The sequence below is a fragment of the Mustela nigripes genome, chromosome 14 (genome assembly GCF_022355385.1).
Source record: "Mustela nigripes isolate SB6536 chromosome 14, MUSNIG.SB6536, whole genome shotgun sequence".
NCBI lineage: Eukaryota > Metazoa > Chordata > Mammalia > Carnivora > Mustelidae > Mustela > Mustela nigripes.
The window spans coordinates 24,709,342-24,778,428 of record NC_081570.1 but is presented as its reverse complement, the minus strand read 5'-3'; the positions used below and the strand labels follow the sequence as shown (position 1 = coordinate 24,778,428).

General features: G+C 52.5%; 3 protein-coding genes and 1 pseudogene across 12 annotated transcripts in view; 2 read left to right on the top strand and 2 right to left on the bottom strand.

The window, feature by feature from the left end:
- The window catches only part of PHC2 (polyhomeotic homolog 2), a 113,233-nt gene extending 107,102 nt beyond the window's left edge, over nucleotides 1-6,131 (top strand). For all 7 annotated transcript variants that reach the window (XM_059377181.1, XM_059377183.1, XM_059377185.1 and 4 more), the window contains 3 exons: nucleotides 301-442; nucleotides 1,364-1,640; nucleotides 4,699-6,131. In XM_059377181.1, coding sequence (XP_059233164.1) covers nucleotides 301-442; nucleotides 1,364-1,640; nucleotides 4,699-4,853 — 574 coding nt within the window. In that variant the 3' untranslated portion in view covers nucleotides 4,854-6,131. The remainder of the gene's footprint in view (nucleotides 1-300; nucleotides 443-1,363; nucleotides 1,641-4,698) is intronic.
- A 2,399-nt stretch (nucleotides 6,132-8,530) lies between these two features.
- A3GALT2 (alpha 1,3-galactosyltransferase 2) lies at nucleotides 8,531-29,105 on the top strand. 2 transcript variants are annotated; one of them, XM_059377177.1, is made up of 5 exons: nucleotides 8,531-8,709; nucleotides 26,295-26,378; nucleotides 26,580-26,669; nucleotides 26,946-27,083; nucleotides 27,793-29,105. In XM_059377177.1, exons 1-5 carry the CDS (start codon nucleotides 8,687-8,689, stop codon nucleotides 28,478-28,480), a joined length of 1,023 nt encoding a protein of 340 aa, XP_059233160.1. In that variant the 5' UTR covers nucleotides 8,531-8,686; the 3' UTR covers nucleotides 28,481-29,105. The 2 variants fall into 2 exon arrangements, with proteins under 2 accessions (XP_059233160.1, XP_059233161.1); XM_059377178.1 differs by lacking the exon at nucleotides 26,946-27,083.
- A 3,399-nt stretch (nucleotides 29,106-32,504) lies between these two features.
- On the bottom strand, nucleotides 32,505-33,551 carry LOC132002157 (uncharacterized; annotated as a pseudogene).
- ZNF362 (zinc finger protein 362) lies at nucleotides 32,505-58,386 on the bottom strand. 3 transcript variants are annotated; one of them, XM_059377176.1, is made up of 9 exons: nucleotides 58,261-58,386; nucleotides 53,541-53,646; nucleotides 52,700-52,763; nucleotides 52,269-52,515; nucleotides 48,900-49,221; nucleotides 47,918-48,142; nucleotides 38,250-38,328; nucleotides 37,943-38,101; nucleotides 32,505-34,304 (listed from the first exon to the last, which is right to left on the bottom strand). In XM_059377176.1, the coding sequence occupies exons 3-9, from the start codon at nucleotides 52,760-52,762 to the stop codon at nucleotides 34,188-34,190; spliced, it is 1,212 nt and encodes a 403-aa protein (XP_059233159.1). In that variant the 5' UTR covers nucleotide 52,763; nucleotides 53,541-53,646; nucleotides 58,261-58,386; the 3' UTR covers nucleotides 32,505-34,187. The 3 variants fall into 3 exon arrangements, with proteins under 3 accessions (XP_059233159.1, XP_059233158.1, XP_059233157.1); XM_059377175.1 differs by lacking the exon at nucleotides 53,541-53,646; XM_059377174.1 differs by lacking the exons at nucleotides 53,541-53,646; nucleotides 58,261-58,386 and adding an exon at nucleotides 55,785-55,948.
- Nucleotides 58,387-69,087: the final 10,701 nt, after the last annotated feature.

Here is a 69,087-nt window from a genome sequence, read left to right as displayed (position 1 = left end):
CCATGAGTTCTTACTGTGCTCCCAAGTCCTTGTGTCCAGCACTCTACACACATTAGCTCATACACTTGTCAGACCAGGTTTGGAAAGTGAGCCGTGTCATCCCTAGCTCCAGATGAGGAAACTGAGGCTCAGAGGTCCAGTGGCTTGCCCAAAGTCACCCAGCTAGTAGTCAGTGATGGACCCGGGAACAGAGCAGGCGGACAGACTCCACTGTTGCTGGAGAGCCTGCTGCCCTCATGCTGCCGGGGACCCGCACACTCCGTGACTGTTCTGACTCCCCCATCTCCCTGATTCTGGCAGGTACAACGTGGGGTGCACCAAGCGAGTGGGGCTTTTCCACTCGGACCGAAGCAAGCTGCAGAAGGCAGGAGCCACAACCCACAACCGCCGTCGGGCCAGCAAAGCCAGCCTGCCGACACTTACAAAGGACACCAAGAAGCAGGTGAGCGGCTGGCAGGGCCCGAAGCTCCATTGTCACAAGTCCCCACCAGCTTCCCTCCCTAACAGACCAGGGATACCCACGTTCCTTTTCTGTGACTGACTTAAGTCTGCTCCGTCATGTTCTCATTTCTCACAAGCCCTTCCCAGACCCCACAATAGGCCCCTGCATTTAGACCCACGGGTGCCTGGGAGGTGATGATCTCCATCAGTGACCTTGCCCCTTCCTCACCCCTCCCCTTCCGGTTTGCCTCCGTCCTTCTGGGGCTGTGGAAATGGCCGTGGAACCTCTGCCGCCCGGTCCCGTGAAGAGACAGACTGTCCCCGTTCCCTTGGGTCTTATACGGAGTGCCAGGTGAGGAGGCAGCCCCACCCCCTTCACGCCCTGCTCCCCGCTGCCTCCTCAAATCCTGAGCACTGAGTTCTTGCAGCCTTTCCCGGGAACACGGGCGGTCCTTACAGATGCTGTAGCCCGGCTCTAAGTTGCACGGTGGGAACCCACAGTCTCATGGGACGTGTCAGAGCCTGATGGCTTTGGCTGCTTGTCATCACTTGGGTTGTAAAGCTCTTTAAGAATTTGACCAAGGCTGAGACCCAGCGCGTACGTGCACAGAAATTTCACGTGCTGTTTCATAGCACCTAACCCTGAAACCTCCAGAGTCCTGGTGTAAAACCCCACATGTAGAAGAAACAATAGGTGTAGATAGAATCAGATCAGAATGGTGCAGGGCTTGCACGGGTGCTGGGAGGGGCTCGCTCTGCATCACGCCAGAGGGGACAGCCCAGAGGACGCGTTTTGATCTAAGCATTCAGAGGTGGGTGGTCATAGACCAGGAAGGAGGGGGAGACTACCTGCCTTTGCTCGTCTTCCTGCTGCTGGTGGGTTTATTCCTCCTCCTGAAGCCAGCAATTTCTCTGCTCGCAGCCGACAGGCGCCGTGCCCCTCTCGGTCACAGCTGCACTGCAGCTGACGCACAGCCAGGAGGACTCCAGCCGATGTTCGGATAACTCAAGCTACGAGGAGCCCTTGTCGCCCATCTCAGCCAGCTCGTCCACTTCCCGCCGGCGACAAGGCCAGCGGGACCTGGAGCTCCCGGATATGCACGTGCGGGACCTGGTGGGCATGGGACACCACTTCCTGCCAAGCGAGCCTACCAAGTGGAATGTGGAAGACGTCTACGAATTCATCCGCTCCCTGCCAGGTAAGGCCCCGGGGTCCCATGCCAGACTGGGAGAGCGACCTCCACCCGGGACAGAGGGAGAGCCCACTCTGCCACCACCAGGAAATGACTCAGTTAGTGACTCGGGTTTGGGAACAGCCCTGTAGACATGACTCAGTGAGATCCCTGCCTAGAAGAGCATATGTGCTGCTACAGGACGCAGCTGTAAAAAATACCCATGGCCGTGATGCGTGGCTGTTCCTGGCACAGCAGGGGTCTGCGTGAGCTGCAGGGGTGACCTTGTGTCCGGCCTGGCGCTCTCCTGGGACGGGGTGCCAGAGGAGTCTGGTGGGAGTATAGGGGGTCAGTCAAGGAGGACGTCCGAGTTGGGAGAGGTAAGGCAGGCAGGGCTCGGCCAGTCGGAGACACAATCCCCCGGAGAGGCTGGAGCAGAGGCTCACCAGTGTGGAAGGACACGATGGAGGGAACCACCCAGACCCTGCCAGGGGGCACACATGGTTCTGAGGCCTAGAATTTAGAAGTGAACCTTGAAAGACCTACCTCCCACGATTCACAGGTGCTTTCAGGGGATCCCAGAGCTTCTCGGCTCTTGTTTCTGCTGGTGGCACCCCGCTGCTGGCCACGTCGGGTGTGGACGGCAGCGCACAACTGTTACTCAGAGACCAGAGTGGGAGCAGAGGTCGAGAGCTCTGTCTGACACAACTGGGCTCACATCCTGGCTCTGCCCCTCACTTCAGGGTGTTAGTCATCTCTTGCCACATTCCGCAATTAATCACCACACAGTTAACCGTTGTTCAGGAATGTGGGAGTGGCTTGGCTGGACATTTCTGCCACAGGGTCTCTTACAAGGTTTTGATGATGAAGATGTGGCCCAGGGCTTCCCTGGGGCTGTAGGATCCTGTTGTAAGGTGCCCCATGCCCCTGATTCTCAAGGAGGGCGTGGCTGTCCATGGGAGGCCTCCCTTCCTCCCCATACGGGCCTTTTCAGGACACTTGTGTTTGCATGTTCTTAGGACATAGTGGGCACTTGTCCCCACAGGGGGGCGATCCAGGAGAGCATGGTGGAAGTCACTGTGGTCCTTTTGATCTAAATCAGAAACTACATGTTGTTACTGTATCACACAGTTCATGCCCACAAGGACATGAAAAGGAAGCCGGGTTTATTTGGAGCTGGTTACCATAGTTCGCCAGGCACTGGCTCCCATGATTCATGTTCCTCCCTCGAGCAGACCACCCTCACCCCCTACCATAGACCCCACAAGTCTCAGCCCATTGCAGCAGTAATTCAAAGCCTGGGATCTCACCAGAGCACTCTGGTCTGGGCGTGGATGAGCTCCTCAAGCTGCATAGACATTACCCATTCCGTCCACACACCCAAGGTGTGGGATGGGTGTAGGATCACTGTGGTAGGCATGCTCTTCAAAAAGGGGAGAACAGTGCAGGAGGATACAGGAGTCACCCATCGTCCCCGTTCTGAAATCTAGTCAGGCACGTGTTGGTGTTTCCCTGAGCAGGACTCCATGCCTGGGAGTGATCCTCTTTCCTTCTTGCTTCCAGGCTCTGAATCCTCCTTTTTTTTCCCATGAAAGGTAACCTGAGCCTTGAGTGGACCAGTTTTCTCAGCCTGTTCCTGCTGCTCTTCATTTTCTGTGACCTCAGACCCTTTCGGTTCAAGCAGCGTTTATGACAGTACAATTGTCTTAAAATTGCCGTGGGCTTCCAATGCTTCTTGTGGGGTTTACTCCATTAGACAAAAACCATACCCTGAATTGCTCCAGGAGAAGCCTTTCTCTATGTTGGTTTCTTCAGAAGCTGAGGGACAGCGCCCTTAATGTCTTTGAAGCTCTACTGTCAGGTGGCCAGGATCCGTGAGGCACACCCATAAAATCCTTAGAGTTCTCTGAGGCTGCACCTTTGAGCTTCTAAGGTCTTGGTGCAAGATCTGTTGTCCCCTCAGTCCCTCTCTAGGCCATGATTTCTCATCTGTGTCCTGGATTTGATCTTTGCCTAGAAGTGACTTCTTAGTTTTGACATTACTTGCTATCTGGGGAGGCCAGGGATTTTCAGTTGAGCAAATCCTGGCTCCTTGTCATCTATCAGTTTCGCCTTTACATCATCTGTCCTCGTTTTCCTGCGAGCAGCAGTCAGAAGCCAGGCGGCACCATCACTGTTCTGCTAGAAACTTCCTCCGCTAGATAGTGCCATCCGTGAGGCACATTACACTTGCTGTGTTACACCTGCAGTGGGGTCGTGACATTTTCTCTGTTTCCCAGCAAGGATCCATTTCTCCCAATTTCCAGAAATCGTTTCCTTTCCCTGAAGCCTCACCCAGTCTCCTCACAGGCCATCAGACTTCTGTCCAGTCCCTCAGAGTATCTCAGACACGTCACTGACACACTCCTCAGGGTCCTTCCAGCTCCTGCCCACTACCGCTCCCCAGGTCACGGCAGCGCCCCTCTTCCAGAAACCAGAATCTGCACCTGTCACCCTAGAGTATCGTGGCTTTACCTCAGGTTCTGTGGGTAATGCTGCGCAGGAATGCTGCGCAGCGCTGGCTTGGGATCTCATGAGATCTCAGTCAAGATGGCAGCCAGAATTGGGGTTGTCTGAAGGTTTGGAGCCGGAGGACCCAGTTCTGGGGTGCCCCATTCAGGTGGCACAGAGTGCCACGCGGCCTCTGTTCCTCTCCGTGTGGGACTCTTCTGAGTGCTGCTTGAGTGTCCTCATGACATAGTCTCTGGCTTCCCCCAAAGTAAACTCCCTGGAAGAGCAAGGTGGCAGCTGCCGTGCCCTCTGCAACCTGGGCCTCAGAAATCACAAGCTGTCACTCCCACAGCACCTCGTTGCTTTGCCGGGTGGGGCCCATTCATTAAGTGGGGCTCTAACCAGGAAATGAGTGACTAAGAGGCGTGGATCACTTGCGTAAGTCACTTAGCCTGTCTTGAGCTATCAAACGAGACAGCCTTCCTCAGGGCATGGTTAGGAGGGTTCGAGGAGATCCTGTGTCTCATGCGCGCAAGTGCCAAGTGTGAACACCAGTAGCTCTGACTGACGCTGTCTGTGCTCGTTTCCCCCTCAGGCTGCCAGGAGATAGCAGAGGAGTTCCGTGCCCAGGAGATCGACGGGCAGGCCCTGCTGCTGCTCAAGGAGGACCACCTGATGAGCGCTATGAACATCAAGCTGGGGCCTGCCCTGAAGATCTACGCCCGCATCAGCATGCTCAAGGACTCCTAGGGCCGGCCGGCGCAGCCAGGGTTCTGGCCCGGGGCTCCTCCTCCCGACTGAGCAGAGCCAGACAGACATTCCTGAGGGGCCCAGATATGGGGCCAGTCGGAGGGAAGGGCTCTCCCTATGGGGCGTGGCTGGTGAGGAGGTCTTGGCACCCCCTCAATGGCTCTCAGGGGCCTTTCTTTCTGTGGGAGGGGCAGAGAGGTAGGTGGCATGGAAGATGGGGCTTTATGCTTGTAAATATTGATAGCACTGGCTTCCTCCAAAGTCCCAATACTCTAGCCCCGCTCTCTTCCCCTCTCTCTGTCCCCCATTTTCCAGGGGGTATATGGTCAGGGCTCCCAACCTGAGTTGGGTTACTTTCAAGGGCAGCTGTCGGGCCTGGATCGAGGCCTTGCAAGCCCTTGCCTGCCTTTCTCCCACTTCTCTCTCCGGGCCTGGCTAACTCTTCCGTGGCCGGCTTCTCCCCCTTCAGCCCGTTTCTGAAGCAGCCAGGGGTTCTCCCCCTTCACCCTCCACAGGTGGAGAGAGAGAAGCTGGGCCCGGTTTGGCCACGCCTGCTGGCACAGACGCCTTAACGCTGTGTGTGTGACTGGATGACTGTGTAGGAGCCTGGACTGGCAGATGGGCCCAGAGCCACCCTCTGGCATCTCCAGGTGTTCTGTAGCAAACAGCCACTTAGTGCTTTGTCCTGGACTCCACTCAGCCTCAGGATGGGGAATAGAAAAGAAGGGCAGCCTCTGTGCAGAGAGGCGAGATCAGAAAGCGACGAAGATCAGGAGGTTTTCCTTTCCAGAGTGGGCATGCTGTCTCCGAAGTCCTTCCCACACTGTGAAGTGCCCCCGACTGGCCTGCTGTGCCGCAGATGGCATTATGGGAGCTGCTGCGGGCTGGGCCTCCTGGCCTGCCTGCCCACCCGCCCGCCGCCCTGGGAGCCCCAGAGTGGGGGCCCAGAGAACGTCTGAGGGCAGAGAAGAGCTGGGGTGACGTTCCCGTGAAGAAGGCAGCCTTGGGCCTCCCGCTTCCACACTTCTTGGTCTCTTGAACTTGCTAGCAGTTTGAGCTACCTGCGGAGGAGGCAGGGCAGGAAGGGCGAGGGCCTGCCTCTGACTTGCCCTGTCCTCGGAGGCTCCTGGGGGAAGAGCAGGGCTCTCCCCAGAAAGGGGGGGGGGGCACCGTTCTCAGCTTGTTCTATTCCCCACTCACACCCCCAGGCAGGGTTGGAAATGAAGGACTTTTTTAACCTTTTGTTTTTGTTTTTTAAAAATAAATCTGTAAAATCTGTTTCTTTGCTTTTCTCCGCTGGCTCCTTCTGATCCAGGAGAGGGATGGTTCCCTGGGCTGGGGGAGGGACAATCTCCTTAACTAGACCGCGTACCCTCCACACTTTGCAGGGACCAGGTCATCTGAGGGTGCCCTCAACCCCATCGAGAAACACAGACACAGCCTCATTTTCACAAGTGGCCCTTGGAATGGTAGCCTCTAGAGCCCCTCAGCTCTGAGCCCCTGTGCCCCACCCACTTCCCACAGGGGAGCCGTAATGCTGCTGGGCTGGGGATGTCTGCAGCAGAGAAGGCAGAGCCCAGACTCTTCCATCGGCAAGTACACCCCCTCGGTTGTTGCTGTCGGCAGCTCCCGGTCCGGGATGAGCACCCTGGGGATGGCTCTGGTTCACTCTGCACTTGCTGAGCACTTTTTGGATGCTGGGATAGCTCATTGTTCGAGTCACTGTCCTCACTGAGGTGACGCTAAGCCTTGAATAAAGAAGAAGGGGGCACTGCAGACGTAGGCAGCCACGCCAAGGCAGAGGTGGGCAGGGGGGACGGTTGCAGATGTGGGACGAGAAATTGGGTGGGGTGGCCCAGATGGGTACGGCCAACAGTGGCTTGTGTCACCCTGTGCCACTGTGAACTGGGCCACATGGTGAGCAAAGCAGCCTCTGCCCTGCGTGAAAGCCCCTTACACTCCTGTTCATACCCCTGGGGAGGGGAAGAGGGAGGCAACCTGGCCTCCTGCGCCTTCCCTTCTCTGGGTTTTTCCTTAAGGCTGTGGTTCTGCCAGTTTAAAATGTGGGTTTGAGGCCCCACTGAATCAGTCTCCAAGGGCGGGGCCCAGGAAGATTAGGCACAATCACTTTTAGGATTTGATAATACCTCTGCGGAAAGCCAGTTAAATTGTAACTAGTACCTGGAGGAGGAGTAGGAGAAAAACCTGCAGGTGATTGTGATGACCCAGAGGGCAGAGCCGGGACTGGAGGGGTTTCTGGGCCAGGGCCTGGGGGGGCCAAGCCCCAGGGAAAGTGGGAGGGTGCGGGGTACTGCTGGGCAGGCGCCCCGAGGTCCCCGCGGGTGAGGGCAAGTCTCTGCACCCTGGAACCCCCTTTTCTCTTCTGGGGAAAGTCAAAGCCAGGCCTCTCCTGAGTTTGTTCAAACACCTGTGGTGAGGGACAAGGGCACCAACTCCTCCGAAAAGAAGCTGTGGTGCCTTCGAGGGGACTGACACAGGCAAACACCGGTGCCATTCCTTCTCTGCGTGTGAAGGGCGATGCTTTAAATCCAGGTAGATCTCCCCACTTGCGAAAGCTCATTGTTAGGCCACTTTACTTTTACAAAAGACCTACACGAGTCCCTATTTTCATGGACCAAAACAAATCTTTGCTGTTCTGGGGGGAAAAAAAGGCAAAAAAGTGAAAATAGCTAGTTCAGCGTCTGTTCAGCAGCGAGCCGCAGATGGAAGCCTATGCTCCTTCCCCGGGGCGGTCGGCATCCCAGCCCCCAGGACTCTGCCTCTCCTTGTTCCTGTGTCTGTTAGCAGGGTGTGTCCTAACATAGCAGAAAAGCCCAGGACGGGTTACCTTCTGGGTCTGGGAACCCTGAAAGCACTCTCCGTATAAATTAATGATGAAATTAAACCGTCGTCACTTTACGTCCTTTCTGCTTATGGAAGTTTCCAGAAAGAACACTTCTTTCAGAGGGCAGGAAAACCTGCATTTACTCCTGTTGCTTACACTTTGCATAGAATTGTGCAGACCTTTTTTGGTCACGAGCCACGGTTTAGAAAAACGTTTCCCACTCTCATACGCGCACTTGAGTATAGGTATTCGAAGCAACAACTTCACAAAACAATACCTACCCTTATGTACATTCTGATATTTTCCTTTCAATTCCCTTCCTGTTCATACCTTTTAAATCTTGGTCACGATCCATGATCTGCAAAACTGATTTCTGAAGGGCTCACAATCTGCACTTTTTAAAAAAATCCTGCCCAGTGTAAACCTTACGGAACGGTTTCATATCCTCTATCTTGTGCGGCTCTTATCCTGTCCTGGGCGACTGGCATATGCACCCCATTTTATGGTGAGTTCTCCAAGGTCATACTCAGGCGACCAGTGCCCTTGAGATCTGGCTGAAGCTCCGTGCAGAACAGGATTTTCCCTGGATGGGAAATACCAGAGCCCGACCCACAGACCTTTCCCAGGGCTCCAAGACACTGACCCGCCACAACAGGGACCCTCGGGCAGGTAAGAGAAGTCAATACAAATTAGCTCAGAACCTCGGGCCAACCAGCGCTGGCCTTACTCAGATCCACCTTCTTCCAGGTGATTGGCGCCAAAGGGGCTCCAGGCCCCCACCCCATCCTGGGGCCAGCTTCCTCCAGCAGGCACCGCCCCCCCCAAGGGAGTCCCTCTCCAGGCAGTTCTCTCTGCCCGCTCCTGTGGGTGTGGTTTCTGACAGCTGGCTTGGAGCTGCTTTGTCCCAGTCACCAGGAACTGGTCATTTCTACCCTGGCTCCGAGCTGGAGAGTTCTTCTGGGCCAGCTGTCTTCCCAGCTTCTCGAACATGGCTCTCAGGGAGAGACTCAGGTGAGTTGGAGACACTGCCCGTGTGTGGGGGAAGATGGGGCAGGACAGCAGACCTGAGAGGAGCCCAGCCTGGTGGCCAGAACAGTGAAGGAAGAGGCACAAAGGCCGGCCTGCTGAGTACCAGCTGAGCCATGGTGCTCCTGGGAGAAGGGGACTCTGAAAGAGGAGTTCAAGGGGTCGAGACAGTCAATGAGGCAGGGTGCGGGGTGGGGGACGACACTGCATCATGAGAGATCTCGTGGATCTTGTCAGGAGAGCTGGGTAGCTCCTCTTGCTTTCCCTAACTCCGAGCCCCCTTGGTGAGCGAAAGGAGGAAGACCTAGGGCTGTGGCCCTCACCATAGCCAAGAGCTCTCTCTGGTCCTATTGGGACTGACCGTCCACGATTGAAACTTGTTCCCACTTAAGAACTAATGGTTGATCTTCAGCCCCTTCTTGAAAGCCAGGAGGCTGTAGAGGGCAGAGCACAGGGCAGGCTTGAGGGACCACCTTGTGCAGGTGGGAAAGGTGGGGTGAAGGTGGTGAAGGTGCCTCTGAAAACAGCTGAGCAAGGTGTGTGGGAGTATGGGACAGGCAGAGGCCCCTATGGACTAAGGGCTGCTGAGCCGGGGCCTGGGAGGGGGCAGTGGGAGCTGGCAGGTGCCTACCACAGGCCTAGATCCGGGCACCCTCTGAGCCCTCACCCGCGCCAGTTGGGGCCCGCTCCACCTGGCTGCCCTGGCCGAGGCCCAGCGCCCAAGATAAGCATCAGCTTTCCCCACCCAGGTTGGGAATGGGCTGGCTAAAAGTTCAAGACACCTGGGGGCCGAGAGAGGTTGATTCCAGTCTTTTCCTGTCCCAGTAGCTGACTTTGCCCTCTGGGGGTCTGTTCTGGGGGTAGTACTGCCACCCTCCCTCCAGCAGCCCGGTGAGGTGTGAGCACGGGAGGGGAGAGAAAGTTTTCTGCAGGGGACACCAGCGGGAAGGTGAGGTGCCTTGGGGGGATAACAACACAGCCAGAGACCCCTGGGAGATAAGCCTCAGGGCTGAGCGGGGCCTGGTCTTAAGGAGCCCCAGATGCTATGTTCTGGCTTTGGAATCAGACCTCGGTTCAAACCTCAGCTCTGCGGCTTAACCAGCTGGGTAAGCCTGAGCAAGTACTTGAACGCTTCTGAGCCTCAGTTTCCTCATAAGGTGGAGACAGTCAACAGCATCTCCTTCAAGGGCCTGGGAGAAGACCCCCATGAGATAGGGACAGAAAACACTCAGCAGACAGAAGGTCTGCCTCCTAAACAATGTCCGGGATTATTTGTAAAGAGTGTAGACTTAACACAGAAGCACACAGTCTTAAGAAAGACTGGGAATCTTAAGAAAGCTGGGAAAGAGAATGAGAAAACCATTCGTTGCTTTATTCCTTTGCTAAACAGTCATCACTACCACCAGCCACCAGGCAGGCTCTCAGGTCTGGCACCGAGAATATGAAGTCCAAGAAAAGAGGCGCGCACAGGCTGGTGGGGCAGAGGTACAGAGTCTGGCTGGGCATGTGCTGGAGGAGAGGTCTGCCTGGGTCTGAGAGGCACCTGGTGGCAGGTGTTGGTGGGGGCATTGAGGAAGGCGTCACAAGGAAGGTGGGTGTTGGGAAGTATCCTCTGGAACTTTGTGGTGATTGGTAGGAAAATAAGAGCAAACACCACAGAGGTGGGGAAGACACAAAGGCAAGTCAGACACAGGAATCCCAATGAGAAGCAGTGAGGCGGGAATGGCTCTGTGGGGTGGGGACAAGAGAGCTTGTGGCTCTGGCAAGGAGGCAGAAGCCGGAGGACTCGGTAACTGACAGCTGTGAGGGGAGGGGAAGGGGCCCTGACACTCAGGTAACTGGGACCAGTCACAGAGAACACAGGACGTCATGATGTCATTGACCAAGATGGAGGAGATGTGAATGGAGAGCAGGGTTCTGAGGAAAATCGAGAGTTCCCTTTTGGCCATTAAATCTGAGGCGCCCTGGGAGACACCCAGGTGGAAAGAGCATGTGGTACGAGTCCCCCCAAGTGTCCTCTGTCACTGGACCCATGATGCCCAGAACAGTCCCAACAGTGATCCGGCCCCTCGCCAGGTCCGGGAGGGAACTCTGATCAAGGGTGTGGTTTAAGACGACTTTCGGTCTTTTCCCTGTGCTCCCAGCCCAGAAGGGAGTCTTTCAACCCTGGCATTTCCTGAGTGACTGGAACGTGTTTTGCTCTTCCTAATAAGCCATGTCACCACGTCACAGCTGAGTTTATGCTAATAAGGTGACTTAAGGTAGGCCCCTCCATAGCCTCAGGATGGGCCCAGTCGCCAGAGAGACCCAGGCATTAGAGGCTTGGAACTTTCGGCCTCACCCTAACCTTGAAGGGAGGGAAGGTGGGGCTGAACACTGGGTCATAAAAAGCCCTGAACAGCAGTGTTTAGAAAGTTTCCGGGTTCATGAAGGGGTCCAAATGCTCCAAGGGTGGCGTCTTCCAGCTGTGAGGGGACAGACGCTCCCAAGCTCTAGACCATTCTGGACGTCCTTCTATGTAGCCCTTCATCAGGTTATTCATAAATAAACCAGGAAATGCGAGTAAAGTGCCCCCCTGAGACATGTGACCTGTTCTTTGAGCAAATTATGGAACATGAGGAGGGGGTTGTAGGAACGCCGGAGGTGAAGTGAGCCAGAGAAGGAGAGGCAGCCCTCAGGGTGACTAGAACACGAGGTGGTGAAGCCGGACAAGAGATGAGTGTGAAGAAACAGACATTCATTTCTTCCGTTAGACAACATTAAAAAAAAAAAATTCCACTGAGGAAATTTGAAGATCCAATTGGCTTTCTTTAATGATTCATGAACTGGGCAGCATCTCATCTCAGCAGACAGAAAGGAGCTCTGAGGAGCCTTACAAAATGGAAGGCTTTTATAGGCAGGAGGGGATGGGGGGGGGAGCTTCTAGCAAAGAATGGACTATTTCCAGCAGGGTCACTTTCCTCTGGGGGAAGGCTCGGGGTCTGTCAGGCAGATGACCTCGCTAGGGCTGACCAGGTAATTCCAGACTGACTGGTTAAAAGATAGATTCCTGTGAGAAATTGGAACTGAAGTTACGTTAGATCCTGAATGTTGGTTGGCTGACGGGGGCTGAGTGTCTGTGGCTCCATTTGGGGCCCGCTGTTTCTTTTACAACAGTTCCCTCCTTTTGATCGGATTCTTGGTTTAATGGAGATGAAACCGTAAGGCGTGGGTGCCCTTCCCAACCGTCCCTGCGAAGCTCTCCCGCCGCTTGCTGTTGCTCTGTGTGAACTCGCAGGTCATGACGTCAGGCTCACACTGTTTAAGTTAGACGTTCACAACATTCTTAATGCCCCGGTCTCAGGGAGATCATTTGCTTGGGGGTCAGGCCTTCGAACGTGCCTGTAAAGCTTCTGAGAGAGGACAGTGCCCCAGGATTACTACTGTGATTATCATCTGCGGGACACTTCTCTCGTCTAGAGAACGCGCAGGAGGCATAGGCCCCAAGACCCAAATCCATCAAAATCAAGTAAGGTAAAGTAAGACCCCAAGGAAGGGTTTACCTTTTTTTTTTTTTTTTTTTAAGATTTTATTAATTTATTTGACAGAGAGAGACCACAAGTAGGCAGAGAAGCAGGCTGAGAGGGGGGTGGGAAGCAGGCTCCCTGCTGAACAGAGAGCCCGATGTGGGGCCCTGTGATCATGACCCGAGCAAAGGCAGAGGCTTAACCATCTGAGCCACAAGGGGTTACCTTTGTAAGCCAAATGGCTCGCTTGGCGCCCTTCCAGAAGTCAGTTTTGGCTTCCCCAGAAGTGTTCATCCCAGGGCAGCGGGAGGTGCTGGGCACAGCCCTGACTCTGTGTTCAGCTCAAAGTTCATCAAAGGCTGCCCTATTATCAGAAACAGCTCCCAAGGGGCGCCTGGGTGGCTCAGTTGATAGAGCATCTCTGCCTTGGGCTCAGGTCATGATCCCAGGGTCCTGGGGTGGAGCCCCACATCGGGTTCCTTGCTCAGCGGAGAATCTGCTTCTGCCTCTGTCTCTGCCCCCGCCACCCCCCATGCTTCCTCTCTTGCTCTATTCTTTCTCACTCTCTGGCAAATAAATGAATAAAAACTTAGAAACGAAAACAACTCTGGCCAGAGAGTCTAAGGATTTTCACTGTGCAGCTAGTGCTCCAGCCCTGGATTTTTGCCACACTTTCAAGAGTTAAGGAGAATGACCTGATCACAGCCTCATTTGTATTCACTCCTAAACCAGGGAGTTAGGGACCTGCCAAAGGAAGGAAATCCTGAATCACAAAAGCCGCCCGGTAGGTCCTTTCTAACTTAATGATGTAAATGTAGGGGAGCTGACCAATGGGGTGTCTGGGTTTGCTTGTGACAGTTAGGGGCACAGTTAGCTAACTGTGAAGGGCCTTAGAGAGGGTGCTTGCCCCTGTAGGCATTCAAAGGCCCAAAGGGGATGAAAGCTGCCACAAAGACAGACCCTGTGGGAGCACAGTCCACTTCCATGAAGGTGGCATTGTGAATGGATTCTGCCTTCATGGCCAGACCAGGGTTTTTAAAGACAAATCCAGAAGTCTGAAAGGTTACCTCCCTTTCGCAATGGCCCAGGAGATACAGATGAAAGTGTTATCTTTCCAGACCAATGCTAGAATAAAGGAGGGAAAGAAAAGAAGTAAGGGTTTTGTCCTGAAAGTAGGGAGTCTTGATCTGGTGCCTCGGGTGGGAGCAGTCTGCCTGGATGTAGGCTACTTTTCCTTGTCCATGTGATTTGGAGGGTCCCCAGCATCTGTGCAGACCCAGCGGCCAGGTGGAGCCTTCTTTAGCTGTGAGCTGTGTACCCAAGATTCAAGTCCCTGAAGTTTGGCTGCCATCGGGGTAGTGAGGAGGACCTGGTATAATCCCTTCCAAGGAGATTCAGGGCCATCTCTGGGCGCGGTAACTCCCAAGTCAGAAGGGCAGGAGAAACTTGGAAACATTCATTTGGAAAGTCATAGTCATATATTTGAAGAAAGTAGAAGAACTGAGGACCTAATTCTGTTTACAGGCATTTAACAAGATGTCAAAGACAATAAACAGGTTCAGAATCCAAGATCTACAAAGAGCAAACACAATTTTTCCCTCTACCATTACCCCTATTTGCCAAATATAATCACAGTTAAACTAATCTGTTTGCATTAAGTTGACCTGATTGTAGGTGCAGTAAGAATAGTGGTTGACCATTCAAGCCCGTCTTAAGACTGCTTTGCCGAAATTTTTCTTTCTTTTTTTTTTTAAAGATTTTACTTATTTATTTGACAGAGAGACAGACACTGAGAGAGGGAACTCAAGCAAGGGGGAGTGGGAGAGAGAGAAGCAGGCTTCCTGCTGAGCAGGGAGCCCCACGGGGGCCTCCATCCCAGGACCCTGCGATCATGACTTGAGCTGAAGGCAGATGCCCAACAACTGCTGAAATTTTTCATAAGGGATCTCAGATTGAACTTTTTAAAGTCTCTCAGGCAGGAAGCCAAGCCAAAGACTCACCATTAAATTCTACCTGATATGCCTATAGTTCAGGTGAATTCCTATCAGTCAAAACCTTGGTAATATAACTAGTGCTTCCAATTGTGTCTTATTACGAGAACAGATTCTCATAGAATTTAGGCAAATAACTAACTATAGAGCCATGAAAAGAACACTCAAGAGTTTCTGAATTCGGGAGGGGATCAGGTAGGAGAAAAAAGTACATGTTTCATCTTTGTCTACAAAAGTATACTTTACTGAATTGCTGCAAATCATACAGTTGAAGAGAAAAGGTTTCCTTAAATATGGAAAAACAAAATATTAAGGAACCAGCAATGTTTCAGATAAAAAGTCATAAAAAATAATCATACTCCTTGGTTATTCTGTCCCATGTCATTAATACATATTCTGTTTGAATCCAGTTTTCCTATTAGTTCTGAAATTTTTTTACCCATTTCAGTTTTATGGTCTTAAAGTTATTAGAAATCTATACTGAATCTCCTCAAAGCTGAAACATGTTTGCAAAAGCATCACAGTAAAACTGAACCATCTGTAAATGACAAAAGACTTAAAAATGGCTGTGGACAGGGCCGCCAGGGTGGCTCAGTGGGTTAAGCCTCTGCCTTCGGTTCAGGATGATCCCAAGGTCCTGGGATTAAGCCCCACATCGGGCTCTCTGCTCAACTGGAAGCCTGCTTCCCTTTCTCTCTCTCTGCCTGCCTCTCTGCCTACTTGTGATCTCTGTCTGTCAAATAAATAAATAAAATCTTTTAAAAAAAGACTTCTTTTAGAATTATATTAAGGGGGAAGGGGGACCCAGAATTTGTAGAAGATATCAAAGGGTTTGGGGGGCTTTTTGGTGGTTTTTTTTTAGAGGGGGAGAAGCAGGGGGAGAGAGGTTTGTAAGCAGACTCCACGCTGAGCGCAGAGCCTGATGTGGGGCTCAGTCTCCGGGACCCTGAGGTCATGACCTGAGCCGAAACAATCAGACATTTAACCAACCGAGCCACCCAGGCACCCCCGAAGATATAAAGAAGTTTTTAAAAACTTGATCAAATAAGATCATAGGTCGTTGTGAAGCATAATTTGGTTATCTGCTTACCCATAATGACGATTACAGGGTCTGCAGAGATTTACTGAGAGTTAAGGAGTCCTAAAACAAAAACAAGCCCCAAGCTTTCCTAACAGAGAAGTCTGGGTTTTCTTAAGTAACCAGAGATCTGATATGAGACACGGGAAATTATTTTGAGAGGACAAAATCTTTCATTTCCAGGCAGATCACTTGAAGGTAAAGGAAACCCTGTACAATCTCTTATCAGCGGCAGACCTATAGGCTTAGAAAACTCCATCCTTTTAACAGAGAGGAAACCAATTTTCATTTTGTACCTGTGCACTTTGGGGATTAACATTCATTAATTCATTTTTTAAAATGCATATCCATTCCAATCTTAGCTATCTTGACCACACATAAAATCCTTTTCCCAAGATTCCTTTTGTACACACCATCTGCCACCTTGTTTTTTACAGTCAGATCTCGTCCTGTTTTTCCCATTCCAAATAACCAGCCTTACTTGTAGGACAAAATTACTTTCTTTTCCCTCAACAAAAATGCATTTCCACTCCTTATACCTTTTCTTCCCGAAAATGCACATGCTGCTTTCGTTTCGTACAGAGAACTGTATTATTTCTTGTAGCTTTAAACAATTGTGAATGGGCTGTTACTGGCAATCTTATGAATATGTTTCATATTCCTAAAAGTATTATGTTCTTCATAGTAAATTTTCCAATGTAGCACATGTTATTTTGTTTTGAGATGGTCTAGATATTCAGTGAGTTTGATTGAACTCATCACGTACCTTAGCAAAACTTTAAAATGTTGAGGAGTCAAAAGATTGTGGAGACTGGGAAGCCTGGGTGACTCAGTCAGTTAAGTATCTACCTTTGGCTCAGGTCATGATCCCAGAGACCTGGGATCAAGCCCTGCATCAGGGTCCTTGCTGTGCAGGAAGCCCGCTTCTTCCTCTGCTGTTCCCCCTGCTTGTGCACGCTCTCTCTCTCTGACAAATAAATAATAAAATCTAAAAAAAAAAAAAAAAAATTGGGGGGGAAACTATTTGCTGAAAAGTTCACCTAGAAATTCTTGTCCCATTTATATCTGTTTAAATAATTGAGTCTAACAGATTACCCACAAAAACATCATTACAGACATCAAAGTTGGTTATCATCCTAAGTTTTTTTTCAGTCTGACAAATTTTTGTAACCGAGATATAAGCTTATTAGTGAAACCCAAGCAGAATAAAAGTTGTGTGTCTGTTTGGTATTTAATGCTGATAACTCTAAAGACGTACTTAATTAAACCAAACTTAAACTAGCTTTAATACTGAATATGTTCCCAGATCACATGAAGCTGAAAAGTATTTGGGTTATTTTCTATTATATTTTTGAGAATTTCAGGAATACTTACTTCATGTAAGTGCTTACTTTTTTTTAAAGCCAGTTAAGTCGAGCTCTTGTACAAATCAATGTGGTCGGTATGGTTTGTAATAGAAAATACACCTATCTAAACACTTTGATCATATAGACGGATGCAGAGACCTTATAGCTTTTTCTTTTTTTTTTTTTTTAATTTTAGCCACAAGGGGCACCTGGGTGGCTCAGTCGGCTAGGTGCCCAACCCTTGATTTCAGCTCAGGTCACAATCTCAGGGTCATGAGATAGAGCCCTGGGTTGGGCTCCATGCTGGGCATGGAGTCACTCAAGATTCTCTCTCCCTTGCTCAAAAAAATAAAAAATTTTAAAAAAATAAAATTTTAGCCAAGAAACCAGTATGGTAATGTAAAACTCACTAGGTTATAAGGGAAGAGTTGGAACAAGTTAAGCTTACCTGCTCAGATGGCTGCAGCTTTTTATTCGTCTTCATGGAGAAGACACTTAAGATTAGGATTTGTCCTTGACAAGTAATCTAATAGAAGCTGTGGACTAGATTTGGGGCAAGGGAATGTCCATAGCAGTTTCTATGTTTTACAGACCTCTTTCCTCCTTTTCTCCCCACTTCTGTTAAGAATTACAGTTGGGGGCGCCTGGGTGGCTCAGTGGGTTAAAGCCTCTGCCTTCAGCTCAGGTCATGATCCCAGGGTCCTGGGATGGAGCCCCGCATCGAGCCCCGCATCGAGCCCCGCATCGGGCTCTCTGCTCAGCAGGGAGCCTGCTTCCTCCTCTCTCTCTGCCTGCTTCTCTGCCTACTTGTGATCTCTGTCTGTCAAATAAATAAATAAAATCTTAAAAAAAAAAAAAAAAAGAATTACAGTTGATCCTTGAACAACATGGCTTTGAACCATAAGGGTCCACTTACAATGGATGGATTTTTTTTTCAGTAAGCACGGTACAATACTGTAAATATATCCTCTTACGATTTTTTAAATAACATTTTCTTTTCTCTAATACTTACTTTATTGTAAGAATACAATATATAATACATACAACATATAAAATATGTGTTAACTGTTTATATTATCTATTAGTAAGGCTTCTGGTCACTAGTAGGCTATTAGTAGTTAAGTTTGGGGAGAGTCAAAAATTATATGTAGATTTTTACAGCCAGGCCAGTCAGGGCCCCTAACTCCCTGTTCAGGGTCAAGGGTACTTCCTGCGGTTTGCATTTCAAGGAGATGGCCTAAACCGGAAGACAGTCCCAGGTGAGGATCAGGTAGAGCATTTACATCTCAAAGGCACAGGGAGAGAAAGCAAACTGCTCCTGGAAGGACACGAGTTCTCTAAAGCCAGAATTTTTACAGCACTCATAGGCCTTCTGAGACAAATAGGAGCGAGATTAATTGTTAAAAGGTGCGTTTTGATTTGATTTGATTTTTTTAAATAATTGCTGCACCCAATGTGGGGCTCACTCCCCAGAGATCAAGAGTCACGTGCTCTCCCAACTGAGCCAGCCAGGTGCCCGTTTTATTTTGCCCAGTTTGGGACTTGAACTTGGGACCTGGAGATCAAGTCCCATGCTCTACCAACTAAGCAAGTCAGGCCCCTCCCTAGAATGGGTAGACTTTGACTTGTTTCTGGAGCTGCAATTTCTGGTCTTGGAAAGATTTGTGGGCTAAGGATAGCTACTTGATTTTTGTTTTTTGTTTTTAAGATTTTATTTATTTATTTGACAGACAGAGATCACAAGTAGGCAGAGGGGCAGGCAGAGAGAGAGAGAGGGAAGAAGGCTCCCTGCTGAGCAGAGAGCCCGATGCGATGCGGGGCTTCATCCCAGGACCCTGGGATCATGACCTGAGCGGAAGGCAGCAGCTTTAACCTACTGAGCCACCCAGGCGCCCCAGGGCCGCTACTTCTAACTCCTCAGAGAATTGAGTTGTAGCCTGGAAGACATCCAAGGACTGACATGACCATCCACCTATGCTGGAAAGATTTTCTTTCCCCCCCAGTACATTAGCTTAAGGAAGGAGATCTTTAAAAAAAAAAGTCATCTGGCTCTGAATATCAGCTTCCAATTTGGCCAAATTTATGACCACAGACTACTAAATCCTTTCAAATATTGGGGCACCTGGGTGGCTCAGTCAGTTAAGCATTTGCCAGTGGCTCAGGTCATGATCCCAGGGTCCTGGGATCAAGCCCCACACACAACAACCGCAGGAACCCAAGAAGTATCCTCAACAAGGGTACAAAAGTTATTATCTTCACAAGATCTAGAGCCATTCCCAGAGATAAATAACCAGTGGCCTGGATTTAGAAAGGAAGGAACAATGTGAAAACTTACTTTTTTCTTTCTACCAGGTACTAAGAGATCCAGGAGAGCTGGCTCTAGTAAGAATATTCTCATCTTGGTGGCGCCTGGGTGGCTCAGTGGGTTAAGCCGCTGCCTTTTGGCTCAGGTCATGATCTCAGAGTCCTGGGATCGAGCCCCGCATCGGACTCTGCTCAGCAGGGAGCCTGCTTCCTCCTCTCTCTCTGCCTGCTTGTGATGTCTCTCTGACAAATAAATAAATAAAATCTTTAAAAAAAAAAAAAAAAAAGAAGAAGAATATTCTCATCTTTAGCTGCCTTCTTCCAGTCTTTCCCAGGGTCCCACTTGCAGGCCCCTCGAGTGAGGTTTGTTTTTTGAAGTAGGCTTCATGCTCAGTGTGGAGCCCAACACGGGGCTTGAACTCAACAACCCTGAGGTCAAGACCTGAGCTGAGATCAAGAGTTGCATGCTTAACCAACTGAGCCACCCCTGTACCCCGCAAGTGAGGTTTAAAGTAGAGGGTGTCGTTCCAGCATCGACCAGAATTTGGCCAGTTGTTAAAATTAGTTTTAACTTTAGTTGCCCCTTTCCTGTTTAAAGGAATTGCTGGTAGAAGTATGGGAGAATCCCTTGGAGACCTGTGAAGTCCGGGAGGGGCCAGTAAGGGGGCCCACCTTTGGGGGTAGATAAAGGACATTCAGGTTGATGTTGGAAATTTTGCACAGGGCCTTTGAGGACAATGTCTCTTCCAGCTCCTCCACTGATGACAACGGCGACATCAGTCCCTGAGCCAGTGTTTTAATGATGGGCCCCTGGAAGGTACAGTGTGGGAGACCCAGGTGCCCTTTTAAGTCTCTGGCCTTGCAGCCCTTACAGCTAGAAGACAAATGGCTTAGTAGACTTTTATGATCTTGTATCTAAATTTTCATTGGCCTTTTGCAATGAAAAAAAATTTTTTTTAATGAAGCTATCCTGGGATCTTGAAGCCTTCGAGAAGCTTCTGTATACCAGTTAAAATAGGTATCCCAGTCATCCCTGTATGACTCAGTGGGTTAAAGCCTCTGCCTTTGGCTCAGGTCATGATCTCAGGGTCCTGGGATGAAGCCCCACATCGGGCTCTCTGCTCATCGGGGAGCCTGCTTCCCTATCTTTGCCTGCCTCACTGCCTACTTGTGATCTCTGTCAAAAAAATAAACAAAATCTTTTTTTTTTTAAGATTTTATTTATTTATTTGACAGAGATCACAAGTACGCAGAGAGGCAGGCAGAGAGAGAGAGAGGAGGAAGCAGGCTCCCTGCTGAGCAGAGAGCCCGATGTGGGACTCGATCCCAGGACCCTGAGATCATGACCTGAGCCGAAGGCAGAGGCTTAACCCACTGAGCCACTCAGGCGCCCTAAACAAAATCTTTTAAAAAAATAAAATAAAATAGGTATCTATCTCATTCAGTTGGTTTGATTTGGGAAACCTCCCCCCACCCCACTTTTTTTTTCAGATTTATTTGAGAAAGAGCAAGAGTGGGTAGTGGGGAGGAGAGAGAGAATGAACCTTAAGCAGACAAGCTGAGCATGTTGCCCAACATGGGGCTTAATCCCGCAACCCCGAGATCATGAACTGAGTAGCAATCAAGAGTGGGCCGCTTAACCAACTGACCCTCACAGGTGCCCTTGGGAGCCATGGGAACCCTTGCCTTTAAGTGCACTTCTTACATGAGTGATCTTGTCTACATGGAATGTTCTCCATAATGGCAACTGTAGTTCTAGGCTGCTTCAGTAAAATTGTGCCACTTCATAGATATCAATCTTTTAGTATTGTAGTTCTTAGACATGAAATGAGTCAGTGTGCTGGAAGATGGCACACTTGACTCTAGAATTTAAGGATCCCATTATCATTATTCTTGTCTCATAATAACAAAGCCTTGGAGTCTCTCAGAACCAAACTAATACTTGAAAGGGACGTGCTGCTGGACTGGGTATTTCGAGATGTTTTACACTGTTCCTCATTGCACAGAAATTTTCTTAAGGCTGGCAGGAGACCTAGTAACTCAACCTAACCTCACACATGAGTTTTGAGGTTAGGTGGCAAGTGCTGTAACAGTTTTTAAATGCTCGACCCATGCCCACCAATTTTTGGAGCTTTCTGGCTTCTGCGACTCCCACTAGCGACAGCCTCTATCTTACATAAGTGTTAACAGAAACCAAGTGACCACAGAAGTGGGACTGTGGACGCCAGCAGTCATCCGCAGTGGTGGACAGAAGGCCTCGTGTGCGCCACCAGCGATTCCCGGCATGAAAGTGGGCACTGGGGGAAGGCCTGAATCACAAGCCCAAAAGATCGGGGACCAGCAGCTACCACCAGCGGGCCCCAGTGCGGAATCTGGGGACAGAACCAAAGTGCTGGGAGTTCCAATCAAGTTGGGGGCGGGGGGGACTGCAGACTAAACCGAGGACGTGGGGCTTGGGTTCTGGGTGGAACCCTGTGCTCGCTCAAAGCTGACCAGCCCCAGACCAGAAAGCCAATGAGATCAGGAGTTTGATGTTAGGAAAGATGGTGGAGCTCAGAACCAAGGGGAATTTACCTGAGGCCCTCCCTCAGAAACACGGAGAAAGAGAATTCAAAAGGCTCACGGGTACCATGTCTGTGTTTCTCATTGTCCCCAAAGCCACCAGAAGTCTCCTTTGATCCTGTCGGTGCCACCCAATCTGTTAAAAAAAAAAAAAAAAAGATTCAGCTGAGTACATTTGAAGATCAAATTGGCTTTCTTTTTTTTTTTTTTTAAGATTTTATTTATTTATTTGACAGAGAGAGATCACAAGTAGGCAGAGAGGCAGGCAAAGAGAGAGAGAGGGAAGCAGGCTCCCCACTGAGCAGAGAGCCCGATATGGGACTCGATCCCAGGACCCTGAGATCATGACCTGAGCGGAAGGCAGCGACTTAACCCACTGAGCCACCCAGGCGCCCTCAAATTGGCTTTCTTTAATGATTCATAAATCAGGCAGCATCTCATCTGGACAGACAGAACAGAACTCTGAGGAGCTATACAAAATGGAAATCTTTTATAGCAGGAGGGGATGGGGAAAAGGAAGCTTCTAGCCAAGAGTGGACTATCCAAGCAGGGTCACTTTTCTCTGGGGGAAGGCGGAGAATCTCACTAGGGCTGACCAGGGAATTCCAGATGACTGGTTAAAGGTATATTTCTGGGACAAGTTGAAACTGCAGTTAGGTGCTAATTGGTTTGTTTTGCTGGTGGGGGGCTCAGCAGGAGTGACTCCATTTGGGCCCCATTGCTCCTTTAGCAACAACAAAAGGAACACCAGCTCATTGTACGGTAGAACGTGGCAGACGTTCTACGTGGTAGACGTATATTAAGTAGAAATTCCCTCCTCCCTTCACTCTCAGCCCCCCACTAACTGGTCCGTCTTCTGGAATCATGCCATCCTGCACGGCAGCCACCAGCGCTGTGTGGCTCCCAAGCACCGGAAATGTGGCTGATTCCAACTGAAATGTGCTACAAATCTAAAAAACACACTGAATTTGGTATTTAGACTTAGAGCAACACAAGAATATAAAACATCTTCACAATTTTGTATCGATTATACATTCAAATGATATTTTGGATATATTGGGTTAAATTAAAATTTATTGGGTTATTAAAATTCATGTCAGCTGTTTCACATTTTTTTATGCGACTACTAGAAAATTTCAATTCATACATGTGGCTCACATTCTCCTTTTTTTCTTTTAAGATTTTATTTATTCATTTGAGAGAAAGAGAGCACACAGAGGGGGAGAGGGAGAAGCAGACCCCCTGCCAAGCAGCGAGCCCAATGTAGGGCTTGATCCTAGGACCTGGGATCAGATCATGACCTGAGTCAAAGGCAGATGCCCAACTGACTGAGCCACCCAGGCACCTTGACATTGTTCTACTGGACAGTGCTGATCTCGATCTTTCCCTACATGTTTATAAAAGACTACCGATCTGCACGTCTGTAAGTGCCTGGGTACTCAGGTGTGGAACTTTCCCCTCCCAGAAGTGGGATCAGCCTCTGTATATACTGTTGTTCCCTTTTCCATTTACTATATCAGGACCTCTTTTCCAGAGAGTACACATACCTCCACCTCATCCTTTTAGGGCTTGCGTGTCTTTCCGTGGTATAGATGTGCCTAACTCAACATCCAGTTCCCTGCTGCTCAGCACTGGGGTTGCCGACATCCATTTGCTTTGAGCTACAAGACTGTCCTTGGTCTGCCCGCTGTGAGTCTCCATTTCTAGAGGTGGGAAAGCCAAGTCAGGTGAGAGCACTTCACGTCGGGTAGCGAGGGAGCTGGGCTCTGAAGGCTTCCCTGGACAGGGCTAAGAGGGCAGAGACGGTCTTGCACACAGCAGGAAGCCTTAACACAGCTTTGTTGTGGTGGTTGTTTTTCTAAATTGCTAACTCTGTATTTTTCCTTCATTAAAAAAGCAATATAAGCACATTACAAACAACTGGAAGGGAAAAATAAAAGAAAACAAAACCCTACTGTAACTTACTGCCTCGACACTTTTAAGTTTTCCTTTTTTTAAGCCTTATTTTCTGGTGCATATTTTAATTCCTGCTAAATTATAATCATGCTGCCCATTAATTTTAGAACCTGCTTCCCCCCTCCCCCCCGGCCTCGAAGCTTCCTGGGTAAGCATTTTTCCATGTGACCACAGAGTTGCCAGTAAAGGGTGATTTAGTCAGTCCGTGGGCTGACTGCTGGGGCCTGTGCAGCAGCCCATGCAAGGCCTTCTCCGTGGGGCCTCCGTGGGGATCCAGCCAAGTCCAAGTGCCTCTCCTAAAAGAAACACACAGTCCTCCATGGATCCCTGCCCCTGAGCCCCTTTGGTTCCTGTCCTCCTCCCTCTTTCCAGTTGCATTTCTGGGAGCTGCCCAGGCCCCAGGCCCCCTGCCTCCACCACTGCACCGCGGCTCACTCCTCTCCCCACCCCACGGGACACTCAGGCCCTGGAACCATGACCAAGTCCTGCCCAGCCCACTACTTTGACAGCCCTTCATCACTGACTCCTCCACCCACCCCCACAACCAACACCCTGGCTCACATGGCCATTAGCCCCGAGGGCTGACAATGGCTTGGAGCCGACCCTCTGGCCTCCAGCCCTGCTCCCGCATCCCCAGCGTCCAGGCTTAAGAGCTCAGCTGCAGATAAAAATCTGACTGCACCACTCCCTGGGGAAAGTATTTTCAGGGCTCCCAGTGGTTCTCAAGATGATACCCCTTTGCGTGGAATGCAAGTTGGGGTGTGATCTGGCCTTGGCTTACCTCCCGCCTCCACTCTCCCCACTCCCCCCTGCACTGCACCCTGCAGAATGGCCCGCAGCGTGGTGCATACCCCAAGCTTCCTCTCATCTCTCACTTTTGTACATTGCTCGTTTTCTTCTCATAGGCCTCCCTCCCCGCTCTGCTGCCTTCTTGAGAGAGGCCACCTCCTCTTCCAGGAAGCCTCCCTGACTTCCTCCCCATTTTTCAAGGCTCAGTTGCCACCCTCCAATTTGCCCTCAGAGCATCTTGTATTTATACTAATTGCAGCCTTTACTGTGCTGTGTTCATCTCTTTGCCATCTGTCATCTGACCCCTTCCCTCTCTTCCTGACCACCCACATCCTCCTGACTCCATTCCCTGAAGATGAGATCTGTGCCTCGCTCACCTCAGAAGCTTTGACCTAGCAAGTGCTTGATTCTGAGCTTGTGCCTAGTAAATATAGAGTGAATGCCGGAATAAGCAGAAACTCATGAACATCTTCATGCACCAACTTTTTCCCTACTGAACAGGTTCCCAGAAGTTGGGGAGATTGGATAAAAGGGGATTCAATTCCCAGAGCTAAGGAGCTCCCCACAAAAGACCTAGCAGCCTTCACCCCCACGGGCAGCGTGAAAGTGTCTACCTCACTGTATCCCTGCAGTGCTGCTCTTTTTCTTTCTTTCGAAAAAGCTCATTTTAGGGATGCCTGGCTGGCTCAGTTGGCTAAGCGACTGCCTTCGGCTCGGGTCATGATCCTGGAGTCCTGGGATGGAGTCCCATATCGCGGGCTCCCCACTTGGCAGGGAGTCTGCTTCTCTCTCTGACCCTCCCACTTCTTATGCTTATTCTCTCTCATACACACTCTCTCTCAAATAAATAAATAAAATCTTAAAAAAAAAAAAAAGCTCATTTTACAGGTAAAACATGCCAACCTGTTCTAACTTGTACGTCTTTGGTTACTGGTGAGGGTGAGCATTTCTGCACTTATTTGCCTCCCGGATGCATTTCTTCTTGGAGGATTGGTCGTGTGATGGGGACACTGTTAAGGCAGGCGGGCATTTTCCAGAATGGCTTTGGGGGCCGTGTGGGGAGCTGCTGGGAGCAGAGAAACTGGTGTCCCAATAATCCCGGGGACAGGCGTGCAGGCAGAGTCGCTGGAGGGGCTGGGGGCACAGCAGGAGCTGAGCGCAGGTTTGGGGAGGGCATCGAGGAGGCCCGGTCAACCCAAGCTGGGGACTGACAGCAGACGAGGGTGAGGGAGAGGGAGGGGTGGGGAGCAGCCAGGTTTCTGGCTTGGCCAATCGAGCAAAAGGAGGGGCCATGTGCTGAGATGGTGGGCAGGTGGATGCAGGCACGCACACACCACCGCCACCGCGAGGTGCCTCTCCGAGCTACCTACTAGAGACACCTGCTGATGAAAAGCAAAGAGGGGTAGCAGAGGCGGCCAGGAGGCAGGAGCGTCTGACCAGGCAGGCTTCTTGAAAGAGACTGGGAGAGCCAGACTCCAGAAGGATTTGTAGGGCAGTGAGTGGAGTTGGGAGGATGTCCAGGGCATCGTGCGGGTCCACTGCGGAAGAAGAAGAGTAAGAACACAGTCAGAGTGTACCAAGCTGGCACTATGTGAGAGGCCTTGCTCAGACTGCTTGGCTTCATGCAATCAACGGCATATCGGGAAGCTGGGGAAAAAAGAGTCAGGAAGCCCTTCGGATACTGAGAGGGAAAAGCCTCAAAGACAATGGTCGGTGGAGGTAGTGGAAAGTGCGAGAAGCAGAACAGCCTATCTGCTGTGCTACCACGTTTATATTTGCCCGTACATGCACAGACCACTTCTGGAAGGAGGCCCAAGAGAAGAGTGGTACTGGCTTGCCTCCACGCAGAGCGGCTGAGAGGCTGGGACCAGGAAAGACTGCACTGTGTATACTCTTTTGTACCTCTGAATGTCTGTGCCATGCGAATAGGGTAGATCTGTATTCAAAACTAAACATGGAACATTAAAATTACATAAACAATTTCTCATGTGTATGCGTGTATATAAATGAGTTGCTAATGCCCTTCCCCACCACCCAGGACCTGGAAGAGAATCTTCTGTTGGCTGATCCTCCTTGCGCTGGGCCTCCTAGGGCTGCTCCAGTATGGGCTCCCCATAGTCAGGTACAATCCCCCTCCCCCAGTGCTCAATGTGGGAACCTGCAGGGTCAGGGTTAAAGCGGCTCCTTCCAGGTGTGGGTGGGGGTGGTGCCTGTCTTGGCTGCACATTTGGCCTTGTGGGCTCTCCCTCCTTGCAAAGAGCAAAGTGGAGGGACCCTGAGCTGGCTGTCATGCCCCTCCCTCACTGCCGCCCCCACCCCACAGGCATCTGGAAGCCCTCATCCCCATGGGTGTCTGCCCTTCTGCCAGAATGGCCCTGCTGAGAGACAACTTCACGGGTCTCCTGAATCCCTGGTAAGGAGCCAACGCCCACACATCCTCCAGAGCTCTGGCCCAGTGGCCCTGCCCTCACATCCCTCACCCCAGCGGGACCGGGTACTCCTTCCGGTGGCCCCATCAGGTCACACATCTCCCGATCCTCCTTATCGAATCTAGGCTAGGGATCTCTAGGGACAGGGGCTGGGACACAACCATTTGTGGGTCCCCAGGGCTGGGGTCACTTGCGCACAAGTGAACGTGCACCCAATGGGTGGGTTAATGGACCTATCTCTCAATCACTGCCCTGGCCAGGGCCCGGCCTGATGTTCTGACCTGTACCTCCTGGGGGGCCCCCATTATTTGGGATGGCACCTTCGACCCAGCTGCAGCCCAGCAAAAGGCTCTACAGCAGAACCTCACCATTGGTCTGACTGTCTTTGCTGTAGGCAGGTAAGGTCTGGGGAGGGGTGCCATGCTGTCCAGGCAGGAAGTAGAACAGGTGTGCATGTGAGGTAGGGGTGGGGAATCCCGTGGGCCACAAGATCCTCAAGTGAAGGAGTCAAAGACAGCACCTCTTGTCCCAGACTCCCAGGAAGAGGGCAGGACCGTTCGTTCTTTTCCCACCCAGGGACGATCCTGGTTATCTATGTAAGGGACTGAAAACAGCTGTTCTTATAGCTCCTGATTCTGTGGGCAGGAATTCCCACAGGGCTCCGTAGGAAGGGCTCTTTGCTGCTCCCCAGGGTCTGAGCCTCCCCTGGGATGGCCAACCGCTGAACACCGGTGGGGCACCTGTCTCCACGCAGGCTTCTGTGCAGCTAGCTGGGCTCCCTCAGGTCCCTGCGGCATCAAGGCTCTGACTTGGTAAGCGAAGGCTCGGAGCCCTAACGAGGCAAGGGCTAACGCCCCCAGTCGACCAAAGGGCCAGCACAGCCTCTGTGCTGCGACACCCTGTTGATCCAGGCAGGTAGTGGGAGCCCACGTTCAAGGGAAGGAACCCAGGGCCTCTCTGGGCAGCAGAGGCGAGCAGTCTGCACTCATCTGTGCCCGCCGGGAAAGCTGCGGTTGGAGAACTGCGGAGTGGAGCGGGGGCCGGCGCCGGGAGCCGGATCCTGGGTGGGCGCCGCGCTCAGCCTGACCCGCCCCGCCCGTCCGGCAGGTACCTGGAGAAGTACCTGGCCCGCTTCCTGGAGACAGCTGAGCGGCACTTCATGCTGGGCCAGCGCGTGGTGTACTACGTGTTCACCGAGCGCCCGGCCGCCGTGCCCCGCGTGGCTCTGGCGCCTGGCCGCCGGCTGCGCGTGGAGCGCGTGGCCCGCGAGCGGCGCTGGCAGGACGTGTCCATGCAGCGTATGCACACGCTGCACGAAGCGCTGGGCGGGCGGCTGGGCCGCGAGGCGCACTTCGTGCTCTGCATGGACGTGGACCAGCACTTCCGCGGCGCCTTCGGGCCCGAAGTGCTGGCCGAGTCGGTGGCGCAGCTGCACGCCTGGCACTACCACTGGCCGCGGCGGCTGCTGCCCTACGAGCGCGACGCGCGCTCCGCCGCCGCGCTGGCGCCAGGCGACGGCGACTTCTACTACCACGCGGCGGTGTTCGGGGGCAGCGTGGCGGCGCTGCGCGGCCTGACGGCGCACTGCGCGCGGGGCCTGCAGCGGGACCGCGAGCGCGGCCTGGAGGCGCGCTGGCACGACGAGAGCCACCTCAACAAGTTCTTCTGGCTGCACAAGCCCGCCAAGGTGCTGTCGCCCGAGTTCTGCTGGAGCCCCGAGATCGGCCGCCGGGCCGAGATCCGCCGGCCGCGCCTACTCTGGGCGCCCAAGGAGTACGCCGCGCTGCGCGACTAGGCCCCGGCCCCACCGGGCCAGGATGGGGGCCCTGGAAGCCGTGCGGGCGCCCCGCAGGGTGGCGAGAGCTTGGACGCAAACAGCCCTGACCGCTTCGGCCAGGGGCCCGGCCTTGGGATCGTGGCGGTGGGAGGAGGGCCGTGGCCTTTGGGGAGTTTCTCGCTGGGAGGGAAAGATCCCCTTTCCCCCACTTTCTACAGGGACCGACGACGACGCCAGCAGCAGCGAAGCACACGACGATGGGGCAGCAGCGCCTTGGCCAGGCTGCCTCTACACCTTTCCCCTCTGAGCTTACTGGATTCGGCTGATGCCTCCAGGAGAGCCCGTCACCCACCGCCATCCCCAACCCCCTTTTTGATAAGGAGACTGAGACTGAGACACGAAAAGGGAACATAGCTGCCTGAGGACACAGAGAATCTGTGAATCAGTCTGGGCAGCAGCTGCACAGCCAGCCTTGGCTCTCGCTCTGAAAAGACAATAGCTTCTGGGCCAAAAGGAGAAAGCTTCCGCTGCAGGAGAAACGTGGTGGCATCTGAGTTCTTGGCTTTGCCCTTCCACCTCCCCTGCCCTCAAACACAGTTTGTACATATTTAAGTAATATTGTAATAAAATTATTCCAAGTGTCTTTATGGCCCTCTCTCCTGGGCACTGTCCACAAATAGGGCATTTCCTTGATGCAGGGCCAATAGGGCTGTCTGATGGATAAGTTTCCTTACCCAGGACCGCTATCCAGAATCTTCATCCTCAGTGGGGGAGAAACACAGGCTCTGAACTGGAGGTGAAATCATTAGGCCCTCCAGAAACGGTGGTCACAGTGCCAAGGAGACAGGGAAGGCAGCAGTTGGGAAAACTAAGGCCCTGGGAGGGTGGGATTTCACCCCAGGTCCCCTGAATCCTTTACGTAGTGTTCTCAAAGACCTTGCATTTTTAACAGCCTCCACTGTTCCTCCAAAGGACTGCAGTTCCGGGATAAATCACCCCTGATGGTTTTCACAATCTGATCATCTCTACAAGCAAATTCCACTTATTCATGGTATGACTTAAGAGATCTCTCCCCTCTCAAAAACAGTTTGAAGTCCCCCAGTGCCTTCCACCCCAAACTAGATTAGCAAAACCCAGAAGGCCATTTGGATTCTGGATGAGAGACAAGAACAGGCTAGGTGTGCCTAAGAACAGCTTATCGCTTGATGACTTTGAACTGGAACATCCCTTTCTCTGGTGGGCACTTGTCCGCCACCTTACCCTGTAATATTCACCGAGGGCCACCCCCACCGACCTTCACCACCCCTGGGCCATGAGAGACCTGAGCTAGGAAGATCTGGTTGCGCGGGGGGGGGGGGGGGGGGTCTCTTCCTCTTCTCACTCTGCGCGTGACTGTGGACAAGTCCCTTACCTTTGCTGAGTCTCAGTTTTCTCCTATGTCAAGTGGGGATGTCGATCACCCTCCTTGTGGAAGCTGTTGTGGTGCTCCAGAAAATGTAATTTACCTTCTCCCTCTCCTTCCTTTCCCCTTCTCCAGCAAGTTCACAGGGCAAAGGCTCTGCCAAGAGAACAGCCATTTCCTGTCTTGAAGAGGAAATGATGGCACAGGCAGGGGTTTCCATGTGCTACGCTGGGGCAGCTTCGTGCTGTGGGTGGAGACCTTCCTGAGGACAGGGAAGGGTCAAGGAAGCTGCACCGTGGAACAGATGACCTCTTGGGAGTGTCTCTCTCCTTTGTCTTACCCAGAGGCCCTCACCGGGGGTGGTGGCATTAGAGGCACTTGGGGCAGAAGCAGGAATCACACGGCGGGGCTAAGCTCTTTCTTCAGCCACCTCCATCCGTGTCACTGTCAATCAGCACTGTCCTCAGCATCAGCTGGGGGCCTCAGAGGCAGTGGAAGCTCCTGAGGGCTTCCAGGCGGGCAGGTGAAAAGCAGACTCCCAGTCCTCAGAGTGTGGCTCCTACATGTCAAATTTTCACCTGGCCCTGCTGCCCCACCCTGCCAGGCCAGGTCGGTGGGGGTGGCCACCCCCTGAAATTGCCAAACATCATCAGCTGTCTAGTCAGGTTTCACTGGTCATAAGGGACTTAGATTAACCAAGGCCACATCAAATAGTAACAGTCATGATTACATTCACTGGTACTTAATGATATACCAGGCACAGTTCTAGGCATTAGACATATATGGATTCATTTAATCCTCACATCCACCCTACAGATTGGTTACTATTATGTTGCTCATCATACATATGAGAAAACCAGGTACAGAGAGGTTACATACGTAACATGCTCCATGTCACACCATAACTTAAAATCACTGATGTGAGAACAAACAGGAAATTAAACCTGGCCAGAGGATGGAGAAGGGAAGTCAGGAACTGAGTCCGACACAAGCTCTCCGGCTACTTCCTCCATCTCTGTCTGCTTCTGTCTGCCTCTGTCCTGCTTGTGTCTGGCCAAACACCCATCCCAACCCCTGGACCACACGGTCTTCGGGTTCAGGAGTCCACCATCTCCTGACTTACTCGCAACCATGGACTGGCGAAGCTGGTTGGAGAGCCAGTGGTGTGCTGGTAAGCGTTAAGCGACTGACTCTTCCGGGAATAAGAAAGCCCCCATTTGCAGCCGTTGCCAGTTTCTGTTGTATGAATCCCACCATGGCTGATTTCAAAGTACAACATTCACTGAACGTGGAGTTGGGAAGAGGTATGCCCAGTCCACTCTCATAAACAGTAATTGCCAGTACACACCATGGGCCCCACTAGGTAGCTCTGGTCTAAGGCTCCCGCAGTGGAGTCAGGTGTCCACCGCTGGCCAATCAGTTGTGGCGGGGATCGGGTCATGGGATACAAACATGGCTGCCCTTCACAGCATAGAAGGCCTTGGGAGGTCGATTTCAGAGAAGACAATGAGGCCTGTGAAGTTATCCAAAACAAGTTCCTGGCAACTCCACACCTATTTCCCCCTCCAGATATTAATGTGTCTGATTTCCTTTTGGGGAGATGTACTACAGATTGAGATTTCACCCTCTGTTCCAGACTTAGAAAAAGGGGCTCTAGGTCTCAGCCAATCAAGTACAAACATTCTGGTCACAGTGATTTGTTCGGGGATTGTACGTAAACCAGTCCCAATCACATCTCCTTTAAGGAAGACCCCAGTCAGACTTTTCCTGGGGCTTCTGGGAGAAAGACTGCTAGAAATCGAGCCCGGAGGCTGGAGCTGCTGACTCCACAGGAGCCCGGTGATGAAACCGACTCTGAGAACAAAGCCAAGTGGAGAGCTGGAGACACCACTGGGCCCTGAGGCTGGCCTCACACCCGCACTGTTCTGTTATGTAAGCCAATAAATCCGTGTTTGGATTGGGCTTTCTATCACTTGGAGCCAAGTCTTGACACCCAATGTCTATGAGGGCTCAGGGTGAATTCCTGAAGGTGAGCTCCATGGTGACTCTTGGTAGAATCATTTCTGTCTAAGGATGCCCAGTGGAGGGCAAGCCTTGGTAAACTTTGGGGGAATTAATTCCCACATTTCCCTCTCAGACAATCAAAACACTGACCCACATGGCTAAGCTGTATGCAAAGGGGACTTCTTTATTCCCTCAATCATTGGAATTGCTCCCACAAGTCTGGGCACTCATAATGGACCCCCAAAGGTAGGCAGGGTAATGGGATTTGGCTGCCCCTCTGGGAGTGGGAGCTGTGAACCTCACCAGTGGACCCCATCCATCCCAAAAGGCTTCTCAGGATGAGATGAAATTTGTGGGTGAAATGGGTGAAATTTGTGTTCCTGCCACTTAATTGCAACTTGAGCCTCAGCAAAAAACCCCTCTTGGTTTGCTGACACCCCCCCACTGCCCACACACAGTGGGCTGTAAGGTAACCAACACCAAGCACTTGGCTCAGCAGCTGGGGTGAGGCTAGCCCACTGTAAGGGGCCATGTCCCTTCCTCCCCAAGTCTGGGGGGCGGGGGAGGGGAGAGGAGCAATGGAAAGGTGCCCCCCAGCCCTGCCCTCGCACAGAGCACGCCACACGCCACTGCCGCCCGGGTGCGGGTACAGTTTATTCTTCACAACAGAGAAATACAAAGAGCAGAGGGTTTGGAATTCCTTTGTTTCTTGCCCCGTTTAGTGTCTTCCCCCACATTCGATTTTTATTTTGCTCCCCACCCCCTTTCTTAAATCAAATGCAAACTTGTTTCCTGAAGCACTGAGGGGCACCTGCCCTTGCCTCCCTGCCACCAAGATGCAGACTGAGAAGCCAACAGACTGTTTTCTCTTTTTTAATAAGGTAACTAGTTCTAAATATGGTGGCCTGGAGGTCCCATAGAAAAAAGCAAATGGGGTGTTAACAGTATGTATAACAGCGTATTTACAGGGTAGTAACATGCGGACAAAAAGCTACAATACTGAGTTATCAGACGACGCAAGTCAAACAAGGGGGCAGAGAACCCCGTGGGGGGAAAAAAAACCCAGGAAACGTTAAACTGGTAAATCAATGGCGAGTTAAGGCTTAAAAAGTGTATAAAAATAACACAGTTAATATTCAAAACGGAACTCCAGATACAGAATATATAGATGAGTTTCTGTCTAGTTTTCTTTTTTTTTTCCCCGGGGGATGAAGGGGGGCTTCTCCGGGCTCTGTACATAGTTCCTATTTACACGGACACGCATGGCTTTCAGATTGGGGTGTGTCTGTGGGGGCTGAGGGCAGGGTCTGCTCCTGGGACCCTCCTCCCCGAGGATCCCTTCCCTGCTGAGGGGCCTAGGGCCTGGACTGGGGATTCCCCCTCCGTAACAGGGAAGACAAATAACCCCTCCCTGGGCACTGCCCCATCTGGAGGAAATTCTGGAGGGGGGTGGTCCTAAGCCCAGGCCCACTCCCTCCCCACCCCCCTGCCCACAGTCTGGGTTGGTGGGAGAGGTAGCCAATAGGTTTCCTGGCCAGCACCGAGGTAGACTGGGGTGGTCTTCAGGGCAGTGGAGGGCCGGGTCTTACCCAGCCCACCCTCACCCCATTTCCCTGGGCCTGCGCCCAGCCCAGCCCAACGCTGCACCCTTTGGTCCTGCAGATCTCCCGGCCCCTCTCTCATTTTGCCTCCTGAAGCTTGGGCAGCGTTGGGAGCTGCCGCATCCCTCTGCTCAGTAATGCCCAGGGCGTAGCTCGAGAGGTGTGAGTGGGGCACCCAGGGGTGAGTGGCTCACTCCAGCTGCCTCCTGTCCCCTCCCACCTGAGGGTCCCCTTTGCAGTCCAGAAACCCAGGCCTGAGCCTTCCCTCAAGACCTGAGGCTGTGGCAAGAGAAGGTCCCACGTTGCCCTCTGGTTCTCTGTGTCCATCTGTCCGATTCTTTTAATTTCTCGGTCTTAGCAGCACCAACTTCTTGGCCAATAAATATCTTTTTTGTTATTTCCAAAACAAACTTAAAAAAAAAAAAAAAAACAGTGAAGCAAGTGGAGGGTGGGGAACAAAAAGAAACCCAACAGAGAGGTTCAAAGTGCTCTGAGATCGTCTTTGGATGCCACCAAAACAGTCCAGAATCTTGCAGTTGGCCTGGCCGCCCCCAGAGCTGGACCGGGCAGGGCTTCTGCAGCCCAGGCTTTCTGGAAGGTCAGGAAGGTCATGAGAGAGCTCGGCTGTTCCTGGAGGGCCCCTGGAGGAAGTTGGGGCCTGGTGCTGCCTGGGTCTGTGTCTGCCAGTGGGCAGGGTGGGGCGGCGCCTTGGGTCGGCTCAGATGAGGGAGATTCGCACCGGGATGCCGGGGGACTCCGTCCTCTGGGGCGAGTGGTGGCTCACCAGGTGCTCCACCACCGTGTGTTTGGACATGTGCTTCATCAGGTAGGTCTCCTGTGGGCAGGAGTGAGATTCACAACATATGACCAACCAACCATGGGCAAGACACGCAGGGGAGGCTGCAGTTCCCACAAGTGGCCACTGGAGGGCTCCTTGCTGGGGGAGGGGGCCAGTTCCTGGTGAGCAGTCCCCATGGCTCTAGGGCATCAGACGGGCACTGGGCATGAGTTCTAGTGATGCAGCATCGTCACCCGGTGTGGATGCTGGTACCTTTCCCAGACTCTGAGCCTACTCTGAGCCTGGAAAACTGCCTGGTACCAGGGTTATCCCTCAGTAGTGCCCACCCAGACTTTCCTAGGGCCAAGCCAACAGGCAGTAGTGGGGTATGCAGCAGGGATCAAGCATGGCTGCCCCCTTCTGGCCGGCGCTCCAGCAAGGTGGAAGCAGCAGGAGCCCTTGGTCTGAGCTGGCTTCTGCCATCTCTTAGCAGTGGAACCTCAGACATATCACCTCCAGTGTCCAAACCAGTTTCCTCCTCCTGAAGACACAACCTTTAAGGGTTGCTTTGGTGGACAGAGCTCCCAGCATGCAGTACGGGTTGAGGGGACTTCTCCTTCCCCGGTCTCTACACTGCATTCCGGGTGGTGGTGGGAGTCCCTGCCACTGCAGCAACCCCCCCGCCCCCACAACTTGATGCTCCCTAGAGACGCAGCTGGACCTGATGGGACTAGTGACTTGCGGAAGCATAAATGGGGCATGCTCAGCTCGTCCCTTGAGTGGCCCCACAGGCTCTGCTAAGTCTGACCTGAGGCACCTACGGCTGGGTGGGTGAGGTGACCCAAAGGCTCACCTGCAGGCCCAGAGGCCCTCACACTTAGCTGGGAGGAGGCAGAGCACCCAGGGAGCCACTACTCGCCCCCCAGGCCCCAGGCTCAAATGTCACTTGGCTCAGAATCTGGTACAGGAAGCCCTCAAACGTGGCGGCAATGTGCTATCAACACCAGAGAGAAGCCATCAGCAATGTCCAAAGCAGGAAACCACTTGTCAATGAATACTTTGCAAAGGACAGAAAGGCCTGAGTTGGGGTACAGGGTGTGGGGATCAACAGATTAAGAGATATACTGATTGGGTGCAAGGTAGGGCTCTTATTTGCATCTTGATTACAAAATCAAATTGTAAGTAAATTAAATTCTGGCCTTCCGGAAACAAAAATGTGAACGCCGACTGGGGATCTGATGATCTCAAGGACTTAACGGTGAGTTGTAAAGATATTGTGGGTATGTTCAAAAAGAGGAGTCTTGGGGCGCCTGAGTGGCTCAGTGGGTTGAGCCTCTGCCTTCGGCTCAGGTCATGGTCTCAGTGTCCTGGGATCGAGTCCCGCATCGGGCTCTCTGCTCAGCGGGGAGCCTGCTTCCTCCTCTCTCTCTCTGCCTGCCTCTCTGCCTACTTGTGATCTCTCTCTGTCAAATAAATAAATAAAATCTCTAAAAAATAAATAAATAAATAAATAAATAAATGTGATTCCATCAACTTGGAGCAACATCATGTTGGTAGTATTCACCCTGACTAGCAAATTTAAAAAAAAAAAAAAAAAAGAGGAGTCTTTGTGTTTAGAGACACAGTGAACATTTTCAGATAAACACTATAATGTCTATTTTACCTCAAAAAATAGGGATATGGGTGAGGCAAGACTGGTTGATGGTTCTGGGGGCTAATGGGAACATGAAGGTTCGCTACTCTAAAATAAGTTAAAGTAGCTGAAAATTCAGTCCATTAAAGTTTTTGTTTTGTTTTGTTTGTTTTGTTTTAAATAAAAGGTACCTTGGGATGCCTAGCTGGCTCAGTCAGTGGAGCCTGTGACTCTTGATCATGGGGTCATGAGTTCAAGCCCCACCCTGGGCATGGAGCCTACTTTAAAAGATAAGTCAACTTACTTTAATTAAAAACAAAAATAAATTTAAAATAAAGGTAAGTATGCTTGTTCTAGAGAGTCCAGTCAGGCCCAGTTCAGGATGGGGCCTAGGGACACCCCCTACCCCCAGAGTTCAGACGGACTCCATCTAGAGCTACAGCCTGTAAATGCCAGCAGCTCTTCCCCTCGAGGCAGGTGTGAGGACGTGGATGTGGAGAACTTGAGGCCAACACCAACCAAAGGTCAGCCAGCTGAGTGGGGCTCCTAGGTCTCTGTGGTGCCCCACCTCGCCCCTTGGGACCCTTTCCCCGCAGGTTCTGCCCTCTTTCACCTCTCCTCTGCCCTTTGAACTCCAGGGAAGGAGCAGTGTGAGGAACCCAGCACCCAGCAAACTGCAGGCCAGGCTAGCACCTAACATACTCCTAACACCCCAGGTGTGGCCCCTGCCTGCCTGTCAGTGACCTTTCAAAATACCCTCCCAGGCAGTCCCCGTCCCCCAGTGTCTTCCACTCCACCTGGCACATATCTAAACTCACTAACAGGGCCCACCACAGCCTTGTGTGACCTAATTTCCTTTCAGTTCCTGGAACGCGCCATGTTTGTTCCACCTCAGGGTCTTTGCATTCACCTTTCCCTGCTTGGAGGGTTCTTACCCTCCTTACCCTTCAGGGCTCCAATGAAATGTGACCCCCTCAGCCGGCCTACCCAGACCAGTGTCCCCTTCCCAAATCCATTCCAGCCTCCCTTCTGCTTCGTTAACCTGTCGTCCTTCAGACCGGTGGTTCTCCACCAGAGGCAGCTGACCCCTGTCCCAGGACATCTGGCAACTTCTGGAGGCACTTTGGGTTGTGAGAGCTTGGCGAGGGGCTTACTGGGGAGCAGGGGCCAAGGACGTTGCTAACATCCTACAACTCACCGGACAGCCCCCCAGCAGAAAGCGACCCTGCCCACAGGTTACCATGCACTGAGGCTGACAGACTCCTCAGGGCTGTTACCACAACCTGTCATTTTGTGTTTATTTGGTGGTTACTTGTTTAATATCTGTTTCCAGCAATAGTCTCCAACCTCCCTGGGGACACAGAATGAGTCTGTTGGATTCATCCCCATGCCCAAGCGCCTGGCACAAATGTTCACTAAACACTGAGTGAATAAATAATGGCGTTAGCGGACATTTATTGGACACAGACTGGGCCGGCCAACAGCCCTGTGAGGTAAGAACAGTTACCTCGTCCACTTCACAGATAGGAAACAGGCTCAGTGATCCCGTGTGGGTTTACCTGGGGCTCTGCTAACCAGGATATTTCATTAACTGAACACATACACCCCAGTGACGGGCCAAGCTCCTCTCATGGGTGCTGAAAGGCCTCTGTTCGGGGAAATTCCCACCCAGGACAGGGGGCTGGATGAGGTGATCTACTGTTCAGGCCTTTCCTGAGGTGAGGTGGATCCAGGCCGGGCCACTGTGCCTCCTTGTGGCCACAATGGGGGTCGCAGCTTCCCCAGTGGCGAGGCCCCTCCCCCTCCTGGCTCTGGAGAGCAGGGTTCCTGGCCCCCCACCACTGCCTTGAGTGTTCCGGGGACCTGGAGGAAACCACGCCTGGGAAAGCCAGGCTAAAGGCCCAGGCGGCTAGCAGCTCGGCCCAGGGCAGCCAAAAACAGAGCTGGGAAGCCGAAGTCCTGGCTTGGCCACTCATTGTGATCTGGTGGAGTCCCGTCCCCTCTGTGGGCCTCAGTTTCCCTGCCTGGTAAGTGGGGAGAATCAGGGAGCCCAGGCACTCACCGAGGTGTAGGCCCGCCCGCACATGCTGCAGCAGTAGGCCTTGGCGTGCTTGATGGCGTGGGCCGAGAGGTGGATCTGCAGGGAGGCGGAGTCTGAGTAGGCCCGGTAGCAGTTGGGACACTTGTAGGGCTTGTCCTTGTTGTGCTGGCGCTGGTGAGACTGTGGGGAGCACAGTGGGGGGTCAGGAGCTAGGCCCCCTGGAGTGGGGAAGGGGGGCTGTCCAGTCCCACCCCCTTCTGCGGCTCCCTATGGGAGGGGGTGGGCGGCTGAGCATCTGCAGGTAAGAGGCAAGCGGATGGGCACTCACCTGGAGGTTGGAGAGCTGAGTGAAAGCCTTTTCGCAGCCAGGGTGTGGGCACTTGTAGGGTCTGTCGCCTGTGTGGATTCTGCAATGGGAAACCTAGTGAGGCACAGTCCCTGACCGATAACCCGGCCAGCTCCAGCCCCCAAGGCCTTGGAGGGCCTGCACTATATATCCGGTCCCCAAGCCTCCCAGTCTCCCCTCCCCACACTCTCCAGAGAGCACCAGGCAAGAGCTGCCACTTCTCCTTCGACCTCTGGTCTCCCAGTCTGCCAGTGTGTGACCAGAGCCCTCCTGCTCCCCACAGGTCCCTGCCGAACCCAACCCACCACCTGCACCCACTCAGACACCCCGCCCAACCCTCCAGCTAAATAGCGGCCACTTGCTCTGACCACTCTGCTCCCTCCTCTTCTTCAAAACCCACCTGCAGACCACTGTTGCCAAGAACACAAACCCACAGCTTTGCCAGGAACTTCCCTGTCCACCCTGCCTCCTCCCCCCAGAAGGAAGCCTCTCTCTCTCTCTCTCTGGCGCCCAGTTTCTGCCTCATGCCCTGTCTCCACATCAGAGACATGTCTGTGTAATGGCAACCTGGTCACTCCAGCTACTGAGAGAATGCGGGACAGGGAGGCCCTGCAGTTCAGCCCCTCTGTCCCCTCCCACTCCTGGGTTCTCTCATCCTGGCTCCACCATCTATCTACTAGCTCAGTGACCATGGGTGGGTGGGTGGGTGGGGGAAATCACTGAGCCTCAGTTTGCCCATCTGCAAAATGGGCATCAAAATAAGCTCTCACTTCACTTGTGAAGCTAATGTTAGGTAACACACGCTAAGGGGCTTCGCGGAGTGTTGGCACAAAGTCGGCACTCACGAAACACCTGCGATGTTTATCCCACAGGGCACCCGTGTGCCAGGCATCACGCTCGGCACTTGGAATGAACAACACAGACAAAACCATTGCCTTGTGGAAACAAACAACAAACACGAACCGAGTAAATCCCATGCAGAATATCCTAAGTGCAGTGAGAAGAAAAATATAAGGTGGGCTGGGGCACGAATGCCCTGGGCGGAAAGGTATGTGCAATTTTAAACAGGGTGGTCAGGGCGGTCCTCCCTGAGAGGGTGACTCCAGAGTGATGACTTCAGGGCCGATGGCTGTATTTTCTGTTCAGGTCTGTGGTGTGGCTCATGCTCGTCTGACAGGCCAGGTGAGGACAGACGGAGCTGGGCCCAGATGAGGTGCCCACGTCGGGGAGCCCCGTCCTCCACGCAAGCCCCCCCCCCCCTTCGGCCTGCGCTTGTCTTCCGTCACCTGTTCTGGCAAATCCTCTCTGCCAAGCAGGGGTGCAGCGGAAGGCTGGCTGGCCTGAACCTTGTTGGTCTCCTTTGCCTCTGAGCGTGGGGTGGAGGGAGAAGCCGGCCCCGGCCACTCAGTTTCGGTTCCTTCCCCTAACGCCCTGGCTCACCCCGCTGACTGGGCTGCTCTGGCCGACAACACACTCCTCAAACAAACTAAGGTCCCTGGAACAGCAGACCTCCTGCTGGACAGGCTGGAATAAAGACCCCTCCCCGCCACCAGGAAGTCACTGGCTGCCGGCTATGAACACGGGTAGAGTCCAGATTCCCGAGTGTGTCATTCAAGGCCCTTCGCCAGGGGCTCTGGGCTCCCCTCCCTGCTCCTCCGCACCCTCCATCCTGCTCGGAGATCCATTTCTCATCGGACAACCCTGCCTGACTGATGATCCTGCCCGCCACAGCTGGGCCCCCACTGCACCCTGGGCAGGGGAGGCTGCCCCACCTGTCTCCTCTCCCAGCCGGGGAGCCGAGGGCAAGCCCAGGGCCCAGGCTCAGGTGCAAGGCCAGGGCCCGGCCACAGGCTGCTCTGACACCTGCCAAGGGGAGCTGGGCTGGCCTGGCGTTGAGAGCCCGTATTCTACCCGCACGTTTCTGGGGACATCACCCCAGCCACAGCACCCTGTCTCTACAACACAGGACCTTCACGGCCATCTGGAGTGACTCCGCCTGAGGCCACAACCCCCTCCATTTCATTCCATTCTCATTCCCCTCCAGGGCTGGGGAATTCATTCAGCTGAGGTTGGGTACCAGGGGAGACTGAGGGACCCCCAGACATGCACTGATTTTGCTTTAAACCCCCCCAGTACCCACTGGGCCTCTCCCCTGCCACCCTCAGCCCCCGCCCCTGTTGGCCTCCCTGCAAGCTCTGCTAGCTTCCAAGCTCCTTCCTTGACCCAGGCTATCCCCTCTTCCAGGCACACTTTTCCCTCAGTGAACACCCAGCAAAAACCCACACTCCTGTTCTCAGCATAAAAGCCCCTTGATTGGGCAGCCTTTCCTGACCCCCTGGACCAGGCCTGGCCCTTGCAGGCCCTCTCAAGCCCCCAAGCAGGGATACTGATTCTGTCCCCATCTGATCCCTGTTTCCTGGGCTGCCTCCTGAGAGCAGGTGCTCCCCGGGTCCCGTTCACCATCATCACGCCAGGGCCCGGCGTGGCCGAAGAGGACCCAATACAGAGTCGCGGACTGAAAGAAGGAAAGAGTTCTTTCTCTGTGAGGTCAGTCGTCTGCTCAATGTAACCAACGCGCTCCACACCGCACAAGCATTTGTTGACTGTCTGACCGAGCACCCTCCAAAGGACTCTAGGTCCTTCCTCAGGGACCAGCCAAGCCCTCCTGAATGGGAAACTGCCCTTCGGCCTCATCCAGTCCAAGTGTCATGGCTCCCTGGCCTCCTCCCTAGACTCCCAGCCTCAGCCTCTCCCCTCCTGGCCTCCGCCATAGCAGCAGCACGGGGATCTGACCTTGCCAGGACCCTGCCTGGCAACCTCCACGGTCTTTCCCTTTTCCAGGACAGAGTCCAAACCCTGTGCCCCGGCATTCAAGGCCTTGGTTTCTAAAGCCTCCCCCTCCACCACTGCTCTCCCCGACACGGCATCCTTCCAACTTCCCCACAATGGGCATGCCTCCCCCAGGATGCCTCCGAGCCTTTGCTCATGCTGCTGTTCCTGTCCCTAGGGAGGGCTATGGACCCTTCAACGCATGACCCAGATGGTCCTCCCCAACGGCCCCCATGTACTTCACTCTTTCACATTAGTTTCCACATCCACCAGCCTCCCAGGTCACAGTGGGGTTCCTCTGGGCCAGAGCCTGCCTGTGACCACCGATCCGCCCTTGTGTGTGCCCCCCAGCACTGGGCTGGCTCCGAAGGGGCATCAGGGACTGCCAGCTGGGTGAATGGGGGGTTGGGCTGCATGCTCCCAGTGAAACAGCCCCAAAGCCCTTCTGTCCCTGAGCTGCAAGTTAGGACCAAGCCCTCAATTCCCACATCAGAGTCCTGTCCCTGCAGAGCATCTTCTCAGCAGGGGAGCACCCAGCCCAGGCTCCCAAAAGTGCAGTGAAGGGGAGCTCACCACGGACCCCAGGGAACACAGGAAAGCCAAGTTGAAATTGGGGCCCCTGGACTACCCCAGAGACTTGCCCTGCAATGCCCAGCACCCTTGCCCAGCCAAGCTTCTCCTGTAGCCTGACCGCCGCAGCCCCTTCCTCCCTCTGAGGCGCAGGCTCCTGGGGGGTCTGGGCTCGAACCTCACTTCCACCTCCTTTTTGTGGAGTGACCTTGGGAAAGTGACTCAGCCTCCCCGAGCCCAGTGCCCTCAGCCCGAAAACGGAGATAAGGATCGAAAGGACTGGAAGGATTCAGTGACCTATTCTAAAGATTTCTAAGATACTTTCATAGTGATAGCTTTTTAATACATTCCTTTCTAATTAAGACAACTGATGAAAATCGACAAAGAATTTATTCAATGTTTACATAAAATCACTGAAGATTCCTTAGTTCTCATCTGTTCTTTCATTTTGCAGGTAATAAACAGCACCCCAGGGCGACTGACCTCAGGCGCACTGTGCTTGGTAACTCACACAAGGGCAGGTTCGGAGACAACCTTCCTCAAGATGACCCACGCCCTGTGGCATTTTTCAGATTGGCTGTCTCTTACTTAAAAACACAAAGTCACATTCGTGTGGGCAGACTCTATGGGGTACGGAATCACCTTCTGCAAGGCCAGGTGCCGAGGAGCCTTTGACAAGGACTGGTGGTTGTTAGGAGTTTATTACCACAACTGTCATCGGACTTGAGGAAGCCAAACGACACCTCCCCGCGCCCCCGGCATCGGGCCACATGTACACAACGTACATGTCACAGAGCCAAGAGAAGAAAAGCAAACGTGAGAAACAGTCTGCAGCCTGAGTAAGCAAATCCAGCCGCCCGAGCTGAAGTCTAGCTCTGTAACCCGCTGACAAACGGGCGCCATCCCTGCCATCCCCTCGTGTCGCGACACTGCAGAGCTGTGATCTCACACGTGTGCTAGCGGCTGCCGTATGTGGGACATGTGCTGTTTTCGCACGACCACCAGACTCACTACAGAGGTCTGCTCGCTTCCTTTTGAAACACATGGGGTCTTTATTATTTACCAAGCTAACCCTGAACTCTGGACTTCTGGAACACTTTGCCCATCCCCCACTTTTCTTTACTTGCTGTGTCTTCCTTTCCCAGAAGGAGGTCCCAGCAGGAGCTCCAGCTCCTCTGAACAACGTTACCCCCAAAATGCTCCCAGGCCCGTCTTTCTCAACAACCAGAGTAATCTTGCACAACCCGTTTCTATGTCCATTTCTATTACAAGACCAGGGCTGGGTCAGCCTTGGACATGATCAGCCTTGGACATGACCTTCTTTTATTCCCGTCATTACTGGCAGTCACCTTTGGATGATGGATTTGACTGGTTCTCCATGGAGGAGCGAAAAGCAGGAAGGAGTCTCTGTGGAATGGGCTAAAAAAGGAACTTGGAATCTGGATGCTTCTTTATGCTTGGCTTTTTCTGTTTGTTTGTCTAATGGATTCTGGGGCTTCTGGGCATTTGGGACACCCACCTCTTTGTCACTGGGTTAGGACACATTGGTTTAATTATAGGTGCCCCTGTCTACTGACTAATAATTTGTCTCTAATGTTAACAGGACCCTCTTACGTGGCTTGTTTGGTTTCCCACCATTACGCACTCAAATCACTCGGCGGGGGGGGGGGGGGGGGGAGTGTGTCCTAAAGAACAAAGAGCAAAACCCTGGATCAGGAAACATTGGCAAAATACCCTCCTTCATGAGCCTGTTAATTTTTTATTGCTGTTCTGGTCATGGTTTTGATTAATATTTTAGAACTAAAGTTTACTTCTGAAAAAAACAAGGATTATTTTTTTCCTAAGATTTTATTTATTCGTGTGAGAGAGAGAGCACAAACAGGGCGAGGGGCAGAGGAAGAAGCAGACTCCCCAGAGAGCAGGAAGCCCGATGCAGGGCTCGATCCCAGGACCCTGCACACTTAATCAACTGAGCCACCCAGGTGCCCCAAAACTAGGATTCTTCATACTTATCACTACTTGCTACCGTGTTTATTTTCTACCAGACCGATGCTCAGATCTCGCCTAGGCTATCAACTTTGTGCCCTTAACCTTCTCCAACCCAGGCCCCACATCAGAATAATAAAGTTATCAAAGTATCTTTTACACCCAAACGCTCTTGGATTTTCTAGATGGCCACCATTGCTTTATAAGAAGAGTGATGCTCCAAATAACCGAGTCTTTTGTATTTTCTGTATTTCTAATTAGGAAAAACACTAGAATGAGAGCTGTCCTATGAAGATACAAGTTTAAGAACATTGGCAATCAAAAGAAGAGACACTCAGAGGAGGGCCTGGGTGGCTCAGTCCGTTAAGTGTCCAACTCTTGATCTTGGCTCGGGTCATCATCTCAAGGTTGTGAGACCGAGCCCCACGTCGGGCTCCAAGCTGGGCATGGAGTAGGGTGTGGGATTTTCTCTCTTCCTCTCTCTCTGCCCCTCTCCTGCCCTCCCTCTCTTAAAAAAAAAAAAAGAAGAGATAACTCAATCTCCGTGTATTCATTTATATTTTATGTGTACATATATATACACAAAAAACACATTTATATTACATGTGATTATATGTAATTTATATACAAATATATAATATATCATATACAATTATATATGCTATATAATATATGTTATTTGTGTACCTTTTTAAAAAAATTCTTTTTTTTTAAGATTTTTTTTTTTTTTAAGATTTTATTATTTAATTGACTGAGAGAGAGAGAGAGACAGCTAGAGAGGGAACACAAGCGGGGGGAGTGGGAGAGGGAGAAGCAGGCATCCTGCTGAGCACGGAGCCTGATGTGGGGCTTGTTCCCTCATGACCTGAGCTGAAGGCAGACGCTTAACTACTGAGCGACCCAGGTGCCCCTAAAAAATATTTCATTTATTCGTCAGAGAAAAAGAAAGAACACAAGCAGGGGAGAGGAGTGACAGGCAGAGGGAGAAGCAGGCTCCCTGCTGAGCAAGGAGACCCTATGGGACTCAATCCTAAGACAGTGGGATCATGACCTGAGCTGAAAGCAAACACTTAACCAACTGAGCCACCTAGCGGTCCCAATTTGTGCACTTTTTTAAAGTGAAGACCAAAAAACCCAGTAATTTATTTTCATGTACAATAAAAATCAAAAAGAAATGTCCTTAAAAAAGTGTTTTCTTCATTTAACTAGACTTCTCAATTAGCCATAGTCCTAACATATGCTTTATGAGATAATTAAAGAGCAAAGATGGGTCAATATCCTTGCTACCCAAAATATGTTCCTAATCTGAAAAAATGGATCATGCATTCTATCTTAATAGAAGACTCCATTCTCCTCCATTCTGACATTGATTGTTACAATAAATGTTTATTGTTACAATAAAGGGACCAGTCATTCCGGCTAATCTGCAGTTCCCAGTCCCACCTGCCTAGAGGCCTCTCCTTCCGGTCAGAAGTGGAGTCTTCTGAAGAAGACATCAAGAGATTATGGCCTCAGTAGAGGGCTGTAGCACACGCACTTGGCTCTCTAGGCTCCAGAGAACAGATGAATGGGCACAGCCTCCAGCCATGCTGATACCATCACCTTGACCAAACACTGCCCGAGGCCAAGGCAGGATCAGAGTCTGCAGTCCAGAAGCAGACAACCTGGCAAAGCAGATGGACCACCCAAGATCAGCAGGACGGGTACTATGACTTCGAGCTGAATGAAAGTGATTTAAGTGGGGTTCATTCCTATTTCTGAAAGGCGATACGAGAAGACCCTTTTCTTCTTTGATCTATACCTCTAACCCTTGATTTGGGAGGTTATATTTGAACCAGGAATAAAATATTCCTTCAGTGGTGCCTTTTTAACTAATCCTTCAGAATTCTGGGGGAGGAGGGAAACCATAAAAATTTAACATTAGATATAAACTCATGACTTATCAAGGAAATTTTAAAATAATAGTTCTACTGGGGCGCCTGGACGGCTCAGTCAGATAAATGTCCAACTCTTTGATTTCGGCTCAGGCCATGATCTTGGGGTCATGGGCCCCACCTCAGGCTGTGCGCTCAGCGACGAGTCTGCTTGTCTGCTTGAGGATTCTTTCTCCCTCTGCCCCTCCCTCCCCTACCTCCATACTCTTTCCCTCTCTCTAAAATAAATCAATAAATCTCTAAAAAAAATAATAATAAAATAAAATAACAGTTCTGTTGAAAACAGCATGTTATAGGCCCCAAACTATAAAACTGCTCAGAATAATTGCCCACAGTGTCTTCCCTGGGACCACTTTCTCTTCATGGCCATTAGTTCGGTATGCAAGGTCAGTAAGAATCTATCCTCCTTCCCAACAGGATATAATTGGGTAAATCAAATTTGTAACCATGACCGTGCCAGAAATGTCACATTTAATGACAAATTTCATTATATTAGGCATGAGAAGCCTGAGAGTAAAACACATGGACCGTCCTTCCCATGTGGGATGTGGCCTCCCCGGGAAGCTGCCCAGGATGTGCTTCCTGGCTTGCGGATTCCCATCCAGCATTTAAGGTTACAGAAAAAGTTACTCCTATCAGCCCAAAACACTGACAAACGGGGATTCTGCAAAAGGAAGTCACCCCTATCGTTACCGGCTGTACAGGCACTACCCGACAAGGCTGACGAGCATGGTTCGAGGTTTCTGATCTTAGATTATTATCTAAGACCCCCACCTGTATGCTCACCCTAAGAAATTTTTTCACACCCACCGATTCAAATAATGACCCAGAGGTTCCACGAAGCCTCCTGACAGAAGTTAGCTCTAAAGCCTTGGCATCATATGCTCTGATCTTAACAGCCATACACTCAGCGAGACTTTGCTTATTAATCATCACCTCGTTACAATGGCCTGTGTCCAGAAAACTGACCAAACTTTTAAAAAAATCAATCAATCAGTAATGACAAACATGAGAAAATTACCAGGACAAACCACTGTGGTCCAATCCTTATGCCTTAGGAGGCACAGGAGCAGCAGGAACGGACAGAGGCCTCGTCCTGCTGGCACTCCCCCGTTGCTATCTTACTACCAAACCTACACAGTACACGTTCAAGTCCAAGAACTAGACCAACAAGGCGTTTCTGAGCCCCGTGATAAAGCCTACAAAGACAGCGGACATAGCCGAATAAATCACAACAGTAACGACAATTTTAAAAAACGCTAAAAGCAAAAATGAGGGTCTGTCTCGCATCAGAGCCCCAAAGAGAGAAAACTTGATCACTTCCTTCAAATTACAAGCTCTGTAGCAAAACCTACTGCACCCCTGACTTTCCCAAACTGGTACTGGCCAACACACAGCAACGCCTGCAGATATACATGATCGTCGTTGGGGGCGGGGGCAGGGAGGGCTGTGTTCCTTCCCCTCTGAGGAGCTGAACTACTGTAATCGTGGTAACCTTTGGTTTGCTTCTTTAAATACCTGTGGTATTTTTATTTGGCAAGTGGCGAGTCAGCCTTTCTGATGTCTATACTCCCCTGCAAAAATCTGTCTTTTGTTAAAGCATTTGTGTTTCTGAATCTCTCTTTCACGCACTCCACTAGATAGAATGCCTATTCTATAGGGATTTTTGAAAAAACAGGGATTTTTGTGTTTTGTTCATTGCTGTGTTCCCAGCACCTAGAACCATGCCTGTCTTGGAGCTGAGGCTCTGTAAATATTTGTTAAACGGATGAATCATATGTTCTATAAAAGACAGTTCTACTTGTGCCACAGATATCCCACAAACGCCCAGATGCTTATTACGTGCCACACGCTGGGGATATGGGGCCAAGCCCTCGTCTTCAAGAGCTCCCAATATATTTTAGGTGGCAGACAGAGAATGTGACACATACAAGGCAGCCTGCCACTGATCTGATGGGGACGCACGGGGCCTGTGGGCCCCAGGAGGACTTCCGGGAGGAAGCTGAAAGGAGAGATGGCTAGGAGAGGGCCAGAGAAACAAGATAAAGAAGAGGGAGAGTGTTTTAGGCAAAGGACACAGCAGATGAGAAACGGGGGGAAGGGTGGCACAGTAGTGACAGCAGAGGCCAGTGAGGTCTACAAAGGTCCTATCATCAAAGGCCTCAAATGCCAAGTAAAGGAGTTTGGTCTTGACTGCCGGGGCAGTGGGCACCTAGAGCAAGCAGGTCTTCGCCCCTCCCACACCAGGTCCATGCACCCAGCACATGAGCCGAGACTGACTGCCGGGGGCAAGGGGGTTGGTGGGAGGGCAGCAGCAGGCAGGCCCCTTACCTGGTGTGCTGCTGGAGGTGGGAGAGCTGTCGGAAGGACTTATCACAGTAGGAGCAGTGGTAGGGCTTCACGCCCAGGTGAATGCGCAAGTGCTGGGCCAGGTAGGAGGCGTTGGCAAAGGACTTGGAGCAGTGCGGGCACTTGTGGGGCTTGGCCTCGGTGTGCGACTTGGAGTGAATCTGCATCTCAGACTTGGTGAAAAAGGTCAGCGGGCACACCTTACACCTGCGGGGCAAGAGGCACTTTCACACCTGGGAAGACCCCCACCCTCTGTCCGGAAGCACAGGGGGCCTCCCGCACCCATAGACCTTGTGCCCCGCACAGCGAGGAGCCCCGGGGGCACAGGCCCACCAGGGAAAGTCAGGGGGCAGGCTCCCAGCCTGGAAAACCTCCCATCTAGAGGCCAAGGCTCTTCCCAAGGGGGACTCTAGTCACAGCAGCAGGGGACTGCTTGACATTTCCCAGAGGAGAGAGGCCCAGCAATCTTGAGGAGGTATGCCCGGGGCCACAGTCCTTAACACTCAAGAGTAAGTTCTCCTCCTAGGTGCCCATCAGAAGCATCTGGGGAGCTTTCAAAAAGGGCTGACTGGCCCTCGGCATGTTCCCCACCCACCCCTGACAAATTAAATCAGAATTTCTGGAGGTCCGTTCCTGGGATTGGCATTTTCGGAGCGCTCCCCAGATGATTCTAACTCGAGGGCTGAGGACACTGCTTGCAGGGAGGACGAATGGATTCCCGCTGCTGCAGGCTGCGGTGAGCTGGGCCCCCAGCAGCCCCGCATAAGCAGGGGGAGGACCGCCCCACCCACCTGTGAAGGGGCTGAGGTTGGGGCTTGGCAGAGAACCCCGCTCCTCAGGACCTGGCACCCACCCGCCCTCAGCCCCTGGGGTCCCCTTCCAGCCCCAGCTGTTGGGCTCCAAGGGCAGCCCCCCAAGCCCATGGTGGACCCCTTGGTGGACCCCTTTCCACCAAGACCCCCACCTGTATGTCTTGCCCTCCTTGGCAGTCTCGCCCGAGGCCAGGATGGGGTAGGGAACTACGAGGACAGGCGGCCCCCCTGGGTTCTCTGCCTTGATCTTTTTGCGGCCGCGCTCGGACTTAGGGGGGCCAAGCAGGCCGTGGCCCTGGATTGTCTTGATGGAGTCCAGGAGGGGGGGGCTGGTGATCCCTGAGATGAGGGTGGGGGACGAGGCGATGAGGCGGCTCTGGCTGGTGGTGGTGGGTGTGGACGGGGTGCTGGTACCCGTGCCCGCACTCGACTCCGACGTGCTCACAGCCGGGGTTCGGGAGGAGAGCCCCAGACCTGCAGAAGACATGGAGGGGAGGCAGCTGCAGAGGCCTTTCCAAGCCTCCCCTTCCCTTTGTAAATTACCCGGGGTAACTACATGAGAGGCCCATGTATGTATAAGAGGCCTGACACACCGAAGAACTAAATTGGTTTGGTAACAGAGGCACTTTGGAAATACTCCAAACCACAGGAAAAAAGCACAAAGATGTTCACTACTGTGTTATTTGCAATAGCAAAAAACTAGAGGAACTGAAATATGGAACATTAGGGAAGGGGTCCATACATCGTGATCAGTCTTCTCCACTGAACATTAACTGCCGACTAAAAAATTATGCTTGTAAAACAAAACACACACACACAAAACAAACAAAAAAAACCAGCACAGGTATGCATAGAAAAAGTAAGCAGGAGAAGAAGATATACCTAAAGTAATGTGGATAGTACAGCTAGAAGTAATTTTTTTAAAGCATTTCGACTTAACTGTACTTTGATTCTTTGACAACGTACTTAAAAAAAAAAAAACTTTTGTAATATAGGGGCGCCTGGCTGGCTCAGTTGGAGGGGCAGTGTTTGACCCTTGATCTCGGGGTTGTGGGTTCAAGCTCCACTTGGGTGTTGAGATTATTGAAAATAAATGAAAGCCTTTACAAAAGGGAAAAGGAAACAAAAATAAAATAAACTTTTGTAATAAAAGTCATTCTTTTAAAAACGAGGCGACTAGAAACGTTTACAGTATCAGGTGAAGCCAACAAAAAGCTGAAAATGGTACCTTTCATGTGACTAAAAGAAGACTTCTTTTAAAAAAAAACCAAAAATCTCACCATTGAGAAAGGTAAGATCCAGAGATGGACAAGCATTCATGTCCGCCGCTGCATTTATAACCATCAATGGAGGGCTGACTGGCAGAAGCCATTAATACGTCAAATGTACATGACTTCTGACGAAGCAACGTGGCTTCTAGAAATTGCCCATAAAGAAATATCTGCCCCCGAGCACAAGATCTGTGTATACGGACCTTCTGTACAACCAAACTGGACACAACCCGTTTGTCCTCAGCAGGGGCATTGTAAAGAGATGTGGTCCATCTTCACTATGAAGGACTGAGCAGCCACAAAAACAAGAAAGGTTCTGTGCAGTGATGGAGAGAGAACGCCCAAATGTGCCGTCATCAGGAGAAAAAAAGCAAATCGCAGACGGTAGGAACCCATCTATTTAAAAAAACCCACACACACCTAAGCTTCCTAAGTAGGTAACAGGCAATACAGATGTGTGCATTAATGCACAGAAATAGCTCTGAGAAGACACACCCAACTAAATTTATGTCTAAATTGTGGTTCGCTCTAGGGAGAAAAGAATTTTCTGGTAAAAGGAGATTTTCATACTGCGTCTAGCTGCTTCTATATTATTTGAATTTTTACCTGGTGAATTCATCCATTTTTTAGATCTGTGATTAAAGGATAAAACAAAATAAATTATAATGAAAACGCTAACAATAGTAGGACGAAAGCTAATTTTCTCTCTTTTCAGCTTGTCTGCAATCTTTACATTTTCTATAAGGACTACAAATTACCCTTATAATCAAAAAAAGCATTAAAAATGCTCACGGTAGAATGGTTGAGTAGGAAAAGTGAGTTGAAGTCATGGGTATAGCCCTACTACAAGCTCAGCAAAACACACACACGTATATTAAAAAATAAACAAAAAAGGTGGAAAAGGAAGGAAATGAACCAAAAGGCTTTCCTTAACTGCTGGGTTAGGAGCTGGGGATTATTAGTGCGTTTTTTCCCTTAGTTTCTCTTTTTTTTCCCCCCAAATTTCCCTTAATATGCTTATATTACTTTTTTAATATTACTTTTATAATGAAAAAAATAAATTTAATAAAATCATAATAAGGGGGGGATGTGCAGAGTGTGGCTGGGGCCTCAGGGAGGCTCACTGGGTCCCATAATTCCTGGGCGTCTCTGAGAGAAGCGGGGAATGAGGAGAAAGGCAGAGGCGCCCGACCAAAGGCAGGGGTGAGCCAGAGGAGGAACAAAGGCCCGGCTGCCGTGGCCTCCAGAGAAAGCCTGTCCACCAGGCTCTGAGGTAGACGTCAGGCAGCCCCGGCCTCGTGACACCCCTCAGGACTGAGCTCACCTCCTTCTCTACCCCGTGCTTCCTCCTGTGATTCCTGCCCCCCGACCGTGCCTGGGCTCTTCCCTCAGGTCTTCCCTCTCTTTACCCCTGCGGCCAGCCCAGCACCGAGCCCTGTCCATTCCCCTCCACAACTCTCAGATCTGTCCCCTTCTCCCCGTGCCCACTGCCACTGCCTGATCCAGGCCACCACTCTCCTACAGATCTCCCTGACTCCTTCCCTCTCCCAGCAAGCCAGTCCCCCACCTGGCACCCAGACCCAGCTTTCTAACCCGAATCTGAGCAATTCCCTCCCCTACTTAAAAATCTTCAATGGCTCTGCACTGCCCGAGGGTCAAGTCCAAACTGCCCAGCCTGGCCCACGGGGCCCTTCACATCTGGTCTGCTTCCTCTCTAGAGACCAGCTAAAGCCAAGGGTCATTAACACCCGGGCTCGAACCACACTGCCTGCCTCTGCCTCCTACTGACCCTGCAACTCTGCCTCGGTTTCCTCATCTGTTAAGTGGAGACCTCATGGTGAGAACTGAATGGTTGTTTCCTAAGTCAAATACGGTGGAGTGTTCAACCTAATACTGTCAGTGCCCACCGCACAGGCTGCTGGGAGTAGTAAGTGACCACTGCTGGGCACACACAGGCGCTCACCTGGAACCTGCTGCCATATTACCAGCATAAACACCATCCTCATCATGGTTTGGCCCTCCCACCCTGGCTGACCTTCTGCTTCCCACCCACACACCCGCTTAGCATATGCTGTTCCCTCCTCCTGATCCACTTCCCTCATGAACAGCCAACCTTTCCCCGCACACCGGCCCCTTCCCTCACCCACAAGTCTGGTCAGGGCTCTTGTGTGGATTTAGGGGGCGGGGGTCCTCCCAGGACAAGCGCCCCTCCCCCTGGCCTTCGCCCCGCCCCCTCCCAGCCCGCCTTACCTGTGACGGTGCTGGTGGCCGGGCGCGCGTGCAGCGCCACGTCGGGCTGCGGCACAGCCTGCGGGTGCAGCCCCGGCACCTGCTGCAGCTTGGGCAGCGACATGACGGCCTGGCTGCTCTCGGCCGGGGCCGGCGGCACCAGCAGCGGCTGCTGCGAGGAGGCCGACGTGGGCGGCAGGTGGGGCGGCCGGATCTTCTCCGCCATCAGCTGCTCCTTGATCTTGTTAATCAGGACCAGGTTGTCTAGCTGTGGGCGGGAGAGGAGACGCCCTGAGGGGGCTGGGGCGGCATCCGGGCCCCTTCCCCAGGCCGCGGGTCCCCCGCGAGCCGGGAGCCTCGACACCCACCCCACAGGCCAGACCGAAGCCCCAGGCAAAGCAGAGCGGCTCCGAGAGGGGTTGGGCCGCCAGAGGACGACGCGCTCGTCTTACCTGGCTGGGCATGGTGGGAGGAGGGGGCCAGAAGTAGGGGTTGTTAAATCGAGGCTCGGCCATCCTGCGGGGAGAGAGCGACTGTCACGGGGACCCTCCCCACCCGCCTGGGGCGAGCTCCCATCAGCCATGCCCACTGAAGTCTGGCCCAGTGTCTGGGACCCCCACCCTCGTGGGACACTCACCCTGCAGCAGGGCAGGCCCCCTCCCAGGCCCAGGCAACCACGTCCCTAGGCTGAAAAGTCAAGAATTCAGTGTCTCCCTCCGTGGGCCCCAGAGGGCAAAGGTCAGAGACAGACCAGCTATGCTCCCAGTCCCCCCATCACCCTGATGCCGTGGACCAATTCCCATCCCCCGAAAGGGCCCAAGGCTGTAGAGCCCACCCCATGGACCCATGGATTTCACACAGAAGCCCCCACCCCACCCCACCCCCACTCCTGCCAGACAGAGACACACAGGGGAGTCTTGGAGCAACTTTGTAAACGGCCACAGAACAGAGGCAACTGCCCAACCCAGATCCTGGCCCTTCTGACCGCTGTTCCCTTGAGGGCAGACATCTTCATCAGAACAAGAGGGTAGCCTGGGTCATCAGATATGGCCACTCTGAAGGGCAATCTGGTACTATGGTTACAGAGACCCAAGTGATTACTGCCCTTTGACCCCAAAAATTGTTACCTCTGGAAAGCTGCCTCTAAGAAAAACACGCATGGACATGTGCAACATTTTACCTACAAGGATGTGTCAGCACACTCTGCTAAAGGAGCGACTTGGGGAGGCCTACAGCTAGGACAGTTTGGGGCTCTTCACTAGAATTACGTGACAGTCTACTGATGACCCTCACCTCTCCAAGTTCCATGGCAGGCCCGGGCAATTAGGCCATTCAACCAGGGCAGCGTGAAGGATGGGCCTTCAGAGCTATTTTACTCTTCCAGAAGGTTCCAATCTTCCTGCAACCCGAGAGTAAGTCAAGAAGTGACTTACAGGGATACCTGGGTGGCTCAGCCAGTTAAGCCTCTACCTTTGGCTCAGGTCATGATCCCCGAGTCCTGGGCTTAAGTCCCGCATGGGGCTCCTTGCTCAGCGGGGAGCCTGCTTCTCCCTCTCCCTGCTTTGCCTGCCACTCCCCCTGCTTGTGCGCGTGCTCTCTCTCTCTGATAAATAAACAAAATCTTTTAAAAAAAAAAAAAAAAAGAAAAGTGACTTACAGGACCATTCTGAACCAACCTGTTCTCCACCAAAATTCTCCTATCGCTCTCTCCCTAAACAGAAATTACTAGCCTCAAGACCTACCAGTATTGGTGCTTAAGTGAAACTGTTTATTTTGACAGGAAAGGCCAAAGTGAAGTGCCTTCGACTTCTTTTCCTGGTCCTAGAAGCCCAAGGAGCTCCTAGTGGAATTGCAGGCAGAGGGTTTTAGGAGAAAACTCTCAATACAATCTAATCTCAACACTCTTAATAAAGACTTTTGATACAGATTACCCTTATAATCTTTACTTGAGAAATAGGCACAGGAGGTATTATTATGCCATTTTATAAGTGAAGAAACTGAGGCTTGGAGAGAGGGGGAAGGACCCGTCCAAGACGACAGGGCTGGGTGCCAGAGTCAAACTAGAAATCGGATTTGCTCAAGGCTTTTCCTCTGCGGAATTTGCTTTGCAAACCCCAGTCCCTGGTTGAGCCAATAAACCACATGCAAATGGCTGGATACCTACACAAAACCATCTCTGCCTTTCCCTCCCAGCCTGGGGGCCGCTTGAGGTCTGAGCCTGGCCAGGCTGAGGGTCAGACAGCCCCTGGCCTCTAAGGGCTCTCCTGCTCCCTCTACCCACAGACATCAAGCTGCCCTTCCCTTACAGCCCAACGCTAAATAAGCCCTTCCTGCCTAGAGTTCTCCCTGACTGTTCCAGACCCCTTTCTCAGAAAGACCTCAACACCATAATGACAGGGAGGAGGCTGCCACTTATCAGCTGCCTCCCTTGTGCCAGGCACATCAACACTCAAAGACAGGTACTCTCGTCATCCCATTTTATAACTGAAACTCAAGTTCAGAGAGGTAGAGTGACTTGGTCAAGGTCACACGGCATGGAAGCAGAGCTGAGATCCCTGCTCTAATCTGCCTAACTCCAAAGTCCAGCTGATTGGTCCCTTAGCTGTTCAGGGGAAAGGCAAGGCATCCTGACCGCAGGCTCGTGAACATGCCTTGTCTTAGGATACAAAGGGCACTGCCCGGGGGGCAGGCATCCACTCATCCAGCAGCCTCAGGACCTGCTGTCCACCAGGGAAAGTGTGAAGGGAACGAAGCTGGAAAGCCAGGGAGAAGAGACTCCAGGCTGGGGGGAAAGGAAGCCGGGAACTGGATACACCTGTCTCACCCATCTCAGTATCCCCGGCAGCCACGCCGAGAGGTGACCCACAACATGAGTTGCATGACAGAGTGAATAAATGAAGGAATGATCATCAGAATTCAGGACAACCACACACAATGTGGCAGTTTACACAGCTCTTCTGTGTCCACTGGCATTCTCCCCAGAGCCCCCAGGAAGCAGGGAATAGTTTCACCCCCATTTTGCAGAGGGAAGCACTCTGCTCCAGGCCACAAGGATAGGGGAGACCAAAGGGAGCACTGCACTGCGATGCTGAGCCTCAGCTCTCAGAGACTCAGGGCTCCTCATCTGTGAAATGGGGTGAAACAGGCCACTCTGCCTCAGGCCTGACCCAGCCCAGGGCTCTGCCTACTGCTCCAGCTGTTCCTCAGAGTTCTGCGGAGGCTACCCTCTCTTCCTCCTCTTCAGCTCAATGCCAAGTTCAGGCTTCCCAAAGGCCCAGCCCGGTCAGGGAGATACCGGGAAGGTGGCCAGCCTAGGGTCCCATGGCTGGGGTCAAGCATCCTCTCTGCCACTCGTCAGGCCCCTGGGCGGGCAGGGATGGCCCCTCGCCCCGGCTGGACAAACAGGCTCACAGAAGCCAATGGTCTGCCCTGGGCCACTTAACCTGATCCCCACGGTCTCCGCCTAATTTCTCCAAGTCCTTCTCTGGCTGGTCGCAATTTCATGATTCAGTCTGTGCCCCTGGCCTTGGCACATACCTCCTGTGCGTCAAAGGTGAGGAAGGTGGGCGGGGGTTGACCATTTGTTGGGTGTCAGGCCCACTGCCAGGTACAGCTCAGGAGGATCTGCAGGGAGGCTCCCAGCCAGCCCGTGGGGTGGGGGGCCCCTTGGGCAACCTGGGGGCCTGCACGACGTGACGGGCCATCGCCAGAGGTGAAGCTGCTCCGACCTTGTCAGAAAGGAGGGGTCTGAAGCAGGAGACTGGTCAGGTGTGTGTTTGGGACAGGTGGACAGGGCAGGAGGCCACAGCCCGAGCAGAGGCGCGGATGTGTGCAAGTACGAGGCAGGTTTGGGTCCATGAGCCCGTCACCTTCAGGCACCAAAAAGAGAGCCAGAGAGGGGAGGTAGTGAGGGACTGGCCAGCCAGCAGGGTGCTAAAGGCCTGCCAAAGGGCTGGGCCGGAATGCTGGTGGGGAGAAGGCATCAGAAGCTCTGGAGTCAAGGGGGACTGAGGTCAAAGGGAGCAGCAGCCTGAGGGCCAGGCCGAGGCAGGGGCGGAGGAGCAAAGTGGGCTGTGCCTGTAAGGTCCTGCGGGGACAGGCAGGACAGGCTGCTGGCTGGGCGGGATGTGTCCACTGGTCTTCAAGCCCCCGAGGGAAGGCGAGACTGCTGTGAGCCGAGAGACACACAGCCCGGACGCTCACGGTGGGGCAAGCGCACTACCGTTTCGTTTTTCTTGCTCCACAAGGTGAAGAAAGTCAGAAAGGTGGATGAACGAAACACCTAGTGCTGCTTCTGAAAACGGTGGGCCCATCCACCATCCGCCCATCCATTCGCTCTGGATACATTCTCTGGGCCGTACGGGGTTGAGAGCTGGGGGACCTGAGGCAAAAGGGGGCACCCTGCTGTCCAGGAGCTCCCAGCTAAGTGGAGGAAACAGACTTGTGGCCCACAAGCTTCTGCATGAAAGAACTTTCGCCTGAGCCCTGCTACATGCCACCGAGGACCCTCCAGACCACCTCCTCATGGCCTCGTGCTGCCTGGACCCTCCGTGAAACTGTGACCCTGGCTCCTTATCTCGGTGTCTCTCAGAACTCCCCCCCCCCCCCCACCCAAGCTACGCTCCTGTGTCCCACCCACCTCATCCGTGGCTGGCCCACCCGCTCTAGGACTCTAAATACAGTCCAAGTCCCAAGTCCCCGCCCTCAGACGGAGCCTGTCCCTGGAGCTCCAGGCCCACCTTCCAGCTACCTCCCTTTGCCTGTCTGGTGGGCCGCTTGGACTCAGCAAGCCTAAGCTGCACTGGGTCTTCCCCCAAGACATGTGCCCCCTGGAGCCATTCCTGACTGTGAGTGGGTACCCCTATCTGCCAGATGCTCCTGCCACAGACACACGTGTCCCTATACCTCCCAACCCTCCCTGCCCAGCTCAGATCCACCACCAGCCACTGCCCCGGGACTGGATTTCCAAATTCTCCCTCAAATCCACCCACTCCTCTCCACGAGTCCTAGCTATGATCACCTCACCTGGACCATGGAACAGACTGCTTTGTTTAGAGCCCAATGCACCTGGGTTCAAATCTCGGCTCCAACTCACCAGCTGTGTGATCTGGGGCAAATCAGTTGCTCCTGCCCCCCAAGTTAAGGGATGAGCAACCCAGAGCCAGGGGCCTGTCCCAGGATGGAGAAAAGGATCAGGGGGACTTCCCAGTGGAGGTGATGCCTGCTTTGGGTCTTAAAGGATGAGCGGGAGTGAGCCAGGCAACAAAGGAGGGGGGAGCATGGCTGGCACAAGCAGGAGCCTGAGCAAAGGCCTAGAGGTGAGAAGCGACACGCCGTGTGCAAGGAGCTAAGCGTTCCCGTGTGGACTGGGAGAGGGGACATGGGGCTGGAGCCAGCAGCCAGGGAAAGCTGACAACATCCTAGGCCTGGAGTCTGGACTCAAAGCGGTGGGTGATGGGGCAGAATCTGTGGTTTAGAAAGACTCCACTGACTAATGAGTGTGGACAGGACCGGAGAGACCAGGGGAAGAGGCAGCAGACACCCATTAGGAGGCCCCTGGAGAAGGGGACGGAGGGGAGAGGGGAGGACCTGAGCTGGGACTCGGAGGAAAGTGATCAAAGAGGCCTGGCTATCCAGTTGGAGCTGGAGGCCAAGGAAGCATGCATCTCACCCCCACCCCACCCCCCGCACCGTGTGGCCCAGGAGGACCTCGGAATCCCCCCGCAGACACAGTCACAGGAACATGCAGACGGCCCCACACTCAGACACACGTGACAGACACAGACTTATGGTCCCAAACATGGACAGATGGGGACACAGAGCAGGAACCCACAGCCACCAGGACACAGAGTCACAGGTGGGCGCTGTTGCAGGAGGGTGAGTCCTCAGGGACAGACCCAGAAGGAAGCAGGGAGGGCACGTGAGGAAGTTGGGATGAACATAATGCCTTAGTCCCCCCCAAAGAACAAACCCCTCATTGACAGATTTCAACCTGGAATCACAGGCTCCTTACCTAGAGTGTCCTTTCCCACTTGGTGAACTTCTACTCATCCTTCAAGACCCAGCTCAAGTGTTCCCTCTTCTACGGAGCTTTCCCTGAACCCCCAGTCAGTCACTTCCTCTGTGTTCCCAACAGCACCTTGTATATGGGAATAACAATAACAATAATAATAAAATGGCAGCTACCGTCAATTTCAACACTCACTACGTGCCAGACACTGTGCTGAGTATGTCATATGCATCATGTCACTGAGTCTTTCCGATGCCCCTGTGAGATGTGCATTTAACAGAAGAGGAAACTGCAGCTCAGAGAGGTTGACCAACTTGCCCAAAGTCACACAGCTAGCAAGTAATGGAGTTAGGACGCCACCCAGATCTGGTGCAGCACTACAGGGCCATCACACCTGGTGTGGCTATCTGTTTCCCTGGGTGACTTCCCCGAGAGACTGTGAGTTCCTCACAGTTACAACTAGTGCTCGTTCACCTTTGCCATTCCAGCACCTAGCCCAACATGGTCTCAGAAACTCTCTGGAGAATAAAAAAATAAAATAATATCGACTCCCTTTTCTTGAGCACTCACAGCGGGCCAGGAACTGTCTAAGGCGATTTTACAGCCATTACTTTACTACTGCAATAGACCTATGATACATATGAGGAAACTGAGGCCCAGAGAGGTTAAGTAATGTGCTTGAGGTCCCAGAGCCAAGTCTAGATTTGAACCCAGATCTGCCCATGACCCTTTCCCAGGAAGATGGCCCGAGGGCAGCCTTGTAAGCTCCACGGAAGGGTACGAGAGGGGGCACCGAGGAAGGTGCACAGCAGGTGGCAGGCCCTGGCCCCTGGGAGGTCCAGGTACAGTACAGACAGACAGACACAAAGAGGACAGGCAGCCCAGGGGGAGGACGGCAGGATGCGGGTCAGCAACTCTTTCCCACCCCCGTCCCCAGACCATCTCACAGGCATTAAAAACTGAGATTTGCCCAGACCCCATGGCCACAGAGGAATGAGCTCCCAACGAAGCAAATGGGAGAGAGCAGGACCCAAAACTGGACACTATGATTACGAGGAGGCAAAAATAAAAACCTGCGTCAGAAAAAGCAAGCTGCAGGGAACCACACCCAGGGGGAGGGCTGGGAGAGGTGGCCGGAGCTGATCCGGTTTTTGTCTTTGTTTGTCTGATTTCGATTCTCTGTAATGTCGTATGGTTGCTTTTATAATGAAAACAATAAATTTATTCTCAAAGAAAAGACAGAAAATTGCTGGTAGCCCAAGGGCAGAGGGGGAACAGATGGAGGGTCTTGGAGGCATGGCGGCGCAGGCGGAAGCCAGGGTCAGCTGACGGTGGGCACTCAACTGACCGCTGGCTGCCAGGCCCCGCACGCCCCCCATCCTTTGGGTTCGTACAACCCAGCTAGGCGGCAGGGGGTGTCAGCAAAGGCTACCTGGCAGATGGAACATTCGGCGTGCACTTTGGAGCTGTTTGAAGGTGGGGAAAGGTCTCCACCACCTCCTCTGCCCTGGTCCAAGCCCCCTTTGGCTACTCCAAGAGTCCCTTTACTGGTTTCCCTGCCTCTACCCACAGCCCCCGTTTCATTCTCCTATTGCAGTTGCTGTGAGATTTCTAAAAATACAAAAGCAGATCACGATATTCACCTCCTTAAAACCTTCCATGGCTCCCTACTTCTCTCCAGACAAGGCCCGGACTCCTTGGGCCTTATGTATCAGGCCCTCACTGACCTCTGTGGCGTCAGTGATTCTTCCCACCTTACACTCTGCCCAGCCAGCCAGAGAGCTCCCCCAGGGTTTTACTTCCTTTATTTCCTAAACTTCACTCAGACTACCTCCTCTCCCTGGAACCCTCTATCCTCCCCACTTCACTGACTAACGCCAAATTATCTTCAAGCTCCAGCGTATGAACCACTTCCTCCTGAAAGCCTTCCAGGGCTGCTCCACCTCCACCCTCCTAGGCTGTGTCAGTTGCCTCTCCTTTGTTCCCTTTGTGCCCTGCATATCCATCATCAGAGCACGGATCCCCCTATTTTCTGTCTGTTTTCTTGCCCATCTCTATTGTCAGGCACACTCACGGCTGAGTAATTTGTCTTTTAAGCCCTGCACAGTATCTGATAAATGTTTGAATGAATGAATGAATGAATGCACTAGATGCAGGGAACTGAAAGGGTCATGGCCTGGATAGAGGAAAGTCCTCTCCCTCATCCTGGCACTATACTGTCCCCGGTGTCGCTCTGTTCCTTATTTCCTAGATCTAAGCCCTACCTTCCTAAGTGAGCTGAGAAGGGGCTATATGTGCTCCATAAGGACAAGCAGACCAAAAAGGAGGTTAACTGCTAATCAACACAGAAAATGGCTGTGCTTCCCAAGCAGTGAAAATTAAATGAGCTTCACCTCTTAAAATAGCAAAAAGAAAGAAGAAAATGACAATACCCAATGCTAGTGAATGTAAGATGAAACTGGCACTGCTAGCCATTGGTGGGACTGTAAGCTGGAACAAACGTTTCTTCCCCCGCCCCCCACCAAGATTTTATTTCTAAGTAACCTCTCCACCCAATACGGGGCTTGAACCCACAGCCCTGAGATCAAGAGTCACATGCTCTACCTTCTGCACCAGCCAGGCACCACACAATCACTTCTGAAAACAGTCTGGTAGTAATGTGTCAAGAACTCAAAAAAAAAAAAAAAAATGTTCAGACCTCCTGGCCTCGTGATCCCATTCTTGGTCATCTATCCCTAGAAAATAACCCAAATATAGACAGAGTTTTATGTACAGAGTGGTTTGCTTCAGTGAGGTTTTTTGTTTTTGTCTTTTGGGGGGTTTTTTTGTTTTGTTTTTTGTTTTTTTTTACAATAACGAAAAACGAAAGAGCCAAAATTTTAAATAGGAGGATGGCTCTGTAAGTCATGGTACACAGAGACGTGGTCTGCAATCATTAATAGCCAATGTTTACTGGCACTGTCATGACTCATTCAACACTCATATCAACCTTACCCGGAACTGAAACAAGGAGAAATTCGGTAACTTGCCCAAAGCCAAGCATGTACAATGGGAACCCAGAAAGTGAGGCTCCAGAGCCCATGCTTTCCACCTGACACTGGATCTGTTAGAAGGAAGGATTGGAACAACCCTGAAGTCACGTAGAAAATACTCGTGAGGGGCTCCTGGGTGGCTCAGTGGGCCTCTGCCTTCGGCTCAGGTCATGATCTCAGGGTCCTGGGATCAACCCCAACATAGGGTTCTCTACTTGGGGTGGAGCCTGCTTCCCCCTCTCTCTCTGTCTGCCTCTCTGCCTACTTGTGATCTCCCTCTCTGTCAAATAAATAAATAAAATCTTAAAAAAAAGAAAATACTCATGATATAGCAGTTGTCAGGGAGATGGGGGAAGGGAGCAGATTTTTAAAAACTGTATGTGTAGACAGGGCAATGACATCTATATAAACATCATTTACTGAGAGGAGGGAAGGAAAAACCGGAAGGCTAGCAGTGATGGTGCCTCAGGCTTGGGGTGAGAGCAGAAATGGCAGGTTTGGGTTTACCTCACTTCCCTAGTCTCTGACTTTTCTGCAGGGTAGTTATGTGACTTCCTTAAGGCATATTTTTCATGAAACTAAAGGTTCAGAAAGCTTAAGCCAAGCAGGACAGCCCAGCCCCTGCCCACAGATCCACGAGGAATCTGGTCTCTGGCCCTGCAGTTTTACCAGGAGGAGAGAAGAACTCGGAGAGAGTGGGGGGCTTGCTAGGTCCCACCATGAGCCCTCCAGCCCCACCCCAGACTCCAGCCAGGAGCACAGAGTCAGGAAGGGGCTTCAGAGGGGAGGACCAGGTCAAAGCCTGCCCAGGTCACTCATGCCTCCTTGAAATCTCTCTTGGGTTCGCATCAGTTTGGGGGTACAGTTCCAAATCCCCAGCACAGCACCCAGAGGCCTCTGCCAATGAGGCTCTGCAGGCCACATGTATCCCCAGCAAGTACATCCCCACAGCCTCCCCCACCCTATCCCCCATAGGTCCCCCAAAACAAGTTGCACTTTCATGCCACCATGCACAGGCGTCACAGCCCTGGGGAGGCCTCCTTGCTCACCAGCCCCTCCACAGCTGTATTTGCGGCCTCTTCCCCTGAGCACCCCCAGCTTCCTGGATCTCCTCCACCCCAGCCCTGATTCCACTCTGCTAGGACTGCCCGCTTCCTTGTCCACCCAGTCCCCCACGTAGCTGTGAGCACCCTGAGACCAGGGCTTGGGTCTGGTTCTTAGTGACAACCCCACACCCCGACTTGGCCCCACAGCTCCCCTGGCTCTTCCCTAGGTTTCAGCTAAAGGGCACCTTCAAATTCTCTTCCAGCATGCAATGGACTGCCCTGTCGTGCACACCCACGGCCTCCTGCTTTCTCTGCTGCCTCTCTATCATGCCTCCAGATAATCCCTCCAGTCGTGATTCACAAGGACAGGGCCACCAATGCGGCCCCAGGGCCAAGCTCTGGTCAGGTAGTAAGTGCTCAGATGCCTACTTCGTGCCAGGTGCTCAATAAACATTCACTAAGAGGGAAGGGCTGTCCCTGAGAGAGGAGGGGGTCTGTCCACGTGCACCTTACAGACTGAGAAGTTTGCCAGGAGAGCCAAGGGTAGAGGGACAACATTCCCAGCAGAGGGGCAGTGTGTGCAAAGACACAGCAAACTGCTAGCTTCCTAGGGTAGCTGAGGGTTCTCAACCATGGTCCCTGCCCCAGAGTGACAAATTGCTGCTGGGGCTCATCTGAGCTATGGGGTAGGGGCGTTCCTGGAAAGATGAGCTCATCCCACTGAGGGATGCATGAAGCTTTCACAAAGGTGGGACTTACTAATGAGGAAAGCAGAGAGGTCAAGAGATGCCAGAGAAGGGCAGGCCAGGGGGTAAAAAGTTCATGTGCCAAGGTCCAGTGGCAGGAATGCACAAAGCATCACGTTTGGTCGGGTGTGGATATAGTGCAGGGATTTGCAGAAGATGGAGGGAAGGGTGGCTGGGGCAGTTGACAAAGGGCCAGAGTTCCAGGCTATGGTGCTTGGATAAAAGGCCATGGGGGGCCATGGAAGGTCTCTGAGCACGGGAAGGCCACAGTCAAGGTTTTCAGTTGACAGGACAATATGTGACCAGAAGGGCAGCCTGGAAGTGACGGGCAGGAGACGGTCTGAAGGGGAGAAGCTGAGGTTCCCCATCTTCCCAGCTTGTAAGACACCCATGTGCTCCAAGTCTGCCTCCCACGATCCCTCTGCCCTCCACATGTCCCTACTCCACGCGGCCCAGAGGGCCGAGCCCCAGCTGCTGGGCCCCACCCCATCCCCAGGACCCAGGCCAGCCTCGGGAGCTTGCTCCTGGGAACTTCCTGTGAGGACAGAGCCTCCCGAGGGTCCTGGATCCAATTAGGCTGGGTTTCCGCAGCCTGGCTGAGTTGGAAGGGCAGTTCTCGTTGTGAGGGAGGGACTAATTGCAAAGAGCAGGGCTGCTACCCGTGCCCTGGTCAGTGGAAGCTAGGATGCTGCCATTCGCCTCTCTGTCCCTCCCTTTCCCCCACACCAGCCACCCAGAGACACCACCCTCTCCGAGAGCCACAGGGCTCTCATTTAGAGAATGGGCCGGGTTACCCTTTTCAGACTGAGAGAATGTTCTGCAGGCTTTGAACACAAGCCCTTCTCTACTTCTCTACTTCCATTTCCCCTGGGGACCCCCAGCTCCCATCCTCACAGGCAAGTCCTTCTGCCGGCATGAACGGACAAGAAGAAGAGGAACAGAGTACTCGGTTCATGCCAGGCACCGTGGGGAGCATTTCCAAATACAGAACACATTCAGAAAGATGCTAAGAACATAAACAAACAGCTTAATGACTTAGGAAATACAGATCCAGGAACCCAAGAAGCCCTTACCCGATGCCCCTTCTGCCAGCCCCTGAGGGTCCCACTCTCCTGGTTTCTTCCCTAATCTCTTCCTTGTTTGGAGTCAGGAAAGAGGCTCATGCCCAGTCACAGCAGCTGGTGAGGGCAGAGGAAACTCAAACCCACTGCCACCAGCTTGCTGTGTGACCTTTAGCAAGTCCATTTCCTCTCTGGGCCATTGCTCCTTCCTCTATACTTTCTTTCTTTTTCTTTTTCTTTTTTTTTTTTTTTTAAGGCTGGCTCCACGCCTAGTGCAGAGCTCCCCCCAAGGCGGGGCTTGAACTCATGACCCTGAGATCAAGACCCGAGGTGAGACCAAGAGCCAGATGTTTAACCGACTGAGCCACCCAGGCACCTGCTTCTTCCCCTAAACCAGTTGCAACTAGGGCACCTGGGTGGCTCAGTGGGTTAAGCATCTGCCTCTGGCTCAGGTCATGGGGACTGAGCCCCATGATGGGCTCCCGAGCCAGGAGTCTGCTTCTCCCCTTCTCCCTCTCCGTCTGCCACTCCCCCTGCTTGTGCTCACGCACACTCTCTGTCAGATAAATAAATAAAATCTTTAAAAAAAAGAAAAGAAGGAAACAAACAAACAAAAAACAGATGCAGCTCAAACACAGCCTGGGCTCCTGGACCCTCTGAGGAACAAAGTGGCAAATCAGGGGTTAAAAGTACAGTTTCTGTAAAAGAGAGTCCAGGTCAAAGCCCCAATTCAGGCCCTTGGGACTGTTCCCCAACAGAGGACAGCAATGCTGTCCCCACAGCACTGCCTTTTGGAGTAAGTAAGTCAAGTCTGGAGAGCAGTGCCTGATGTAGGAAAGACTCTGGAAGCCTTAGCTGCTGTTCTGTTAGAAGGTTCTCTCAGGCATGAGGGAGCCCTTCCCAACATTCCAAAGATCCACAGGGAAATCCGGCCAACAGGGAGGTTAACTGGGCTGGGGCGGTGTGGGGGGGGGGGGGGAGACTCAGCAGCTCCGGGAGGCTTTCAGGACCCACAGGGGCTGCTCTCTGACTGCTAGAGAGCCAAGTCTGGGATAAGTCCAAAAGGGAGAGCCAACTGTCAAACTCCGGCTCTGGCCTGGCCCCCAGGAGCTTTCTAGACAGGTCCTAAAGGTCCGGGGCTGGGAACCCCTGGCAGGTGGTCATAGCCGGTTCTCACGCTGTATGCACCTAGAACCCTGGCGGGGGTGAGTGAGGGGAGCAGGCAGGCCTCCCTGTTGGCCGGATTTCCCTGTGGATCTTTGGAATGTTGGGAAGGGCTCCCTCATGCCTGAGAGAACCTTCTAACAGAACAGCAGCTAAGGCTTCCAGAGTCTTTCCTGCAGGGTAGGTCAGACAGAGCTGAGGACTGGGGTGGAGGCTGGCAGACAGAGTGGGCCCTGAGCAGGGCAAATCAGCAACAGGAAGGTTGGGCTGGTCAGAGAGAGGAGTGGGGAGGGCCTGGGGTGCACATGTGGGGAGGAGTAAAAACAGGTCACAGAAGACCTACCAGTGGCCTGGGCTGGCCAGACCAGACCCACCTTCCCCTACCCCAGGTCTCAGGGTTATCACTTTGTCCATGTTTCTTGATTTCCTGCCTCACTGTCTTTGCCCGGGCCATACCCTCTGCCCAGATGGTCCTTCACCTGGAAAATGTCACAGTTCGTCATCAGTTCCTCCCAGAAGCACCCCAGCCCTACGTGCACCTCGATCCTTACTCGTTAGGGTAAACCCAACACCAAGAAGCTATATGGAAGCCCTCATCACAGAAAAGTTTCTCCTTCCTCGCACTGACCCAAACCTGCAATCAGTCATCATTCGTGGGCTCCCCTGTGGAACGTCTGTCTCCGGGATGAGGGTAGGGGCTACATCAACTTTCTCACCTCTGTCTGCAGCCCCAAGCCTGCGGCCCGATACAGAGTAAATGCTCTGGAAATACCATCGAAAGCAGGCGAGAAGCAGAGCTCCGGCCGGGTGTGGACACACACACGAGTGCAAGGGCAGACGTGAGGGATCATGCGTGAGGCCCAGGATGGGAGGCTACGTCCTCGTGGGTGGAAACGAATGTGTGTATGTAAGTTGTAACTCCCGTGTAAGGCACGCATGTGCACACGTGTACCTGCGTGCAGACAAGAAAGCAGGCGTGCACGGTGAGTGTGCATGGACATGGGCACTGTAAAGTGTGTGTGGCCTTGGACAAGCCCTGCTCCTTTCCCCTCCTGCTTTATTCCCCCAGTGGACAGACTGAGGTTTGCCTAGATCATCTCTGAGCCCTACCAACAGAGACAGGCTTTCCCGGGGCTCCATGGAGGGAGGACGGTCCTCTGTCCCCAAGTGCTCCGGCACAGAGCAAGCACCCAGCACAGGGCTCGGGGGACTGGAGGAGCAGGGATCGTGCTCTGGACACACATATTCACTGACTGACTCACACGTTCGGCGCCACACACCAAGGCTGCCTGCCCTTCGAGCGGCTCACGACCCAGTGGGGAGAAAAAGGCTACGACGGAAGCCATGAAACCACAAGGTCAAAAGCACCGGGAATCTACGAACATCATTCCCTAAATGTTATTCACAGGGCAAGTGCGGCACTTTACACTTTGTGAAGAAAATCTTTCTGACAATGACAACTGTCTGATAAGAAGACAGGCGGGGAGCCTGGGGAGGAGGGAACTCCCCACCACCCTGGCTGAGATCAGAGGCCCCTTTTGTCAAGGATGTGGGAAGGGGATTCCTTCTCTGTGCAGGAGTCGGTTGAGGTTGGGCTTCCCCTCCGAGGCTGTGGGATTCTAAGAAGGAGTCCCAGAGTGCCGGGTTCGAGTCCTGCAATGCCCCTGATGAGCTCTGTGAACTGAGGCAAGTTACCTAATCCCCCTGTGCCTCAATTTCCTCATCTGCAAAATGGAAGGGGGATGAAAACAATGAGAATTCAGTATGTTAATGTTTATAAAGTCTTTTGGAACATGGCCTGACACAAAGTACTCAGTGCTGGTCCCTCTGTAAGCTTCTAAATCCTAGATCAGACCACACGAAGACTCCAAGCGTCAAAGGTCCTGAGGTAGAAAGCCCTTCAGATGCTAAGGGTCTGAGATTGGAAGAGACTGTGATTCTTAAAGGCCATGATTTAATCATCTCGTTATTTCCTAACGATAGCCCAGAGCCTCCCAGAGGAGGAGAGGACAGAGCTCACGGTCCTTTCTTCTCCCAGGCACTGCCCTGCAGCCAGGGTCAGTGCCACCCCAGCTCCACGAAAGCCCTCGCCAGGCAGAGCCGGAACTACCTGCCCTCTTGCCCACGTGAGGTGGAAGCGGGTTCAGCAGTGTAGAAAGGCACGAAATGCAAATAAACAAATCGATGAGAAAGCTCCGGATACCGAGAAGAGCCGCAAGGCAAAGTAGAAAGGGCACTGACGTGACCAGGTCACAAGAGCGGGAAGCTATCCCAGGGCAAGTGGTCAGGGAAGTCCCCCGCCACCACCCACCGCCGGTGGAGGCGACCTGAGTGGAAACTGGTGAAACAAGAATGTGCCAGCCATGCACATATCTAGAGGGAGAGAGCTCCAGGTAGGGGATATGCAAGGGCCCCCCAACAATCCGTACATTCAAGGTGCAGAAAGCGGTTGCTGGAGCTGGAGGGGGTGAGCCTGGGGGCACAGGCAGGGGAGCGGAGGGGCAGGTAGGCCCAGCTGGACCATGAGGGGCCCCTGTAGGCTCCACAAAGGACTTCGGGTTTTTGTTCCTCGAAATGTCCTGGAAACATCTGAAGAATTTTAGCAGGGGAATGACAAGCAAGGGCAGGGCTTCTAGGGTCCCCGGATCACTTGGCTCACCCTGAAAATATTATGATGGTTTTCAAAACTCAAGGTGGGGGTTGGGGCGGTGACCAACATTCCTTATCATTCAGTTGGTATATTCTGAGCTCCTACCACAAGCCTGGCCAGGGCTCTTGTTATCCCATGTACTCTTGTTATGAACCCCAGAGCCCACAAGAGATTTGCAGTGTGCCCATTTTAAAGATCAAGAAACTGAGGTTCAAAAAAGGGAAGAACGTGCCCAAAGTGATATAAGCCATGTACCACCCGGTGCAAACTGTGAAGTCCGATCCACAAATGCGACTTAGTCCCGGGACCCAGATCTACCACCATGACTGTCTGTGGAACTAACTCTCTAGTATTTTCAAACCAAGAGACCTCCCCTGTGACTCATGCAGGCACCCACAAATACTGCCCTGGCTGTGTTCCTCCTACCTGCAGTCTTTTTCCCTGCTGGCTTCAGAGCCCAGGAGGACTGTCCTTGGATCTCGCGTGGCTGTCCAGCCCGTGCTGGGTGAGCTGGAGACTGGATGGATGCAAGGACAGAGGGATGGATGACTGAAATGGCTAACCACTCAACTAACAAATGGACAATGAAAAGAATAAGGGAATGATCTAGAAAGCCAATGAATGAATAACTGATGGCTAGTTAGAAGAAGAAAGGAAGGAAGGAAGGAAAGAAGGGGGTGGGGGAAGGACTCTGCTTTATAGAGAGGCAGGGCAAGGAAGTGTCTTCCCAGAGAAGGATGGGCCAGGACGGCTTCAGACCTCACCCACACCCCAGCTTCCTCTCCACCTAGGGCCATCTTGCCTCCATATCCCAAGCCTGCAGATAGCCTATTTCTCAGTGTCTCAGACAAACTCATGTCTCTGTGAGGTGTTGGTCACTGCAGCACCCACTAAGCCATCACCAATCACCAGCAGCAGCAGCAATCACTGCTCCCCAGGGTCCAGTGGAGCCTAGCGGAGGGCAGAGTGGTTCACTCTCAGACCTCTGAGTTTCTTGTAGCGGAAGGGACACAGGAGACCAGGGCTCTGGTCCTAGCTGGGACCCAAACTGCTGGGTGACTTCAAGCCAGTGGCTTCCCCTCTCTGAGCCCAGATGACCTCTCAGGGCCTTTTCAGTTCAGGCATTCTACA

Bases quoted from the DNA above. Each gene is read 5' to 3' on its own strand.
- A3GALT2 (XM_059377177.1), top strand. From the start codon at position 8,687: ATGGCTCTCAGGGAGAGACTCAG. The intron at 26,670-26,945 runs GTAAGGAGCCAA...TGCCCTGGCCAG, and splicing joins ACGGGTCTCCTGAATCCCTG to GGCCCGGCCTGATGTTCTGA. The intron at 27,084-27,792 runs GTAAGGTCTGGG...CCCGTCCGGCAG, and splicing joins ACTGTCTTTGCTGTAGGCAG to GTACCTGGAGAAGTACCTGG.
- ZNF362 (XM_059377174.1), bottom strand. From the start codon at position 55,828: ATGGTCAACCCCCGCCCACCTTCCTCACCTTTGACGCACAGGAG. The intron at 52,516-52,699 runs GTAAGACGAGCG...TCCCGCCCACAG, and splicing joins CTCCCACCATGCCCAGCCAG to CTAGACAACCTGGTCCTGAT. The intron at 48,143-48,899 runs GTGGGGGTCTTG...CTTGCCCCGCAG, and splicing joins AAGGAGGGCAAGACATACAG to GTGTAAGGTGTGCCCGCTGA.